General features: G+C 35.7%; 1 protein-coding gene across 2 annotated transcripts; it reads right to left on the bottom strand.

Annotated features, from left to right (window-relative positions):
* Window positions 1-26,940: 26,940 nt before the first annotated feature.
* PNPLA8 (patatin like phospholipase domain containing 8) lies at window positions 26,941-71,568 on the bottom strand. 2 transcript variants are annotated; one of them, XM_027838682.1, is made up of 10 exons: window positions 71,443-71,568; window positions 66,329-67,509; window positions 66,038-66,187; window positions 63,377-63,528; window positions 59,344-59,438; window positions 53,705-53,876; window positions 51,138-51,195; window positions 45,704-45,898; window positions 32,064-32,259; window positions 26,941-30,090 (listed from the first exon to the last, which is right to left on the bottom strand). In XM_027838682.1, the coding sequence occupies exons 2-10, from the start codon at window positions 67,367-67,369 to the stop codon at window positions 29,816-29,818; spliced, it is 2,334 nt and encodes a 777-aa protein (XP_027694483.1). In that variant the 5' UTR covers window positions 67,370-67,509; window positions 71,443-71,568; the 3' UTR covers window positions 26,941-29,815. The 2 variants fall into 2 exon arrangements, with proteins under 2 accessions (XP_027694483.1, XP_027694484.1); XM_027838683.1 differs by having other exon boundaries at window positions 66,329-67,371.
* Between the last annotated feature and the right edge of the window lie 521 nt (window positions 71,569-72,089).

Genomic DNA, 72,089 nt, shown 5'->3' with positions numbered 1-72,089 from the left:
ATTACAGTTTGACTGATACAGAGAACATAGGATGCTACTGTGTTTATTGTTTCTTGTTTATCAAAAAGTTTTTGATTTGGTAGAGCAAAGCACTTCAACAAGATATCTCCAATATATGTCAAAATCACGCAAAGTTCCTTGAAAAATGTGACAACATGGGGCAGCTAGGTGGCGCAGTGGATAGAGTACCAGCCCTGAAGTCAGGAGGACCTGAATTCAAATCCGACCTCAGACCAAACACTTGACACTTACTAGCTGTGTGACCCTGGGCAAATCACTTAACCTCAATTGCCTTAAAAAAAAATTAAAAAAAAAAGAAAAATGTGACAACAGAGAATTATGTTTGATAACCCTTTGATGACTATCAAACAAGGCCTAAAAAGGTGAAACTTAGGTTTACCAAAAAGCATTTGCTACTGTCTTGGGGGACATTTAGTACAAGATTCCAAATTGAAGGAGTTTCTATAGATGGTAAGGTCTTCAAGATGCTCTTGCTTGCAGATGGCATCGTGCAGCCTACGCTAAACCTTGGAACACTGTAGAGCCTCATTAATTACATCTCAAATGATTCAAGGGAATTTGACCTAACTAGTGACCAAGCAAAAACAAGAATTCCATTTTTTTCCAGACTGTGATATGGAATTGGATGCACAGTCCATAGAGTTGATCCACTACCATATTTATCCTGGACCAGTAAGGCAGATGAACAATGAACAGTGCCCAGGATTAGAAATTACACAGTGCCTTTTAAAATCCTAAACTTCTCCCTGACACAACAACAACAATAAAAAAATATTCTTAACACCAATATTCTTTGATGGTTCTTTGTTACTGTGAAGCAAAGAATAATATAATTTCTAAAGAATCAAAATTATGGGTGACCTACAGGACAGAATGGGAATAACCAGGTTGAAACACATCAGTGATGGAGAATTGCATAAAAGTTGCACAAAAAGATTTCATCAAAGAGGTCAGAAAAGAAAGTGGGCTGTTCATGTAACAAGAACAAGGGATAACAAATGGACAGTTTCATCGATACCCACATAATTTCAAGAGACATTGAGGAAGGTGCTCAGTATGGTGGCAGAGCCACTGTAGAGGATTTACAGGAGGAAGAAAAAAAGAGACATGCTGATCTTCTGTGGAAGAGTTACAGCAGGATATGGACTAGGACATGCACAGAATTAGAACATCTAGATGGGTTAGTGGGAGTACCTACATCAAGGAGTTTACCATCTCAGGATAGTGGATGGAGCACTGGACTGGTAGAGAAAATATTAGGTAGAATCTTACTTCAGATTCTTTCTATCTACAAGAACCAGGGCAAGTTACTTAACCTCTCTCAATCTCAGTTTCTCCTTCTGTTAAATGAGCTAATAAGATCATCTACCTCACAGGGTTGTTGTGAGGATCAAATGAGATGGAATATGCAAAGTGCTCTTCAAATCTAAAAGTACTATGTAAATGCTAACTATTGTTGTTTTTAATGAGTATGAAATGGGACAAGAAAAGGAGGTAAAAATAAATTATTATGCTTATTGGTTGGTAATTATTCATAAATGGCTTAGGGGAAAAAAGTTGAAACTAATAACTAAATTGAAATTTGAGTCATTATCAGTCAATTATCCAATTTTTCATATTCCACATTACCATGTACAGTCAAGAATTTAAGATATTTGGTTTAGTTTTTATTTTTTTACACACAGAAAAAGTATTTTCCCTATGTTTCTTTCTTGATCTTTTCAAAGAAAATCTCTTCATTATCTCAGGGTTCAAGTTTCAAAATTGTTAACTATAATATTTGAAGTGATTGCCTAAAGTGGGAATACATAACACCTAAACAATGAGAAATTTATAGATTAACATCACCATCTTAACTGGTGCTTTGGCAGCAATTAAGAAGCTATTGAAATGTTGAGAATAGGAGTGGTTAACATGTCACTAGGTTTTATCTGTGAGAATCATTAGCAAGACTATTATTCCTCATCATTTAAATCATTTTCTCCATTTTCTTTTCCCTCTCTTGATCCTTCTTCATTTCCTTCTTTTTCTCTCTCTTTATCTCTCTCCTCTTATCCTTACTTCTAGAATCCCCTCTTCACCTTCCCTTTTTTTTTCTTTCTCCCCTCCCAGTTTGTTTAGCCAGAATAAACCCTAGGGACATCCACAGTTCCTAACCTTGATGATGGAAGGCAGATTGCTGATCCAGGAGACATAATGTGTTTTATGAATATCTAGAAGTTAGTAGAATATTGTATTCTGCTCATCTTTATACAATGAAATAGCAGCTGAACAACTCAGATGAAGAGGGCTCACAGCTATGAATATGCCCATAGCTCCAACCATATACCCATAGCCATGAATTACATAGTGTAATACAGTGGAAAGAGGAAGGTTCTGGAGTCAGAGGCCCTGCATTCCAATCTCACTTTTGATTCTTTCTTTGTGTTCTTAAGTAAATAACTTTTCCTCCCTGGTCCTTAATTTTCCCAGCTGTAAAATGAAATACTTTGACTAGATGTTCCTCAAGGTCCTTTCCAGTTCTAAATCTATGATCCTAGGAACCTATATAGTACTCCTTCAGCAATAAAGGAGAATCAGGACTCTCTGGTAATCAGTAGAGCAGGCATGTGAGGAAAATGGCCCCTGAGTATTTGTAATTGACTGCAACACAGTTTGAATATATTGAAGAAAGAGTCAGTATTTGGCCTGGGTGATTACTTAGTTGGTTTGAGTGATGAAACTTTGTTCAAGCTATAAAAATAAGTTTAATGTGAATGAGTGAGTTGTGGTATTTGGGCATGGAAGCCAGGCATTTTGAGAGTGTATTTCAGGATTCCAAATATGGATTCCCCTAGGAATTGATAACATGGAATCCACCTCAAATGGGCAAACTACTGGAGTTAGAACTATTTAAAGGTAGAAACAAAGTCAAATACATAAAATTCACCTTTCATTTAATTTATAAATGTTAAATGAAGTGTAAGGCCTTGGGATTTGGCACTCCACTCATGCTTCAAACTTGATTGCAATAGTAATGAGATTGAAATTGATTGAAACTGAATAGCCTGGGTCCTAGTACCATGCCCATAAAACAATCCTATTCTAGGGATATAATGACAAACTCAGGTAGATATGGGATATAACCTAAATTGAATTCTTTGAATAGCTCAGTGGTGGCAAATCCTTCATCCTTTAAGGGTGAATTTGATATTTTTAATTAGCCAAAAGTCACTCTGAGTCATCTAGTAAATAAGGTGAAAGAGAGTGATCAAGTTTCCTGGTCAAGATCCAGGTGTGCCTACAAAGAAGTAAAATTGATTTTCTCATATGCTTCATGAATCAGTTCTGAAGACAATTCAGAAAGAAATGGGGGAAAAGGGAGAGCAGAACTTTCTGATGTTTATGTTTTTAAATGTTTTATTTTTGCTTTTTATTTGACAACATTGTCACTTGCCAATAACCTTTCTCCTTCCATCAAACTCTTCTTATAACGAAGAAAAACAGTTAAGCAAAACAAACCAGTATATCAAGACTGTACTTTATATAGCATATCCAAATGTCTGCACCTGCAATCCACCAAATCTCTGCCCAGACAAGGCAAATATGTTTTCATTATTGATTCTCTGGAAGCAAGATTGGACATTGTGTACAATCTGAATTCTGATATCTTTTAATGTCATTTTCATTTACATTATTTTGGCATTGTTTAGAGTGTTATCCTTTTTTATCTTTTATCAATATATTCTAATCTTCCCATCTTCCTCTAAATTACTCATATTTGTTGTTGTTTTTATAAGCAGTAATATCCCATTACATTCATATGCCACAATTTATTCAGCTACTTTCCCACATCAATAAGCATTTTTTTTTACAGTTTTTTGTCTATTGCAAAGAATGCTGTTGTGAATATTTTTGTACATATGGGATATTACTTTTTGCCTCTTTCTTGGAGTATATATCCATTATGGGATTATAAGATCAAAGAATATGAACAGTTCAGTCCCTTTTTTTCCCCCTCACATAATTCCCTATTTGTTTTACAGAATGATTGGAACAATTCACAATTCCACCAGTAGAATAACAATGTGCCTGCCTTCCCACAGTACTTTCAAGTACACAAGGAAACTCTAAAATAAGGAATCCATGTACAATATGTGAAATTGCCTCTAAGACTTAGATCATCAGTCACATATGAATAAAGCATTTCTTCATTAGTCATGATAATGATAGTAATGTAATTTTTTGGTGTGAAGCATTATTAAAATTTGTTTTAGTAACAGGACTCAACCTCTCAGGGACCTAGGCAACTCTAAGACTAAGTAATGCAGATTACTGCATTAGATGGCAGAGGGAGTTCCTTCACATTCCTCACACCAATGGTATCAAACTGAAATGGAAATGGAGCTGTTAAAGTATAAATAAGAATTCCTGTGGGTGCATATTGACTTAGAAAACAACATGTTAAGATTAACTATGTTTTATTATATTTTTATTTATTTTGGGAAATATTTTCTAATTACATTTAAATCTAGTTAAGGCTGAACTGGAGAGTGTTTTAGGCTTCACAGGACCTACAGCCCTGTTTTATACCTCTACCTTACACCAATGAAATTATAGGTCTTAACCAAAAAACCAAAACACAGAAACAAAAATAAGACTGATGGTAATACACAGCACAATGAAACACAGAAATAATGCAGAGTTTATTAGTATCATTATTATGATGAAAATGATTGAACAACAACAGGTCAATAATACAGCTAATCCATGAAGGAACACAGTATGAGACAAATTTGGGAAAGTCGGTCAAAGTAAGTTTGTGAAAGACCTCGAAGGCCAAGATAAGGAGTTTATACTTTATTCAAAAGACCATTCAACAAATATTTGTTAAGTACTTATTATATGTCAGGCATTGGGCACATATAATCAGAAAAGTAAATATGAAATACAGGAGGAGGTGATACTTAATCTGAGCTTTGAAGGAAGCTATGGATTCAGTGAAGAAGTGGAGAGGAGGGGGTACATTGCAGACATAAGGGGACAACCTATGCAAAAGCATGGAGTCAGGAAATGGAATGTTACACACACACCCCCCCACACCCACACCCCCACACCCACACACACATAGACATATATGTATGTCTATATACATACATATATACACATATATGCATATACATACATATACACATACACACAGATGAAACAGGATGAAAGCCAGTTTTGCAGAGACATAGTGTGTAAAGGAGAATGATGTTCATGAAGGGCTATGAAATCAAAACAGAATTTTATATTTTAGCCTAGAGGCAAGAGGGAGCCAGTGAAGCTGCTTCTTCTTCTTCTTCTTTTTTTTTTTGATGAGGCAATCAGGGTTAAATGACTTGCCCAGGTTCACACAGCTAGTAAGTGTCAAGTGTCTGAGGTCAGATTTGAACTCAGGTCCTCCTGACTCCAGGGCCGGTACTATATCCACTGTGCCATCTAGCTGCCCCACCAGTGAAGGTTCTTAAGAGGAGGAGGTACATGGTCAGATCTCTATTTTAGGAACATCAACTTGGCAAGCTCTATAGAAGAATATGTATTGGAAGGAGGAGATATCAGAGGCAAGAAGACTATATTGCAATAGTCCAGATGAGAGGTGACAATTCTTTTGTTGGGGTCATTTGAGTAAAGAAAAGGGTAAATTGAGAAATACCATGAAGGTAAAATGGAAAAGACTCAGCAAGTGAATAGACAAGAGGGGTGAGGGAGAGAGAGGAGTTGAGGATGACTTTGAGATTGAGAACTTGGATGACAAAAAGGATGGTCAGTGCCCTTTGACAAAAAGAAAAAGAGAAAGTAGGAAGAGGGGAAAATTTGTTTTTTTGAGGGGAGATAATGAGTTATTTTTTGGACATGCTTAGTTTGAGATGTCTAGGACACATCCAAAATTTCTGATCGATAGTTGGTGATATGAAAATGGAGCTCAAGAGATTGAGGTTGGATGTGAGTCAATTGCCTAGACATGATAGCTGAATCCTTAGTTGCTAATGAGTTTACCGAGAGAGGGGTAGGGAGAGAAGAGGGCTTAGGACAGAGTCCTAGGATATAGTCATACATAGGGGATAAGGCATGAATCATGATTCATTGAAGGAAACTTAGAATTGACCAGACAGGTAGAAAGAGAGTGAGGAGAATGTAGTGTCTTGAAGATCCAAAGAGGAGAGAGTATCTACAAGGGTAGGGAACCTGCAGCCTTGAGGCCACATGTGGCCCTCTAAGTCCTCAAGTATAGCCCTTTGACTGAATCCAAACTTCACGGAACAAATAACAAATAAAATCCTTTTATTAAGGGGATTTGTTCTGTGAAGTTTGAATTGAAAGTGCTACACTTGAGGACCTAGAGGGCCACATGAGGCCTTGAGGCTGTAGGTTCCCCACCCCTGACTAGGAAGTGGAGATAGCCAATAGTGTCAAATACTGCAAAGTGAAGTTGACCAGCATTTATTAAAGACTTGTTATGTGTCAGGCATTATGCTGAGCATTGTCCATGAGAGGAAGAAGGTTGGGGTCTGAGAAGAGACTGTTGGATTTTATAATTAAAAGATCACTGGTAACTAGAAAAAGCAGTTTCAACTAAGTAATAAGGTCAGAAGGCAGATTTCAAAGGACTGAGAAGCCATTGGGAGGTGAGAAAGTGGAAGAGCTGACCATAAACAGCTTTCTCTAAGCCTTGGCTATAAAATGGATATAGGATGATAGCGTGAGGAGGTGGCCCGGTCAAGTAAGGTTTTCTCTTCAGGATGGGAAAGGGTTGTAAAGCCACAGAGAAGAAGGCAGTGAACAAGGAGGGATCGAAAATTAGTGAGAGAGAAGAGTCAGTCAAAAGGATAATCCCCTACGGAAGGCCAGGTAGGGAAGGGAATCAAAGGCAGAAGTGGAGAGGCTAGTATTGGCAGGGACCTCTTCTTCTGAACCTGTAGCAAAGATGGAAAAAGTGGATGGGAGAATGATGCTGGAGTGTTTTGAAGTGGTATTGGAGAGAAGCTGGCCTGAAATTTTAGTTAAGTATGAGACAAGGTCTTTTTGTGGAGAAGGAGAAGTTAAGTGGTGGTATAAGAGATTCTAGGAGAGAAGACTGGGAATAGACATGAGGAATGAGGTAGAGACAGTCTCAATCAGGAGTCAAAGTATTGGCTTGTAGTAGGGAGATCTCAGCTTGAATCAGGCCCATTCAGCAGTGTGCAGCTTCTTCCATCACCATTCAGCACCAACGGAATAAGGAGTGGAGAATGTAGATGGAGGAATAACCCAGGACTGAGGCTTGGCTTGGGATGAGCAGTGAAAGTCTAAGGAGACAATGAACTCAAGGGTTCTGGACAACGTAAAGTTGAACAGCTCAAGTATAGGATCGTGATTCTGTTGGGAGGAAGATGAGGCCAGAGCAAGTGGTGATGGCATGAGAAATCACTGGAATGACTGAAGGTTGTGACTGGGAGGATGGAAAATAGGTGTAGGAGAGGTGGCCGGGGAAAGATGGAAAGGTCAGGGGTTATGCTCACATAGAGGAATTACAGAGTTACAGATTGTGGAGGTGAGGCAGATGAAGGTAAAGTAAATGAAGTGTTTGAGTAGGCTATTACGAATATTGCACAGACCATACTGTGATGGATGGATTTGATTAGATAGATGAAAGAGTGTACATTATGGGGCTGGGGAACCTGTGCCCTCAAAGCCACATATGGCCCTCTAGGTCCTCAAGTGTGGCCCTTTGACTGAATCCAAACTTCACAGGTTATTTGTTCTGCGAAGTTTGGATTCAGCCAAAGGGCCGTACTTGAGCACCTAGAGGACCACACATAGCCTTGAGGCTGCAAGTTTCCCACCCCTGGTGGAAGCTACATGACCATTTGGGAGGTTATTATAATAACCCAGGCAAAGGGTTATTGAAGGCCAGGAGTAGGGTAGTTTAAATGAAAGCAGGAAAGGGAGGAGAGGTGATATAGCAATATGAGGATTGTCAGGATTTAGTAATGGATTAGATGTGGGGGGTAAGAGAGAAGGAGGAGTCAGCTAGATTCCTAAATGACCGATAAAATGACTGTGAAATAAAAAAAGTTAAAAACTGGGACAGGTTTCAGAGAAGAGATGATGAGTTCAGTGTTGGGCATTTTGAGTTTGTAATGCCAGCATATCCAGAAGGCAGCTGGTAATAAAGGCCTGGAGCTCTGGCAAGAGGCAAGGGATGGAGACAGAGAATTGGGAGCTGAATGTACATACATAATGACTGCATGGGAGTGAATGAGATGCAAGGTATAAAGAGGGGGAAAAAAGCTGAAGACAGAGCTTTGTGGGATACCTAAGTTTAGGGGGCAAGAGAAAGATAAGGAAAAAGCAATGGGAACTGAGAAGTAGCAATTCAAGAGAAAGGACAAGTGGATAGAATGCTAGGCCTGGGGTGGGAAGACCTGAGTTCAAATCTCACTTCAGACACTTACTAGCTGTATGATCCTGGGCAAGTCACTTAACTTCTGTCTGCCTCAGTTTTGTCATCTGTAAAATGAGGATAATAATAGCACCTATTTCCTAGGGTTATTGTGAGGATCAAATGTGAAAATATTTGCAAAGCACTTATTCTTAACACAGTGCTTGGCAAACAGTGATATTTAATAAATGCTTATTCCCTCCTCTCTCCCCCTCCTCCTCACTGTACCCGTAGAAGTTAAGCAATGAAAAAGTTCTGTATAAGATGGAGATTTTATAGTGGTGACTATTACAAAAACATCAGGAAAGATGAGGATGAAAATAAAAAGCTAGTGGATTTGGCAATTCAGAGGTCCCTAGTAACCTTGGGGAGAGGATCTTCAGTTAAATGGTCTTCTTATAATTATGAGTTTAGAGGGAAAGCGTGTTCCTTTGGCCTTAAGGCTCTCACAGTCTAAAGGAAAGCAAAATGGATCATCAAAAAGATTTTACTTGATAAATGAATAATAGTGAAGAATACAAACTACAAAAGGCTTTAGAGGAACCAGGCAGACAGACAGAAAATAGATGTTGGAAGGGCTGCAAGAATATAGGCATACTCATACATGGTTGGTGGAGTTGTAAATTGGTCCAACCATTCTGGAAAACAGAGGGGGATTATGTAGGAAAAGTAACTATCCAAGTCAGACCCTTTGACCCAGAAATTCCCCTAATGGGCATATATCTCAAGGAGATCAAAGACAGAAAGAAAAAAGTCCCCATATATACTAAAATATGAAGAGTAGACTTTTTAGGGGGAAGAAAAAAAAATACCAAAACTATAAGTAAAGTGGGTGCCCATCATTGTGCTAGGAAAATTGAGGGATATGAGGAATATTGAAACAGGAAGAAATGAACTTATGCAGAATGAATAACAACAACAATAATAGCTAGCAGTTATAGGGTACTATATAAGTTACATATAGGTTGACAAAGTGCTGTATACATGGGCTGTTGGTATCACTGTTTCATAGATATGGAAATTAAGACTAATAGAGGCTTAAGTGAGTTGTCCAGGGTCACACAGCTAGTAAGTTTTTGAGATGGGATTTGAACTCAGGTCTTCTTCACCTGAGTGCAGTGTTCTTACCCATCTGCTCCACCTAGGAAGCATTTCACCCCCACCCATACACACACACACACACACACATATACACACAGGTATATACTGATATAAATTGAAAACATAGTAAAATAAAGCCAAATACTGAGTGACTGTGATGACCAATCTTGGTCCCTGAGAAGGGGAAATGTACCTCCATTTTTGGTATAGGTGGTGCAGTGGACAGAGTGTTGGGCCTATATTCAGGAAGACCTGAGTTCAAATCTAGCTTCAGACACTTACTTGCCGTGTGATCCTGGGCAAGTCACTTAACCCTGTTTGCCTCAGTTTCCTCATCTGTAAATGAGCAGGAGAAGGAAGTGGAACTCCAGCATCTTTGCCAAGAAAACCTCTAATCCGATAATGAGGAGTTGGACACAACTGAAAAAAGACTGAACATAAATTTGGGCTACAGAAGTAGTTTCTACTGGTACATAATGTTGCATATACCATCAGATGTGGTTACTGGTTAATTTTGCTCATCCGTTTTACTTTGTGACAAGGGAAGGTCCATTGGTTGGGAATGAGAATAGGCAGTATAGCCAGAAACAACTATGATATAAAAGCAAATGAAACAATAAAACTTACTATTAAAAAGAAAGAAAGAAAAAAAACAAAGTTATATTTTAGCTCAGATTAAAGGAGCTCTTTGTCTCTACCTACCCTTTCAGTTTTCAATGGACCAACATCAGCCTATGAGACATAGAAGTATGCAAAAATACTGACTAAAGGCATGGGAACCAAAGGAAATTAAAGGCTTCGTAACCCGTGTATGATTTTTATCTTCCTGCAATATAGTTGATATTAGTATAATGCTCTGTGCAAAGCAATCTTGTTTGTGGCTCTTTTTGTATAAACAGCAATATCCATTCTCAATTTTATTATAAACAGCTTTAAAACATTTTTTATGTAGAAGAGGACAAATTTTAATGTAGTCTCTGACAGGAGAGAAGATCATTGTTTTGTTTTGTTTTGTATTTTCCTCTCACCTTCATGGATGAGATAAATTCAACTAAATTCAACTTTACTCACTGTTCTGTATTCATTGTGTGTCTACTATGTATCTAATGCTGTCTTTGGCGCTTTTAGGAGAGAAGCACATACTATGGTCCCTTCCACTGAGGAATTCATGTTCTTATAAGGGAGATAAAACTTATACATATGAAATGGTTAGAACATATCAAATGAAACACACTTACTATTTTGAATCTTTTATGACCCAAAGAGAAATTAGCCTTTTACTCTCATGCCTCTTAATGAATAAGCAAAAACAATATTTCGCCAAATAGTTTAAAGTCAAGGGCATTACTCTTGGTTCCCAGGACAATGGCTCTAGGATTGTGTCTCAGGGACCCAAACCCTGGTCTCCATTCTGGAATGTTCACCACTACACTAATAAGGAAGTTGTTTTAGAAAAGGATTCTTTTTTTTTTTTTTGGTTGGGCAATGGGGTTAAGTGACTGTGCCTAGGGTCACATAGCTAGTAAGTGTTATATGTCTGAGATCATATTTGAATTCAGGTCCTCCTGAATCCAGGGCAGTGCTCTATCCACAGTTCCACCTAGCTGCCCCAAAAAGGATTCTAAATCTGGGGCCCACAGATGTCCAAGGGATCTATGAATTAGGATGAGATAAAAATGAAATCTTGATTTCAAAATAAGTGATTTTCTATGGAATCCTATGTATTTTATTTTATTTTATGCATTTAAAAACATTCTGAGAAGGGATCCATGGCTTTACCAGACTGCCAAGAGGTGCCATATCACAAAAAAGACAAAGAACCCCTATTTAAAGGATGACAGGTTTCATACTCTAGCACTCTTGCAGATACATGGTGCTTTTTAAAAAATACTGCAGGAGCATAAAATTTAGAGTTGGGGGGAAAATCAGAGATTATTTAGGCCAACACTCTTATTATATAAGGGAAACTAAGCCTCTGAAATGACTTCCCCAAGATTATACAAGCTATAAGTAGCAAAGCCAAAATTTGAACCCAGGTTCTCAAACTCCAAATCCATATATCAATGAAAAGCATCTGCAAAGGCCATGAAACATTTCTGAAAATCCGCAAACAGCCAGCTTACCATACAAAGCATGCTAATTGAATAAATGTGTGACATTAAAGCTAATTTTTTGTTCTTATTATAAAATATAATGCAATCTTTTTAATCAGTAAAAAAGTCACCAAAATCATGAAAAGCATTTGTTTTATTTGACCCTTTTTGCATGTACAGACAAGTGTTTGCTTTCTATATTAAGCAAAAAATGTTGTCATAGGTTACATTGCTTCTTCATTTTTTACTTTTGAGTCAGATCTATGCATTCTTCTCATAATTCAAAGTAAAGAATAGGAAAGTGAGTGGAGGTTCAAGGGCATGGTAAGATGAGTAAGGATTTAGTGTATTCTGATAGAAAATGTAGGTTCATTCAGAAATATCAAAATATCAGCACCTGCAGCTTACAGTAATGAGGTATTTATTCAATAGTGATAAGAAATTTCCTGGTCGTCAACGTCCTTTAATTCTACCAAAATTCTTAGTTCTGTGAGGACTTGACTTGACTTGCTGAAAGCAAAGCATCCTGATGGAATTTAATCTCTAATAGGAAGAATTATACTTCTGACTTTCAAATCCATTTTATGAACATAGAATTGTTCAAAATGAAAGTATGTGCAATATCACAAAATGGAATGTAAGACAAGCCACTGGTATTTGCAAAGTTCATATAACAATGTAGATGTGGTGTAGGCCCAGACCAAAGAGAAAGAGAAGAAAAATATTATGTTGTAATGGGTAGAAGTCTGACTTTGGCTTAAGGAAGACCTGGGTTCATACGCTATCTCTGACACATAACTTTGTGACCATGGGTAAGTATGAATAGAGATAGTATGGTGTAGTAGAAAGAATTCTGAATTTCAGTCAGAGAACTTGCATTTGAATCCTGGGTCTTCTACTTACTGGCTATGTTACTTGGGAGAAGTCCCTTAACTTCCCCTTGCCTCAGTTTCTCATCTGTGAAACAAGAGTATTGGATTAGGTGACCTTTAAATTCTCTTCTAACTCTCTATCTGTGATCCTATGATCCTAAGTCATTCAATTTCTCAGTACCCTAGACAACCAAGTGTTTCTTCCATTGATGGAGGGTATTTTCATAAAAAGAAACCTCCATACTGATAAAAATCATTTAGTCCATAACAAAACAAAATCAAAATTTGTCTAAGGCAAGAGCATAAATCATTTTTTTGCATGTGTGCATTACATTTTGATTTCCAAGCTATCTCTTTCCCTCCTTCCCAACCCTGCACTAGAGAAGGCCAACATTTGACACATATATACATACATGAAACCGTACAATACAGATCAGTTCTTTCTCTGCAGGTAGATAGAACTTCCTTCAAAAGTTCTTTGTAGTTGATTTGAATGATCATGCTACTCAGAATAGTTTAGTCATTCACAGTTATTCTTAAAACAACATTGCTTTTACTGTATACAATGTTGTCTTGGTTCTGCTTGTTTCACTTTGCATTTTATTTCATTCGACTCTTTCCACATTATTCTGAAATCAACCTGCTCATATTTCTTACAGCACAGTAGTATTCCATCACAGTCATATACCACAGCTTACTCCACCATTTCCCAGTTGATGGGCATCTCCTCAATTTCCGGTTCTTTGCCACCACAAAGAAAGCTGCTATAAATATTTTAGAAAATATAGGTTCTTTTCCTTTTCCCCTGATCACCTTGGGAAATAGATTTAATAATGGTATTACTGGGTCAACGGGTATACACAGTTTTATAACAATTTGGGCATATTTCCATATTGCTCTCCAAAATGGTTGGATCAGTTCACAGTCCCAATGTTGTGTATTAGTGTCCCAATTTTTCCACATTCCCTTCACATTTGTCATTTTCCCCTTCTATCACTTTAGCCAATCTGATAAGTGTGAGATGGTAACTCAAAGTTGTTTTATTTTGCATTTCTCTAATAAATAATAATTTAGAACATTTTTTCACATGACTATATACAGCTGTGATTTCTTCTTCCAAAAACTGCCTGTTCATATCCTTTGCTCATTTATAAATTGGGGAATGACTCATATTCTTATAAATTTGATAACATTCTCTACATATTTGAGATATGAGGCCTTTATCCAAGAAACTGTCCATACTTTTTCCCCAAAATTTTCTGCTTTCCTGTTTTTCAATTTCTCTTTTACTTTCTAGTTCTAAAACTTCAGGGAAATTTTCCTTAATAATTTTTTAAGTATAGTATCTAGACTGTTTTGGGGGGTGTGTGTGTGTGTGTGTGCGTGTGTGTGTGTATGTGTGTGTGTTTTACCATAACTTTCAAGTAGTCCAACAATACTTATACTGTCTCTGCTCAATCTCCTTACCAGGTCAGTTGTTTTTCTAAAGATATAGTTCATGTTTTCTTCTGTTTTTTTTCATTCTTTTGATTTTGTTTGATCATTTCTTGATGTCTTATGAAGCCATTAGCTTCCCCTTGCCCAATTCTAGTTCTTAAGGGGTTATTTTCTTCCATAAGTCTTTAGATCTCTTTTTCTAATTGGTTGGCTTTCTTTTCATAATTTTCTTGATTTTCTTGCGTTACTTTTTTTCCCCTAATTTTTCCTCAACTTCTCTTATTTGATTTTTAAAGTCCTCTTTAAGCTCTTCCAAGAAATTTTTTGGGACTTGTGACCATTTTGTATTTTTCTTTGAAGCTTTTCAAGTAGTGTTTTGACTTCATTGTTTTCCTCTGAGTTTGAACTCTGATCTTCTCTATCATCATAACTATCTATGGTTGGGTTTTTTCTATGTTGCTTACTCACTTTTTTTTTTAATGGCCTATATCTTGCCTAACTTTATGTTAGGGTAGGCTCTGTTCTAGAGGTGAGGCGGGCTAATGTCTTACTCAAGCTTCAGGTTTTTCCTACTGTTGTTTTCTGTACTCTATCTGGTGGCCTTTGACCTCTTGGTTCTTCCAGTGTTCTGTGACCCAAGGCCAGGGGTGGTCACTGCTCCTCCAGCTTGACTCATCTCTCTAGAGACCAGGCTCCTCCAGCACTGAACTTTATCTGCATGCCTGGGTCCAGAGCTGAAAGAGAGCCCTTGGCAGAAAACTAAAGGGCAAACACCTCCTCACCTAACTGCAATTATTATTACTACACAACAAACACGTACATGCATACCATAATCTGTAGTCTCCCATTACTGACTTACTAATTGAAGTATTTCTCTATTGGGGAAGAAATGAGTCCTCTTTATCTGATAACATCCCAGAAAAAGAAGGCTTTTCTCATAATCCTTACGATTATTAAGCCATTGAGATTTCCAGTTTGTTGGCTAGTTGCTTTTAAGGAATTTCACGGAGTATTCCTTTGAGAACATAAATTCATTTTTATTTCACCATGGAACTTCCTTAACTTCCATTAAGTTGAAATGTGCAAGTACATGTACAAAGCTTACATTGATTACAGGTAAGATTGAGTCTGCATAAATGATTTCTTTTTCTAATACAAGTCAACAATATAGTCTACACTGCATGTTTATCAAAGGAATGATTCTTATTAATTAGCATTTTGGAGTGCTATACAGTATTTCTACTTGTACAACTTGTATAGAAGTTAGAATAGAATGAACAAAGCAAACAGTGTGACTTCTGGGACACATTTATCAAATGCTTGGGCAACTACATAAAACAGTAATTCTAGGAGCATCTGTCGGCCTCTGAATCTATTTTGGATGGTGGTCAACTTCTGCCAGGAAGAGAACAAAATGTTTTAAGTGAAATCCCCCTCCCTCCGATCTCCTAGCCTGAAAAAAATAAATGGCATAGATGGTCTCCAAAATATTCAGATGAAATTAATTGCTCAGTTGTACTTGAATTTGGCAAATAAGTGAGACAAGAATAAGCAATAAGCAAGGAGGGCAAAGATTTTTCTTTCAAAATGGATTTGAATTTTTATTCAATGGCTATTATATTCTAATATTAATGACACCTGACTTCACATTCCATATGCATGTTTTACATAAGGATGTAGAGAAAGAAATGATAGTGAAAAGGAGGAAGGCCTCCAGTACATTGGGTTCACCCATATACAGAACATATAAGGACAAGTATAAGAGTACCATAGGACAATGGAGGCAAGGATGGGTTGTGACCTGCATCACTGGAGGAAACATCCTCATTAAGGAGATCATGGAGCCATTTGAGTACCTGAGAATCTAGATCACTCTAAAACATCTTTTACTGAAGAACTTTATGTTGGGACTTTGCTTTTCAAAAGCCGTTTTGAAGGTCACTGAAAGGATTTGAGATGATGCATGCTCTATTGTTTCAAGAGCTCCATTATTTTGATTGGTGCTGATTTTCCTAGTGATGCAGTTCAATTCAATAAATGTTTAAGAGATTACTAAGTTGCAACCCCTTTGCAGTTTTTTGACTCACCATGGCCAAAATAAATTGATCACCTGTTGGTCATTGCTGGGTAATGAGCCTCTCTGACCTCAGCTAGGCAAATCCTCAGACAATAAATAGATCACTGCTGGGTTGGCACAAGCAGCCTTTAGACTGGATATGATCTTTCCAGAGCTTATACTCTCCTGGCACAGTCTTTGAAAACCCATGATCATGTCTATTCCATGATGACACAACAGTGGGTTGGAACTTTAGTGAAGCCAATAATTGAACTATTTTGATTTTTTTATAAGATATGTTAGATTAGATAAATCAATAGAGCATTTATTAAGAGCTTATTACGTTCCAGGCACTGTCTTAAGTGCTGAGGATAGAAAGACAAGCAAACAAGACAGTCCTTATGTTCATGGAGCTTAAATTCTAGCTGGGGAAGAGAACACATAAAAAGGTGTTAGAAATAGTGGAGAAATGTCATGGAGAGGAGATTGAAGGAAGGTACAGTGGCACAGAAACCTTCTTCCCAGAAAGGTATCATACCTATGGATGATGGAGGGTCAGGATTGAGGAGAGAAGAGCCAGGGATGGAGTCCAAGCTTCAACTGGGGTAGAGATATTGCAATAAAGTCCTAATAGCGATGTCAACCAGTTCTATTAAATTGAGATATTTCATAGGAGGTAGAGCTGGAGGGAATTTTAGAGATCCATCTAGTAAAGTTCAACCTCTTCACTTTTACATCTAAGGAAACTGTGGCCAAAGAGAATTTAAATAACTTCCCCAGTGTCAGTAGGGTTCTTTACCCATGTGGCTCCTTCATCCGTTAAGTCCAAGTGTATTCTGGAAGAAACATTCCTAGAAATGCGAGCAGCCTTCAAAGTAGCCACCATGAGCAAAGGCCAACACCAGCCGTGGAAGTACACAGGAGCACAAATACTCTTATTTTTCTTGCTTTGTAAAAAATGCAGGGGAAGGAGAAAATATCTACATATGACTTGATAAATTCTTCAGGTTTAGTTACAAAGCTGTACAGTTAGGGATTATTTTCCATGTCTATTATGGTCTGATAAAAATTATCTGAAAGAAGAAAAAGGACATCACTGGTTTTGCTCTATCTGTATTAACTAGTTAGACTAACACTAGGCACAGTGGACATGATTATCCTATTGCATTCATTGTGTATTATAAACAAGATCTAGGGGCAGCTAGGTGACTCAGTGGATAGAGCTCCAGCCTTGGAGTCAAGAGGACCTGAGTTCAAATCTGACCTCAGACACTTGACACTCACTAGCAGTGTGACCCTGGGCAAGTCACTTAACCCCAATCGCCTCACCAAAAAGCAAAAAAAAAAGTTATAAAAAAAAATCAAATTAGCTCCTGGTTCAGGGGCGATTAGGTGGCACAGTGGATAGAGCACTGCCCTGGATTCAGGAGGACCTGAGTTCAAATACGGCTTCAAACACATAACACTTACTAGCTGTGTGACCCTGAGCAAGTCACTTAACCCCATTGCCTAGCAAAAAACAAAAAAAACAAAAAAAACAAAAAAACCCCCAAGATCTAGAATGAAATTATTTTGAGAGAATTCAGACCTGAAGAAAAAAATGGCCTGCTTTCTGTTAGAAATTAGGAAGGGGGGACAGCTAGGTGGCACAGTGGATAGAGCACCGGCCCTGAAGTCAGGAGGACCTGAGTTCAAATCTGGCCTCAGACCAAACACTTGACACTTACTAGCTGTGTGACCCTGGGCAAGTCACTTAACCCCAACTGCCTTTAAAAAAAAAAAGAAATTAGGAAGGGCAGTTAAGAATTTATTGTAGTAATACATGTATGAGATGATGAGGGCCTGGATTAGGGTGGTAACTGTGGAAATTGAGAGAATATGGTAAATGAGTACTGCTTTTTAACCAGGGATTCTTCAAAATACAGTAAACCTTAAGTGCATACAAGTTTCAGAAATGAAAAAAAAAAGCAATTGGTTAATGAAGCCAAATTCCATTTCTTGACACAGATAAACATTAATTTATCTAAATGTGGGAGTTTTCAAAGGGAGAAAGGAAATATTTACTAAGATCCTACTACATGCTACTCAACCTGCAAAAAGCTTGGGGCAGCTAGGTGGTGCAGTAGATAGATCACCGGGCTTGGAATCAGGAAGACTCATCTTCATGAGTTCAAATTTAGCCTCAGATACTTAGTAGCTGTGTGACCCTAGGCAAGTCTCTTAACCCTGTTTGCCTTAGTTACTCATCTGTAAAATGAGTTGGAGAAGAAAATGGCAAACCACTCCAGTATCTTTGCCAAGAAAGTGCCAAATGGGGTCCTGAAGAATCAGACATGAGTGACTTACAAATATGATCTCATTGGATCCTCCCAACAACCGGGGGAGGTAGATGCCGTTATCTTTATTTTACAGTTAAGGAAACTATGACAGAAGTTAAATAACTTGTATGGGGTCACACAGCTAGTAAATTTCTGAGGCTAGATCTGAATTCAGGTCTTCCTGACTACATCTACCATGCCAGCGAGCTGCCTAAAATATGAGCTCTTTGTTATTTCTCCAAAAAAAATCCTTAAATAACAAGGACATTCCTTTAAATTTACTATTGCAATATGAATGGATAAGAGAAGCCAATATTCCATCAGGAAATCTTGTTGGTAACATTTAGAGAGAGTTTGTATGAAAACTGAAATGAAAAATTACCAGAAATAATTTTAACAGTAAGAAGGGATTTAGTGCTATCTTTTGGTCCACCATGAACATCCATTCTAATTTCTTCTTTGACTGAGACTTGAATTAGAGCCATAGAATTACCATCATCAAATTTTGCAATAGGATGGGAATTTAGAGAAAATTTTAAAGATAAGTAAACCAAGGTTAAATTACTTGGCCAAGGTAACAGTATGGCCAACCTGGAATTTTAGAACCCAAGGTTTACTACGGTCTACCTCTAACGTGCTTACTATAATAAGATCATGAATTTAAAGGTAGAAGGGAGACTTAAAATCATCTAGTCCATATGAAGTCATCTTCCATATGAAGAAACTGAGGCCCAACATGGTTAAGTGACTTGCTCCAGGTCCTCTGATTAAAAATTCAGTGGGTGTCCTTTCCATGGCAACACACAATAGTTGATAGTTCTGTCATGCTTTAAATTTTACCAAGTGCTCACTTCACAACATTTTGAGGTGGGTAGGGTATTATTAGCTCCATTTTACAGATGTGGAAACTGAGTTCATCTGCCCACAGTCATCTTGCTAAAAGTTGCAGGGCCAGGACTCAATTCCAGATCTCCTGACTCTGAATTCATTGTTCTTTTCAGGCCTAAGCCACCTCTTGTTACCTGCTCTACATGTGCTATCATAGAAAAGTAGGACTGGAAGGAACCCTCAACAATTCATTTGTACATCATGCCAAATTATCTCACATAGAGGAAAACCTAGCCTACTCTTAATGACTCCAAAAAAGAATCCATAAACTAACTCAGGGTTTAACAATGACCCTCTGTCAGAAAGGCTTCTTTTTATCTGCCTCTTCCTGAGAGGAAATCTTACCTGCTCCTAGACAAAGGATAGGATTGGCCTCATTATAAAATTAGGGACACTTCAGCTTAATTCTCTAGTTCTTTAAACAACCAACTCCAAATTACAGATGAAATCTGTACTCTGCACAAATCTCTACACTCAACATAAATTGTTTCTCCACACAAAAGAACAGTTGCCATATTCTTTGCTATGCACTTTTACCCTATGATTATATAATGGAATCTTCTAACTCTGGTGTTTGGGACAGTGGTCATACCCTTCTCATAGGTTATGTGATAGCACACTTTTATGGTTGGTGGTTATATACCAGGAAACATGTTTTTACTAGAGTATATCCTTTATTAGCTGTGTGACCCTGGGCAAGTCACTTAATCTCAGTTTGCCTCAGTTTCATCATCTATAGAATGAGGAGAATAATAGCACCTACCTCTCAGGGTTGTTGTAAAGATAAAATGAGATATTTGAAAAATGCTTAACACAGTGACTGGCACTTAATATTTGTTTTCTTCCTTCCTAACACATCAATTAAACATTCAGTAAGCATTTACTATTTACTGTGCACTAACGATTGTGCTAGGCAACAGAGATATAAAGACCAAAACGAAGTAAGCTTTATCTTATGTTCTGTCAGAGGAGCTATATAATGAGCATTGTTAAGTTCTACTGTAGTTGTTTATTAAATTCAGACTGCTAGACTTCCAAATATAGCAGTATGGCTTTTGTTAATATTTGTTCCAAATATACATATTTCTTTGTAAAATTGCCCATCTTCTAAACATTTAGCAAAACAGAAGGGAAAGTTAGGTATGGTTCACACTTATAATCCCTTCTGCTGGAGAGGCTGAGGTTGGTGGGTCCCTAGAATTTGGGAGTTTTGAGTTGCCATAGGGTTAAGCTGATCAGATTTCTGAACTGAGTCCAGAACCAACATGGTGAGCTCCTATAATGGAGGGGGTGGGCACCAAGATGCCTAAAGAGTCAGAAATGGACATGGAATAGGTCCAAGCTTCTATGAGGATTAGCAGTGGGATTGGTTGGTCTGAGGCTGCTGTATTTCCAGCCTGGATGAGATAGGGAAACTCAGCCTCAAAAACAAATAAATAAGCAAATAAATAAAACCAAAAGGAAAAGCAACACTTACCAAAAATATTATACATTACTCATGCATGAAACCATCTATATTTTCTACAATTTACCCCCTACCAAGAGACTCTTTAAAAAAATCGATACTGCTGACATATCAGGTTCTTGCAATTGGCATTCTACTTTTCAGAAGAATTTTGGAAGAAGTAAAATCCCACCTTCTGCAGGAAGCCTTCTCCAACCCCTCTAAATTCCAGTGTTTTCCCTCCCTTAATTAAATCCTTCTTATCCTGTACATAGCTTGCTTTGTATAGATTTGTTTGCTTGTTGTCTCCTCCATTAGCGTGTAAGGTCCTTGAGGGCAGGGATTGCCTTTTGCCTCTTTTTGATTCTCAGTGCTTAGTACATTGGCTGACACATAGTAGAGACAATAAATGTTGATTGATCGATTGATTGAAAAGAGCTTTGGTCTTCAGTTTTCTCATCTGTTAAACAAGAGGCTTGTGATAAATTATCTTTAAGTTATTTTCCAGCTCTAAAATTATGAGTCTATGATTCCAAGATTTCCTTTTATTGTGCAAGTGGCTTGTAAGGGTAATAAGAAATTTATATTCTCATTTCCTATTACAGTGCCCAGCACTTAGTAGAAGCTAAGAAAATACTTATTGATCAACTAATTGACTATTTTGTGGATGCTTTACTCACTTGTATTGTCATACAGCAATTTCAGAGGGCCCTAAATGAGATGGTATAGGACTTAGATAATTGAATATATCTAATGGGCTATGCTCTAGAGAAGGAAGTTAAAATAACTTGAGAAAACTTTCTTCCTTCTCTTTAGATCTTCTTGCAATTTGTCATGTTTTCTTTCAGTTTTCAATATATTTTTGAAAGCATAGAAGGGGACAACTTCCTGTATGCATCCATAAGATTCTGGGCCTGTACAGATGAGGTGTGGAATCATAGCCATTTTAGACTTGAGAGTATAATAAACCTTGGACTTGATTTGGAGGAAGAGGAGAAGGGCAGGAGAACGATGCAGCAAAGGCTGTACTAGTAACTGGACAGGAAGCCAGTTTTAAGCAGGAAGCAGAAAAGGGCGTATATGAATCAGGACAGAGGTACATCCTAATGTCTCCAAAAAACTGGTTTTCATCTTAATTTAGTAATAACTTAGTTTATTATGCAAGGAGGCACAGAATTCAATGAACTAGACTGTATAGAAATACATAGAAAGCCATATTTCCTCATAGGATGTACCCACTACTATGGCACATTACCATTGATGTTCCTTTTCCTCATGGACCACTATTTGAGAAAAGACTTGGCATATTAGTATTGGTGTCAGTGGGGCCCAGAACAGAGAAGTTTTTGTAATCTTTATCACATGTACTCTATTGAAATGCAAGTTAGTGGTTTCTTGCTTTAATCTAATCCTATGATACTGCATTTTACTTTAAAAATATGGATCTGTTAAGAAAAGTGGAAGAAAATGGAATTTCTCACTGGAAAAAAATGAAAAACTCCATCTTTTCTCCAATTCTTCTTTCTTCACTGAAGTCTTTCTTTGGTGAAGAGACAGCTCTTCTCTTTACAAAGGACAAGCACTCTACATACACCCTTGATCCCATCCCCTCCAGATGATTGTTCCCACTATTATCCTCTCTAATCTTCAGTCTGTATTTACTGGCTCCTTACCCGCTGACTGCAAACATGTGCATATCTCATCTATCCTTAACCCCTACCCCGACTAGATCTTAACATCTCCAATAGTTTTCAACTTATATCCTTCATCTTTTATCTCTTCCTCTTAGCCAAACTCCTAGAAAAAACCATCTCCATTCATCAGTACCTCTACTTCCTTTTTTTTTTTTTTGGTGGGGGGAGGTTAGGTAATGGGGTTAAGTGACTTGCCCAGGGTCACACAGCTAGTGTCAAGTGTCTGAGGCCGGATTTTGAACTCAGCTCCTCCTGACTCCAGGGCTGGTGGTCTATCCACTGCGCCTACCTCCTCTTCTCTTACTCACTTCTAACCTGTTGCAATCTGACTTCCAATTTTATCATTCATTTAAAAGTCCTTTCTGCAGCTACCACTGATCTCTTAATTGTCAAATCCAATGACCTTTTCTCAATCTTCATCTTTCTTGACCTTTTTGTAGCATTGGATGCTGCTGGATCTCCTGGATATTCTCTTCTTTCTAGGTTTTATGACATTGTTCTCTCTTGGTTCTCTTCCTGTCTCATTATTCCTCAGGCAGCTTGGCTGGATCTTCATCCAAGGGTAACAATATCTTCTGCCATCTTCTCTTTATACTATATCACTTAGGGATCTTATCGGCTCCCATGGATTCAATTGCCTTCTATGATGGTTATTCCTAGATCTCTATATAAAGCCCTACTATCTCTCCTTATTAGGTGTTTAAGACTAGGTGTCTCATAGGCATTTCAAATTCATCATGTCCAAAAAAGAATATCTCCCCAAAACAAAACAAACCCCTTACCTTACCACTTATCTATGTCCTGTTGCATGTATGGATTTTTTATTTTTTATTTAAGGGCTGCTATGTGGTACAGTGTATTAAGAGTGCTGGACCTATACTCAGAAAGACCTGAGTTCAAATCTAGCTTCAGACACTTAATTGCTGTGTGACCCTGGGCAAGTCACTTAACCCTGGTTTGCCTCAACTTCCTCAACTGTAAAATGAGCCGCAGAAGGAAATGGCAAACCATTCCAGTATCTTTGCCAAAAAGAGTTGGCCATGATTGAAATGACTCAACAACAAAAGTTGTATTTTTATTTTGTTAAATTATTTATTTTATTAGTTAGTTAAGTATTTCCTAATTACATTTTAATCTGGTTAGGAGTACTAGGGCATGTGATAGGGAGTATTGCAGAATAACGGAGGTATTTGAACACCTCTTATCTAAAGGTCCTTATCATCCTAGATTGAACATGTTTCCTACACATAAAATATGGGATGAACAAAGTTTTCAGTCTAATTAACATGAAGAGTCATGGTAATTAGAACACAGCCCATCAAAGTACACAGCATTTTGTTTTTACAGCCATTTCCTTGCCTCTATTGATGCAGCAAAAGTTATACTCACCTAGCATTTTTTGATAGATTCAGAATCTGGCATAAAGCTAATGAATGTCAAAAATCTCATGTGTTAAGCTCTTTTACAAAGCCAAGTTTTAATTCAGGGATATCTATTGATGCTGTAAACGAGGAAAAATGTTGCCATAACTGAAATATAAGGGAACAACTGACTGATTCACATTCTGTGTTCAATCAAAGGCCAGACCATTCAGAAGTCACAACAAAAAAGCTGCCATTCTGAGAAAGGCTTATTTCTAAAATATTGATATTTTCTAAAAAATGAACTCATATTAGAAAAGCATTGCAAGTTTCCTTGAAACATTGAATAATTATATCCAAATTGATTTAATTTTGGCCTTATACAATATTGCTTAGCAAAAGAATGTCTTCACTTAATGGAAATATGGTCTTTTATCATTGCTGAAGACACAACTGACTATGGACACTATGAACAAATTCCATCGTAATGCATTATTTTGACAAAACACAGTCCAGTTGAACATTCTCTATCTCCTCAGAGACGAAGAATTTATTATTAATAATTTTGACCAGTAATTGACATTCTTAAAATTGGTCATTAGTGACATCTGTTTTGATGGTGCATCTACCAGGTCTGAAGGAACCGTAGGAGTTAAGTCAAATTGATACAGTGTGTAAAATACTCCATTGCAATACACAAGGTTTGAATCTCATCATAATACATGCACACACTTCAAGTAAACATGTATATGTGTGTGTGTGTGTGGGTGTGTATTTGGACAGTTAACATTTTCATGGAGGGGAAAAAAACTATAAAACTCAGAATATTGGCAATTTCACAAAAAAGAAGGATCCCAGTTGAAGATGTTGAGGTCCCTGTCAAAACTAAACAGGAGTGGTTAATGCCAAAAAACCAAATTGTTACATTATTTTGTGAGCTTTATAAGAGATTGCCATAAGACCTTGCTTTGCTGATGATAAAATCCAGGCATCTTATGCAAGAACTAAATTCATTGAAGTTCATCTCTGCTACTAATAAGATGCAAAGCTAATTTTGAGCTGGCAGTAAAAGCAGGTAGGTAGGGCTTTTTAAGCTCTAGACCTCAACTTACTGCAGTAACAGGGGTGAAAAGCTCATATGATTCTTTGGTTGGAATAAGAAGTGGCCTATAATATTTTCAATGATAGTGTGAAAATATGTATAGAGAAGGCTCTATTGATTCTGCCACTTACAAGGAAAACAACCACTTGTATTAGTGATGTATTTGAGTTCCGGCACTGCTTTGATAACAGAGAGAAAAGAGAGACTAACTTTATTGTACCTACTCCTAGGCTCAGTGATTACAAGAACAAAGCAGTGATTTTTAATAGTCTCGTAAAATTGAAAGGACAATGGAAAAACTGCTGAGCTTATACATTGGCAGATATGATGTAAGAATCAATGTTAACAAATTTAAAGTGTCCTTAGATGAGTTGAAAAGTTGGGGGAAATTGTTTCAGGGTTATGATGATTCTGTTCTTAAAGACAAGTACTACAAAAATCAGCGGAGTTGCATAACTGGCTAAAGTAATGAGATAAGGTGCTTTAACAAATCTACTCAATGCTTTACAGTCTTATCATGTTTAACAGTCATATTACGTGATATTACAGTCTTATCAATGCTTAACAGTTGGAAGCTGTTCACGTGAGAGAACCTTTCGGAAACTAGCAACATGTAAAAAACAAAGTAATAAAACTGTCCTAAAAGCACCTCCACTCACTGATTTTGTACATTGAACATGAATCATCTTGTCAGATGTGACTAAATTATTTCACATCTACTGAGAGATTTCATTCTCTAGGGCAGGAAGATGAAGAAACTTTAATCTGTTTTGGTCAGTTTAAGGTAAAAAGATAAAAATATCAATTACTATTGTATATGCTTGGTATAGATGGTAAAAACTTGGTGTGATGTATCTCATTTTTCAGTTTGTATTTTTTGAGTAAAGTTTAGCTTAAAAGTTTTTTTTTAAAGTTAAGTATGTTTTAACTTTAGTTTGACAAATAAGATTGTCTTTTATAAGTTAAGTAGTCATTATTCATATTTTTTTGAAGAAAATACTATTTCTAGTTTCATACTTTAATAAGCCATGTTGGGGTTAGGTTCTTGAAAAAATTATGGGTTAAGGTTCTTAAAGTAAGTTCTGTGGTACCATTGAGTAGAAGGGACTAATTTCTAACGCTCTTCTTTCACACCCTTCAGGCTATGTTGCCTTATTGTAACTTCTTTTTCCCTTCAAGGATGCCCTTGGTTTCATTTTGACCTGATTTTACCAGGACAAAAATGAATGGGAAAGTGTAGGACTATATGATTTATTCAAGCTCACTGCCATCTAGGGACATTTCCATGATACTGTATTTAACATTTTATTAACCAGAGACTGTACATAAAGAAAAGAACTGCCAACCATATCAATGAATAACTTATTAAGAATTCTCAGGGCAGCTAGGGGGCACAGTGGATAGAGCACCGGCCCTGAAGTCAGGAGGACACTATAACAATCACTAGCTGTGTGACTCTGGGCAAGTCATTTAACCCCAATTGCCTCACTAAAAAAAAAAAAAAAAATTCTGAAATATCTACCTTCATGTTTTTGAGCATCATAAATGTTTTTATTCTCAATATATTTTCACAAATCTTACTAAAAAAACTTCCAATTTTCCCAGAATAGCTTTTATACTTCTCTGCTTCTTATAGCTGGACACTCATTTGTAATTCATTTTTGTGTATAACAAATTTAAGACATCATAGTTCTACCTCCAAATTTTTCACTCCTACTTCTCAGAATTTGTTTTCCATAGCACCATGTTATAGGCATTTTAGAGCTGGACCAACACCTTTATTTTGTTGATTAAGAAGCTGAAGCCTAGAGAGTTCAAGTGACTTTTTCAAAGTCACACAATTATGTTGAGGCCTAGCTTGAGTCAGGACCAGAATCCAGGGTACTTTGAGGTGCTGGACTTTCTTCACAACACCACAATGCTACTAGGAAAACTGAAATCATTGCATTGGAACAAAGGACAGCCCTCACAGGTGGAAAATTCCAAGTTCTAAGAAGATATTAAATGCAAGTGATTCAAAGTCATTGTTCCCTTCCCCCAGTAATGCCAAAGTCTTTAGATATAGTGCTGAGTACTTTCTTTTTTATGTAAATAATTATGCAATGAATAGAATTCAATTTAAAATTTATTAAGTTGTGTATATGGCCCTGTGAATAATATAAAGGTGAAAAAAATGACACAGACCCTATCAGTATCCAGTATATTCTTGGCCACTGGAGGAACTAAGACACATTCATACACATAAACTGAACATAAAGTAGTGTGCGATACAGATGTGGAGAGAAGTAGGCAAAAGTCCTGTAGAAAAATTTTAGGAAGGAGAGGACATTCTCAGCAAGGCACATCACAGAGGAGAAGGCACCTCAGCTGAGTCGTGAAAGAAGAGTATTTTACAAGGCAGCAATGAGAAGGTAGTGCATTCTAAGCCTCCTGAGGATGCAATGAGATGAGCTGGGATCAGGTAAAGATTTGGCTGGAATATGGAGTACCTCATGGAAGGTTGGAAGGGTAGGCTGGAGCCGTATTGATGAGAACCATAAAATGCCAGGGCAAGACATTTGAATTTTGTTATAGGGTAATTAATTTTAGTATCTGTGTGAAAGATTAGAATACATAAAACAGAGGATACAGTAGAATAGATATGAGGTGATGAGGAATTGAGCTGAAGTGGTAGCAATATGAGCAGAGAGAAAGGGACACATGCAAGAGATGTGAAAGGAGAATCAAGATGAGGGCCTTATGCCAAATTGGATGGGGGTACCAAGTGAGGGAATAGGTAGTCATGGGACCATACACCTAGAGCTGGAAGGGACCTCAGACATCATCTAGTACAATGCCTTCCTTTTTTTTTTCTTAAACAGATAAGAAAACTGAGGTACAGGAGGCTAACTGATTTGTCCAGGTTCACACAGATACCAAACATCAGAGACAAATTCTTTGACTCTAGAGTCAGTACTTTTTCCACAGTACCAGCTGCTTCCAAAGATGACTGAGGTTTTACTTTGGCCAGCCTGTGCAACTTGGGAGGAAGATAATGCCATCAATGGAGAGGAGGTAGACGGAGAGGCATGTTTTTTGGGAAAGATAATGAAATCAAAAATATATAATTTACACCTGTTTGGGAGGGGAGGGTAAAGACTGTAGTAGGGAAGATAAATGCTTTTAGCTAACAAAAATAATACCTGACATGGTATTTGCTGACATTCATTGAATATGCCATTATTACCTGACCTTCAACAGTTCTCTATTTTTCATAGGTATTCTGGTACATAAATCCTTGAATTATTTCCCCAAAAGCAATCTATGTTGATAATTTAGCACCATTTGCCCTCAAAATCCTAGCAGTCATCTAGTCCAACTTCTGTTACATGGACAAATTTCCCTTAAAGCATGGCTGACAAGGTTTTCTAGTCTCTGCCTCAAACAGTATGGTGATGAACTTAATAGATTAACAGAGCTGTTGGGAAATGAAATCAGGTACAATTAAGAGGCTCCTGGTTGTACTGAGCTGAACTCTCTCTCTCTCTCTCTAAACAAATATTACATTATCACTTTGATAGTTTGCAGGAAAGTGAAAGAGATGTGGATCCTGGCCAAAGGAAGTACACACCACCAACTTTATTTAAGTGCTGTTCACTTTGAAAGTGTTAGGGTCTGTTTTGCTTAAGATTATTGTCATGGTCCGGTGAAAGTGGCCCAGCAGGCTACACAAAACACCAGTGAAATTCAGGAGGTGGCCTGGGGCTCCACATGCAGCTAAGTAGAACAATCAAGTTACCCTTCCTGAATTTTCTCTGGGGCATGCTTTCCAAACCAATGTAACGCTTCCAAGGCAAATTTTGAGAAAGAGAAAAACAGAAATGTTTTTGATCAGCAATAAAGATATCTTAAATTTCAGTCAGCTGTATCATTGATTCCGGGTAAAATCTGGACTTGGGTCAAATCCTACCTCTGATATTGACTACTTATCATTCACAATATTCCAGAGATCCAATTTCTTTATCTCTAAAATGAAGACATACTAGCTATCTCAAAAGGCTGTTTGAGGTTTTTTGGAAATAACGCATGCAAGCTTTGCACATCTTAAAAGTGCTACATCAATGTTATTATTCATTTAATAGCTGATGTGAATTCTGTCTTTCTTTGAAACATTCAATCAGTTCAACTCCTACAAAACATTTAAACATTGCTAACACTGAAAAAATAACATCAGCCTTTCTGGAACAGATTACTTCAGGAATTAATTTTGTTATTTTGATAGGAATATTTTCTTCAATGAATTCAAAGGATTAATTCTCAAACAATGAAGGGCTAAAGCTAGAGTTGATCTAGAAAAGATAGCATACCACTAGTATGTTGAAATCTCAGAAAAGTACTGGTAAACTGGTGATATGTTTCTTGAACCAAACTCCCTGATGATGGAAGTAAATTTTAAGTGATAAAATTATGTATTTAAAAGTTATTTTATTTTTTGTGAAAGGACTCTAACTAAATGTCCATTTTAATACATCCATTAAGAGATTATTAAACTGGAAATGTAAAAATGTGCTAGAATAGATTCTTAAGAAAAATTTTGATTTTCCACTAAGAAAAAAAACCCCACAACACAATGTTCAAATAAATTCAACATGATTATGGTACCTTAAAGGAAAAATACAGCATTTGAATAATTTCCAGTGTCTTGTTTGGCACAAATATTAACATACCTCAAAACTTCACAATAACAAAAACAGCACTGTGTTTACTAAAACCAAGTAGTACAACAGGTAAGTTCCTAAAGCTTATATAATTATTAACATCATAAAAACCTAATTCCAATATAAATTCTGAACTTTTCATGCTGGTCTGGGCAGTTTTTTTTCCAGCACATTCTACAGTTATCATAGAGTTTATGTGTATGCCTATATGCATCAATTTTTCATAGAACTGAGTAGCTCTTTTAGAATAGCTTTCACACTTAAGATGGTGCATGCAATTTTTTTTCACAATTTAGATATAAATGGAAGACCTTCATACATATCTGATTTTAATTTCAGCCAATCAGAAAGTTTCTGTAGAGTTGTTTTTTCTTGGGTTAATATTTTTGCAAGTTTTTTCATTTTTTCTTCATTTCGCTCTAAATATTGAATCCCTTCCAACTGTAAGAAGTCAAGTTTTTCATTTCGACTTTCATCCAGAGGTATGTTTTCATGCATTACAGGGTTGATTCTAAAATAAGTATCAGGAGGTAAAAAGCCATCAAGCATTACATGGACTTCTGTTTAAAAACAAAAAGAAATAACAAGTTAAAAATGAAACCTTCTAAATGATTACCTACTAATTTTACCTTTACTTTTTGATCTATAAAGTTCTGTTTACTTCACCACTCATATTTTAATCACCAATGCAGTAAAAAAAAGTATCCAATTACAATAAATACCATTAGAAAAGACTCTTCATATTTTCCTTTATTAAATGGTAACTATTTTTGAATTATGCATAAAATGAACTTGAGGGTAAAGAGTAGAATGATAAAATGAGCTAGGCTAGAAATTGGAAATTCATGACATTTTACTTCCAGTTTGCTCTATCACATTATTAAACTACCAGACTTCATACCCAGGATGCATTCCTACCTCAGAATTCTCATCTTCAAAGTTCAGCTCAACTGCTGACCCTCACTGCCCCTGTGCAACCCCCCATCCATATCTTGAAACCTTTCCCAATTCTCTCAGGTATCAATCAATCAACAAGTATTTGTTAAATGCCTACTATGTGCCAGGCACTGGGCTAGAGCACTAGAGATACAAATACGAAGAATGAAATAATCCCTTCTCTCAAGGAGCTTATATTGTCTGTTAGGTGAGACAGTATGTATATATGTTAGTGGTTGTGGACCAGGACACTAGTGAAACTGGGGGGTGAGGTGGTGGGGAGAGCCTGAGTTAATACCAACAAAGGCTATTTTGAGCCAAGAGTAAACCTGGAAGTTTGAGTTAACTTTGCCCTAGAGTTGACTGATCTGGGCCACAGACAGCTCAAGGACTCTAGAAGGGAGCTCCTAAGGCTCCAGTTAAACTTCTTTGTGGACTGCTTTTATTTCCTTGCAGGCTTCTTTTACCTGCTTTTACTGTCTTGTGGCATGCTTTTACCTGGGGCTTACTGAATATATTTTTATTAAAGAAAGCAAATCAACCCTCTGGCTCTGAGTGGCCCATCACAACAGATATGGAAATACGCCTAGGATATAAGTATATATAGAATACAAAATAAATAAAAGATATTTAAATAAAAGTAGTTAGGGATGGCATTAGAAGCTAGAGACACCAGGAAAGGTTTTATCAGTGTAGAGGCTGGAGGAATTATATGAGGTAGCAGTGAACGAGGGCATTCCAGGCAAAGGGGCTGGCCAGTACAAAGACAAAGAGATGCGACATGAAGTGTTGTGTGTGATCGACAGAGAAAAGACCAGACAGATTGGATTGTAGAGTTCAGGAAGGGAAGGAATATACAATGAGGCTGGAAAGAAAGATTGTGGGAAGGTTGCCAAGGGCTTTAAAAGCTAAAGACAGAAGTTTACATTTGATTCTAGAGGTAAAATAAGACACTAAAATTTACCGAGAGTGAGAGTGACAAGGTCAGATCTGCATTTAAGAAAAAACACTTGGGCAACTGTGTGCAGAAAGCACTGGAGTGGGGACAGACGTGAGGCAGGATGACCAATTAGTTGGCCATTGCAATCGTGTGAGAGGTGATGAAGGCCTTAACTAAGGTGGTGATTGTGTGAGTAGAGAACAGGAGGTAGATGAGAAAGATGTGTAGATATGCAGAATTGAGGATAATGCTGAGGTTATGAACCTGGGGAACTGGAAGAATGCAGGTAAATTTGACAGAAACAAAAACATTTAGGGAAAAAAAAAGTAGAAGGGCCCAGGACAGAAAGTCTTTTTATTAGTCATGATTTTTCCTCTTCAAATATTCCTCAAGTTCTTTGATTTTTCCTATGCCCCATCTTCCCTTTCTACTTTGCATTTTATTTTAGATTTTCTTGGTGAGCTTTGTGATATCACCAGCTTGGGGAACTCATCATACAGAAAATCCCACCACTGATGTAGATGGGCAAAATGTTTCTAAGTTATAGTCTAAAGAATGAATGAGGTCACTGAGAGATTGACTTACTTATGCTCATGCAGTTAGCATGTCAGAATCAGGACATGAACGAAAGAAGCACAGAAAACTATAAGCACTAACCTTCTGTATCAGTAGCACTGCTGATAACAGTTGACAGTTTACTTCTCAGGCTTGTCGATGTTAAATTGTTCCTCACATCACCTTCATAACGCCCAGTGCCCAAGGATACTATACATTGGAATGGGGTATCTGGCCAAAGACACTTACACTCATGCATTGCTAAACCTGTAGGATTATTCAGAAGCAAACCTCCATCCTGAAAGTTAATAATTTAAAACAAAACATGTTGAGAAAATAAAATTTATTTACAAGTGAAATAATTAAAAAGCAAGAAAACAAAAATATCTTTTAAATATTCTGAAAAAAGATTAAGAGCAGCCTGTTAAACTATAGATGGAACCTAAAAAGTATAGTGTTTTTAAGGAAAAATTATTTAACATAATTATATCTAAGGAGAATTTCTCTGTTGGTCCCTCTTCTTTTTGAAAAGCTACAGATGCAATGGAAAGATAAGGGATGTGAAAATTTACTGGCCTGATGAGTAAGTTTCTTATTAAGCTTTCATTTCTATTTACAAAAGCCCTTTGAACTCATCTTGGAGCACTCTCAGTATTTTGCTCAAGCTACTGAAATGAAAAGAATTACTTTTAAAGGCATATTTTAATGGTTGTTTTAGATTCCATAGCAGACTAACAGAAAAGTACAGTTATCCTAACAAATAAAGCCGTTTTCCTCATAAAACTGCTTCTAAATGATTTTATTCATTGCATATTTTCAATTTATCATATCTAATGCTGCATAACAAATCACAAGTAGGCAAAGGTATTTCATTTCAAATTATTAAGCACTGAAATTTGAATGGCAAAAAGACAAAAAATCAAATATATGTTTATGGTGTATTTTTTCTTTTTTTCTTTTTGGCTGGACCTACTATTTCATTGGTCTAGAGAGCTTCCTGGTAAAGAAACTCCTTCTACCAATGGAGACTTTTTCAATTTCTTGAATGAACTCATTGCCTATATTTTTATATAAGGTGTTCATCTCAGTAGCTTGGTAATGACAGCAAAAACTCATTAATCTGAATCACACTAAATCAGTCTGTCAATAAACATTTATTAAGCACCTACTATGTGCCAAGCACTGGGAATACAGTTAAAGGAAAAACAAAACAAAACAAAAAAACCCCTCAATAGTCCTTGCTTTCAAGGTGCTCAGTCTAATAGGGGAGATATGTCAACAACTATGTATAAACAAGTAACATACAAGATAAATTGGAACTAATCAACAGACAGAAAGTACTGGAATTAAGGGAAAATTAGAAAAGGCTTCTTATAGAAAGTATGAGTTTAGCTGGGACTCGAAGGAAGTCAGGGAAGGAAGAGATGAAGAATACTTCAGGTATGGAGGATAGCCAATGAAAATGCTCAAATTTGGAAGATGAGAATGTTTTGTTCTAGGAATAGCGAGTGGATCAAGTAAGATGAAAGAAGGCTGATAAAGGCCAGGCTGTGAAAGGCTCTAGAAGCAAAACAGAGGATTTCATCTACGCTCCTGGAGGTGGTAAGGAACCACTGGAGTTGATACAGTTCTGTAACTTAGAGCTGTAGATAATTGCCTGGGGACACTGAGAAGTTAGACGACTTTCTCAGTCAAACAATCAATATGTGTCTTAATTCTGAAGCCAGATCTCAGTCCATTATACCATACCGATATGAAGTGAAAGGGAAAGGATATCATGCAATGAAAGAATGCTGTAGCACTGCTTCATTTTATTTTTGTGACCCCACTGCCCAGCATGTAAATGTTTGCAGATTGACTAATTCATAACTCAAAGATTCTTAGAGTAAATCACTCATCTAACCAAATCTTACTCCTTTTACCAATGAGGAAACCGAAGAAAAGAAGTAAAGGGGAATTTAAGGCCACATAGCTAGTAGATGGCACAGCCAGGATTCAAACCAACTCCTCTTAATTACAGAAATTAAAGAAAGGTTAGAGCAATGCGCCAAATCTAATAAGATAAAATAAACATCAAGTACTACACTTGGGTTTAAAAAAATTAACTTCATGTGATAGAAAACGGGTGGCTAGATAATGATTAATCTGAAAAAGAGCGTGAGATTTAAATGGCTCACAAACTAAATATGAATCACCAATTTGACATGAAAGCTAATAAACTACTGTGATTTTAGGCTATATTAAAAGAGAGGCATGGTACTAGGAACAGTGTCTAGGGAAGAGATCACTCAAGATTCATGTAATGAAAATAGTCCTTATATAAACTTTTAAGATCTGCTAAGCACTGTGCATTTTATCTCATATTATCCTCCAAAACCACCCTGTGAGAGTGTTATTATCCCCATTTTACAGATGAGGAGACTGAGGCAAAGAAATCCCCTTGAAATGACATCTTTCAAGTAGTCATTTAGCTTTTGCTCATAAATGGACACTTCATATCTCTCAAGGTAATCTGTTCCCCTTTAGAAAGTTCTAAATGTTGTCCCTACATCCAGATAAAATCTCTCTCTGCAACTTCTATTCATTACCTCTAATCATATCCTGTGGGGCCAGAGATAACAAGTCTAGTAATAAACATTCTCAGTTTTTTCAACTTTATATGCTATGAACCCAAGATGCTTCATCATCCTGGACATTCTTTCCCAGGCACTCTCTATCAATGTCTTTCTTAAAATGGGGCACCCAGAATTCAATGCAGTCATCCAGATGTGCTCTTACCAGGACAATATACAGCAGGATAATCATCTCCCATGTTCCAGTCACTTCCTCATTATTTAAATGAAGCTATAGTGTAATTCTTCACTTGTATCCATCCTTTTGTGAACCTGTACCCACCTTTCTATAGGACTCTACTTGGGGAATGAGGAGAAAGAACTCACATTTTCAAGAATATATGCTAAACTGTCTCAAACATCCCTATTGTTGCCTCTTTCCACCATCAATTATTTCATGTGTCTTTCCTTGTGAGCATGTAACCATTCTTCTGTTTTCTTTTCAGATATTTCCTTCTGCTTTTAAAAGCTGCCTCCTTCAAATCCTCTCATTTTATCAGATTTTCTTTTTTGTCCTGCTTCCACTATGTAGGTTGTCATCCATTACTTTCTATATAGGAGTGATTTCTTTTATATACATATATGTATATGTATATATATACATACGAACATACACATACATATACACATATATACATATATGTATTTGCTTTCTGCCTCATGTGTCACTGCTTGAAGTGTCATTTTGCTGGAAATGTTACTTTTCTGAGATCTCAATTTTAAAAAGTAGAATTCCATTAATTTAGTAAGCTTTACTTTCATGCAAGCAAGAAAGTGGCACAGCATGGGATGGCACATAGGTAAGTCAAGAATCCTGAAGGGTTTACCCAATAGGCAAGTTCAGAACATCCTTTCTTCAAAAGTGTTCCTCTTCCTTATTCCCAATCTCTGAGCTGATAATATTCCAAAATTTAAAATGAAAATATTACAAGTTATTTATTAAATGCTATTAAAGAGACAGAGGGAGGTATAACTCAACCAGAAAACCATATATTTACTGAAATCATGCTTCTTTGGTTCTATATAATGCCTTCCCCCCTCCAAAAAACCTGAACGTTTTCACTTATCTCATAACATCTAAATCATCTTTTACTAGCTAAAAAAGACCAAAAGATGATGAGTATGACATGATTAAGAGAAAGACAAACAATTTTAGTGGCTAAACATGCATCTAGATTGGAGGCCCCTTGATTTCTAATACATGTGATTAAAAGATAATGTGGCCCAGTGGGACATGCACATGACAGAGAGTAACAGAACCTGAGCTTTAGTTTCAGTTCTGTCTCTAATTAGCTATATGAAACTCAGCAAATCACTTAGAACTCACTACAGTGAAGTTTTCTCATCTCTAAAAAGTTACTTCTCCTCTGGAAAGTGGTGTAGAGGGATGAGAATAGGACTAGAAACTAGGAGAACTAGTTGTAACCCAGAAAGTAACTCATTATATGGCTTTGGGGAAGTCACTTTACCTCCACCAGTCTTAAGTCTCCTCATCTGTAAAATGGGGAGTTTGTATCAATTATCCCTTCTAGCTCCAAGATTCTGTAGTTTCATGCTTCTTCCACTGGATTATGCTTCTTTCTCAAAGTTATTCTTTTCTGCCATGCTTCTGCTTTTATACCCTTAACCAATTCTGTATTTTAACATTCAACTGTGGAACAACTTTAGCATAAAGTTAAAAGATGAAAACTGTCTAAATAGGGACAATATAAAAATCAATGAAATTTAACAATCTTGGCTAGCTGCTGACAGGTGAAACTCTAGGCAGGGTTTTAGCCATAGGGATTCTCACAACAGGTCTTATAAAGCTCTACCCCAAGGGTTTAAGCAGGGGTTCATCTCAAAGCATTCACATTTGAAGTGGATGGCAAAAAAGCTCAGATAGTTTTCTATTAATTCTTTTGAAATGAGATGAATTCGACCAAAAAAAAAAAAAAAAAGGCCTACATTATGGTACATTGGCTGGGAAAATCCATCTGTGACACCCAAGGGAAGTAACAGTATTGTTGAAAGAAGACCTTTTGATTTGTTATTCAGTTAGCTTATATGCCTTTTGGGTTTTCTATTTCCCTTCCTTTGTCTTTTCTACTTCTCATGATTTTATTATCAATTCAGAATAAATTTTTTTCATATTAGTAGCAAACCATGGCTTTTTATGCTCAAAACTAAGACAATGGGCACTGAAATAATTCCTAGTTGAAAAGTAAACTAAGTGGATCTTCAACTCTTAAATTAACAGCACCATTTTACAAAAGAGGAAAAAAAGCCCAAAGATAAAAGTTAAATATCCACTTAAAAAGAACTTCAGAACAAAACTTAAATTACATTTACTTATAAAGGAATTCAACGTTTTCTTTTTGTCTGGGGTTCTGATTTCATTGGTGTGGTGACTTTCCCAAGAGGAAATGCCCCCCTCAATGCTAATCAACAAGTCTCCTGTAACTTAGAATCGTAAAAATAATTTCAGGTAAAAACTTGCTTTCAGCAACAAACTTTAATGCATAACAAAGAGGGCACTGGATACATCTCACAGATTAAGAATCAATACTATTTAAAACTAGATAAAAATGTTTATTTTTTAAAGGCTATCTTTTTTTTTTTACCAGATTTTCTAGCTTCTAACACTGTAAAATACCAGTAATTCAGATAAATCAAAATACGCAATATGTATAAGAAATAATTTTATTAGTTACTTTGACTATCTAGAAGTGATCTAGGTTTAAAAAATGTTTCCCAGTAAGGGGCCATAAGAAACCCTTTGAGAATATATAAGACCACCTACATTTTGTTTACTTGTTCATTATGTTTGTGACACAAGCTAAGGCCCTTTCCAAATTATAAGAAATTCTAAATTACTGGAATATGGATCAGTGACTTACACTTTAGTATTTTATTTTCTAACTTGCTCAAACTACATTAAATAACATAACCACATAACTAAGGAAGCTAAAATGTAAAATCAGTTTCTTATCCATGAAGTTTTTGAAATAACTTTAAAAACAAATAAACTTTAAAAAATAAATGTCAAGTGTAAAAGATTGCTTCAGTTGAAATAAACAACAGAAATAATCTTTTTCAAAGAGAATAATTTCTTTTAAAAGAATTGAAATATGAAATTAACTTGAAAAATTGATTAAAGATTCACTTTTTTTTTCTTAAAATAGTGGCACATTTTTACAATGTTACAATGGATAACTGATGTACATCATTATCCTCAAGCACATAATTTATGCTAATTCATAGGAAAGATTTCCTTGAAATGTAAGCTATTGTTATTAATAATTGCTCTTAATGTATATTTAGATGATTACAGCAATAGTTATCAGAGCCTTCCTAAGGATTAATAATCACACAGGGTTAATAGATCTTGACTTTCTTAGACTATCACTTCTTTCTGGATGGTCATTAATCTGAGAAAAATGTTCTGATTCCTTCATTCATCTTCAGTTAGAGATTGGGATGACACTGAAAAATAAATTTGCCAAAACCACCATATGAAAACATTTAAAGTCACATACTTCCCAGACCATACTACTATTTAAAAATGCAAATTATTTTTAAAGATTTATTGTAAAGCACAAAATTTGTCAAATGCTAGTATTTTAAAAACTGTATATTTTAAAAGAGTGCTCATTCCCTTATAAGAATGAAAATATATATATATATATATATATTTTTAGGCAATTGGAGTTAAGTGACTTGCCCAGGGTCACACAGCTAGTAAGTGTCAAGTGTTCGGTCTGAGGCTGGATTTGAACTCAGGTCCTCCTGACTTCAGGGCCAGTGCTCTATCCACTGCGCCACCTAGCTGCCCCAAGAACGAAAAAATAAATTAAAAAAGCCACTTTTGCATAGTCAAAATGCATCAAAAGGGGCGACTAAAGATCTGCTGGCCAAATCCATCAAAAAACAATGAAAAGCAAAATTCATATTTCTACATCACAGACCTTTGTCTATGGCAGGAGGGGATTATTTGGTCTGATACTTATTTTACATATGATGAAACTGAGACCTGGAAGAATTCAATGAATTACCAAAGGCCTCACAGTTAGCAGCAGACCCAGGTCTCCTAAGTCCTAGTGCAGGGCTCTTTTCATCATACACCACAGCTGTCTCTCCTGGCCATCAGTAAGGTTTGGTGTTATCATACACACAGCTGTTTATTAGAAGTTTCTTTAGGCCTCAGGAAATACAACTGCAAGAAAATTTAAATACTATCGCTACTAAAAACAAAACATCAACCATTTTCATAAAAAAAGCATCCCCCAAATCTGCCTCTATAATGACTCACTTTCAAAGGCAGTATCTTAAGATATGTTAAATGCTACTATTCTGAAAAGGTCAAATCATTGAGGGTATCTAAAATATGTAATCAATGATAGTATTATTCTATTTTTCCAGAACTCTCTCAATTTTAATTGGGTTAATCAATATGTTGGGCTAATCATTAACTAGAGATAGGAGATGAATGACCTGAAAGCTGCAGAAATATTAAAAGAAGAGAAAGGACTTCAGGGCATGGAGTGGACCTTCTATACAGAACTTATGGGAGGAAATGTATAAAAATCAAGAAGGAGAAAGCATTGGATGGACTGCAACTTCTAGCAATGAAAGGAGTTAATGGATCGATCTATGCATCAGAAAGTCAATATTAAAATCAGGGCTTCACTTTCTGAAGCCACAAATTCTGAGTACCCCAATTTTGCACTTCCACTTATCTATAGTTACATTTATTTACATTTAGTCACCTAGGTCAGCTTATCATTGCCCTTCCTAGAGTGGAGCAGTCAGAACTGAACAGAGACTCCAGATGTAGTCCAATCTGTAGGTCAAAATATAGTAGAACTATCATGCCCCAAACGCTGGACACTATGCCTCACAATGCAGCTAAAGATATCAGCTTTTTTGGCTTCCATTTCACTGTTGACTCATATTGAGCTTATAGTCCATTAAAACATCAAGATCTTCTTTCAGAAGGGATGTTGTCTAGCCACACCTCTATTTTTTAACCCAAATTTATGACTTTACATTTATTCTTATTAAAAGTCATTTTATTAAACTTGGCTTCTAGGCCATTGAGACCTTTTTGGATCTTGCTTCTGTTACCTAATATGTTAACTAGCCCCAACTAGCTGTGTGTCATCTAAAAATATAAAAACAATTTATATCTTTATCCAAGTCACTGATAAAAACGTAAATAGCATTTTAATTTAAATAGATCCCTGAGGTACTCCACTAGAGATCACAATCCAAGCTGACATTAAATCAACTACCACTCTCTGGATGTGGCCATCAAACTAAGTTCCAAATCTACCTAACTGTATTACTGTCTATTCCTCATCTCTTCATCTTTCCATAAGAATAGTATGAGAGATTTTGTCAAATGTTTTGCTAAAATCAAACTAAACTGTGGCTATAGATTCCTTAAATCTGTTTGCCTGGTAACCCTATTAAAAAAGGAAATGAATTCAGTCTGCTATGGCCTGTACTTAAAGCTATGCTGGCTCTTTAGAGTCACTACTTCTGTTTTTAGATAAGACACTAAACTCCCTTTTAATAATCCATCTTAGAATTTTCCAGTTAAAATTAGAATCAAAACCAAGTATAGTGGTTTATGATTTGCAGATTCCATTCTTTTCCCTTTTCTGAGAATCTGGACATTTGTCCTACTCTGGTAATGTGGCATATGCTAAATAATCGTTGAAAGATCAGCAATTAGATTCATTGGTTCATTCAGTACCCTGGGATGTAGTTCATCTGGGCTTGGTTACTTGAATATCAGAAGGACAGCCAAGTCCTTAACTTACTGTCTCCCTATTTATCTTGGGTTTCAGCTCGCTTTTATTAATTCTTGTTCTGTCCTTTTCAGTCCAAAGCTGGTTCTTCTCAGCAGAGAAAACAGAAGAAAAGTAAGAACAAAGAAGCTCCATCTTCTCTCTTTTGTTCATTGTCATCATTCCAACCACCCTACACAATGGTCCCAACCCCATGCTCTGATACCCCACCCCTTTCCCTTGATTTATCTATTTTTCCCCATTTTAATGAAAAATAACAATTGCTCTTATTACTTCCTCTTGCTTTTGAAGGAATAATTACATCAAATCAAGAATCATTATTTGCTCTGTATTTAGCAAAAGGGATATTCTAGTGGTTGTCTAGTTAATTGAAATTTACTATCATTACTGTATAAGATACTTTAGTGCTACATTTGTTAACTATTTTAATATTCAAATTTCTTTCTCCTGTCCAGATAATCTGTACTATTTTCTGATGTTATCCCTTTTATTTCTTCATCTATCAATCTCTACCCAAATTGCTCTCTCCACTATGCACTATCTTCATAATATACAACACTGCTCTGCCTATACCCACTCCTTTTATCTATTCTTTTATATTCCAGCCATAGATCTCATTCCATAAATTCCTTGTAATACTAAGATCAAATCTGCTTCTTTATATTAAGATTTATCATTCGTGTTATTTGTTATCTTAATTTTGTGCATTTGTATATCAATATCCACGGACATCAGTTTTATTACTAACATTAAATTTTATTTCTGGTGAATTTCTGTGTGTTTCTACTGCTAGTCTTCCTACAGTATAGTTATTCTCTATGTAGTACCCAGCACGGGAGCTATAAGAAGGCAGATTTTCCACTTCCCTTCATTTTCAGTTTAAAGTCCTTTTGATTAGCTTTGCAAAACTTTGGGCAAACAGATTTTGTATTACGCTGTTCTTAGGAACACTCCATCACTGGCCCAAATCCTTTTTTTAAACTGGGGTCTAGAAATCCAAAATCTATTGTTAGACATGTATCTTCTTAATTAAATATTCTCAATCCTGCCTTTCTTTTTTGAAGCCCTTTCTTGTGATCAGCTACACGATGAAACTGATACCTATACTCCTAATATTTGTTTCACTAACATGCCTTAGAGCAGAGATTTCTAAATAGCCTCACTGCTTAAGGAGACTTAAGGGGCAGACAATGGTGCTAAAATTAGTGGACATTTTCCAGCATAATTTCACATTATAATATCCACTTTATATCAAATAAGAACAACATTCAAATCAGTAAACAAAAACAAGACTAACACTGAGAATTTGCTTCAAATGACAATGAATGTAGCTCAATTATTTAATACAGTATGTGCAAATGAGGTCAAATTTGAATTGATGTATACCAAATGTCAATTTGGGTATGACACGCCACCATTACTTTCAGTACATGACATACAAATTGTGCCATCCAACTGCTGCAAGCACTTGGATGGGAAATATGTAAACTTGAAGTTAAATGATCTTTGTATGGACGTTAAATGTACCCTTGATAGCTGTTAAAATTCTAAGTAGCATTAATTTTAGTAAGTCCAATATAAAAAGCTAGTTTCCAAAAAACCTCCAGTTTTTAAAATTCTGAAATGAGAAAACTGTTATAGTTTGAAATTTATTAAAAATTAATGGTTTAAAATTTTATTGCTTAATTTTTCAAGTGACATTTTTTTGCATAGACTGTCTTATAAAAAGTGAAAGGGCATGACTTTTTTTGTTTATGAAAAAAAAGTAGGGAGGGAGTAGCCGTGCTTAGAAGTATCAGTTTCACTTCCTTGTCCTTCCTTATCAATTAGCAATCCTGGCAATATCACTTGTGTCCATGAGTATTACAAGAAGTAAACAGCAGTCCTTCAAATTTTACAATTCTTGGGAGGTTCTTGTTATGTCTTGGATAAATGCAAGAGTTTATAATACCATCAGGATAAAGGAAGATAGAGGTCAGTATGAATCAAAATAAAGGAAATTAAACTTACTATTTTCCATATAGAAAAATGTTTCATGTAATAATTATTTTATATATATCTAATTTTACATGTAATCACCAGCAAAGAATCTTTTTTTTCCAGAACCAAAAGCATTTTCCCACTAAATTTGAAAAGTGAGCTGGCAACCATATTAAATCCATGTATTACTTGTATAATTTATTCCATTTTAGTAGCTAAAATTTGGAGCTGGGGTAGGATTTTACACAGGAAAATTACTTCTATTTGCAGCTCCAACCTAGGTGAACCAAGAAAACTTCTCAAAATTCAGCTTTTGACAATAGGCATGAGCATGTTTATCCAGGCGGAGTTTCTTGGTAAGAACTGCTGAAGAAATATGAACAATGCTTAAGTATTCTTTTTTCATTTTTAGAAATCAAATTGCTATAGACTTTAAAATGTATTGAAGTATAATTACCAAGGTTTCAAATTAAATTTGTAGAGAAATTCTGTTAATAAAATTCACAGAAATTGTCTCAAACTGTGAAAGGTGGGAAAGTATATATGAAGAGGAAAATATTCAAGGAACAACTGTAAGATTCTCACATATTGTACCAATCTTTTCCCATCATAATGTATTCTACATATTAATATAGACTACATTCCAATTAAGTGCTTCAATTTTTAAGTCACTTATTTGTCCTAAATTATATGTGTTGTGCATATATAAAGATCATACTAAAACTTCACTTTCATCTAATCAATCTCAGAATGGATTTTGGATTTCAAAGGTTATGACTAAATTCACAAAAATGGTCAACTATGAAATGAAACTCTAAAAACAATTAATTAGGATATTAAAGCAAGAAACCTGCAATAATAAGATATGTTGATTGTTAAAAACCATTAGATATTTTCGAAGGGAGTAGTTAAACTAGAGTGTGAAACTGGACTGAGAGGAGGTAGATTTGGGTTCTAGTACTCACTCTCCTATTAATTTGCTATGCATTCTTAAAGAACAACAAAATTGGACCAAATGATCTTAAGATCTGTTTCAGCCCTACGATTCAAAAATGCTATGATTCTGTGACACAGTGAAATTAAATAAATTCTTAGCAGAGTAATTAAACTCAGACATAGATTACCAAAAGAGACTTCCAAGATATACACTGCAGTGTACGTCTTGGAGTAAATTTAGCTCTTAGATATCATTTTCTCATCATTCCAGACTTTCATAAACAGTTTATCATAAGCAAAAACAGGAACACCATATTTTAGATTTCATAACCCAAAGAGTTATGAATGAACTTATATATATTTTGATATTAAGTAAACTATATTTCACTTTAAGATTAATAAATATCAGTATTGTCTCTTCTGATAAAATGCAAAACTATTAAAGGTTTTAGGAATTATTCCAAATAAAATTCTTCTTTCTGGTATTACAAACATTCAAGAAATGTAATCCACAAAGGATAGATTATATGAATTATTTAATTTTGAAGACTATAACAAGCCTCTTCTCACACCATCTCCTTGCCCCCCAAGTTGGGGCATTCTAAAAAAATGCAAGTAAAGATTTTGTGGTATATATTTTTGTAATCAAAACATTCTAACATGTTAAATCCCAATCAATCTTACATAGACATTTATTTTCTTTTAAAAGTCAATCTTATAAAAGATGTGAACTATAAAGGATTATCCCACAGAAACTTGCAACTTCTAAAAATGTTATAAACACTTTGCATATTTTAGACAGTATAACTTCAAGACTATTTGAGCATTATATGTAATGAGCACTAAAGAACCTAGTGTCTTAAGTTAAAGGTTTTGAGTAAAAATGATTAAGCATAACATAGACAGAATAATGTCCTTTTGATAAGTTTTAAGGAATGTTAGTTAATGATATGCTTCTATCCAAACAAATGAATTACATAACTCTTTCTGATATTCCATAAATATTATGACCAAAGAAACTGTAAACTACTTATTACTATTTTATTTAAGTGAAAAGGCTATTTTAAGTAATCTTAGCAAAAAAATCCATGCTAGAAATAAATGCCTGGAGAGCTAATGCCCCCAATGGAGGAGGCGGAGGAAGGAAGGGGAGAAGAAGAAAGGGAAGTGACTTGTATAATTCAACAATGACTGATTCATTAAACTAAGAAATGATTGAGGTACACTGCGGAGATAAATGGAATCTTATTTAGTTCTCTAACTAAAAGGAGCTTATCAGTCTCAAGAAGACAAAGATATGAAGTAAATAAAATATCTTTCTCAGATGATACCTTTTAAAGGTATCTTTAGATGTGGAAATAAAACACTTTAAGAGATGAGGAGAATGTGAAACTTAGCTACAATGACAGTATTTCTTAAATGTTACTAGAATTCATAACAAGAATTGACAAAAGTATCATATATTAACATGGCTTAATGTTAATTAGTTTTCTTTTGGATTGCTTTTGAATTCTACAGAAGCAAGAAAAAATGCTTCAGTTACATGTAAGGCCTCATTTATTTATTTTTTAAAATATTCTTATTTTAGGCAACTGGGGTTAAGTGACTTGCCCAGGGTCACACAGTTAGTAAGCGTCATGTTGTGAGGCCTCATTTAAAGCTACTCTGAATTCAATAAAATATCTCTACAATGTTCTACAGAAAAAAGGTTGTTTTTAAAAAATTAAGTTTTTTTTAAACATCAGAAAACTGAAATATTTTACTGACTTTCCCTTGCTTTTCTACAATGAGATGTTAATATTTCTACGTTACAAAGGGGAAAAATGATAGAAAGAAAAAGCTTTTTATGGTATAGAATAAGACTACCAAAAACCCCCCCCTCTATTTTTAAGAGCATTTTTCATTTTATGTAACCATTCAATCTTAATTATATTATAACAAATTATTTGCTATTTAAACTTACAGGTTTATTAAACTGAGTTAAACACTCTTGAAATCTGTTTATCGAAACAAAGTGAACAAGGAGTGCCAATTAATCAATCAAAAATCAAAAATTAAGGATCCACTATGTGCCCATTATCTGTCCTGAATGTCAAGAAACTGAATTCACTATAAATCTTTACCCCATCTACAAAGTCAAACACTGATCATCACCTCATATTTTTTCATCATTTTTTCTTTTACTGTTGAGCATGAATCAGTTCTAAATAAAATAATGTGTGAAACTCACAAGTTTATTAAAACAAATGAATGTTTTAGTTATTTGGCCATTACATATTCTTATGAAAAACCTTATAAAGCCCTATGAAAGCTATAGTGACCCTCCTCCACTCCTCCTTCTCCAATGTTTTGGGTTTAAGTTCAGTAATTCCCTTAGTTTTTAAAATTAACATATACAATTATTCAAGTTACAACTTACTTGATGAAGGTCATTTCCTAATACACATTCTGCAAAGTAACCAGGTGCAGCAGATGATGCTCGAATAGCTTGCCATATTTTGTGATGACATCCTCCTAAATAGTGTGAAGTGACTCCAGGAAAATGACCATAGTTTCTGAACACAAATGCTTTTGGTGTTACTCCTCTGTTTACAAGAGTACTTACTGCTGCCACCTATTAAAATTTTAAAAAGAAAAACAGATATTACAAGACCTATCCAAAGGCTCTAATTGTCTAGGGAGTGAGATAAAGATATTTCTTTTGGGGAATTAACTTTATAAGACAGAAAACTTTTGAGTTTTATCTAACCTATGCCTGTATATAGAGAAATAAAACAATACTTTTGAGAAAGTGGCTATAAGAAACACAATCAAAGAATTGTTTTGCCCATACGAAAATGATTATTTAAGAAACACACGTTAATACACATTTCTAAAACTTTTAAATAATAATTCAGTTATTAGTAGTAATAAACACTTTTTAAAAATCAGTGCATAATTGATTTTTAAAAGGGAATATAACTATACTCAGAATAGCATTTTACAAAGTACTCTTTATTCTATGATATTTGACACGAACTATATTATAAACTCATTTAAGACTGCATTTATTAGGAATATGGTGAATCAACAGCAATTTTAAAAGAAAAGAAAAATTATGTGACTGATAACACTAGGTTTTAGAAATGAAGAATTATGACAAAAAGTTGTAAATTAAGTTGGTAAAACATTTTAAAAACTATTTAATATGCTGATTATCTGTAATATAGTTGCAGATTTTTTTCCCCCAAATACCAATTTGCTTTGCTGTACTCCTTAACTCCTGAATTCTTACCTGCTTTTCACAAACTACCATTTGTGTATCATTGGTTATAAGATGAACCTAGTGAAAAAGACTTGATGCATCAAATTAAAACCAAACCTGCTCCTAGAAGAATATTTCAAAGTTGTATTCATCTTACTGATCATGAGTCCAAAAAGTCATTTTCTTTTATAAGGGAGAATACATTATAAAAATTAATCTATAATGTTTGCCTCTGATCAAATGTCTATATAAAAACAGAAGTTTGGCTGGTGGTAAGACATCATTTTTGGCTAAATGAAATAACTTCATGGAATCTTCTCCCTATAAACCACAATTTCTGACCTAAACTTTATTAATGAAACAAACACAAGGCCTGTTTTCTTGACATTCCTTTCCTCTGCTGCTCCTAGCTTTTTTTTAGCTCAAATCCTGGACTGAGAATCTCTATTTTCAGAACGATAAAGTCCCAGTATTTCAGAGTTGGAAGGGATATCAGAGGTCCTAACACATACCTAAACAAGAATCCTTTGTACAGCTTAACTGACAAGATCATTTAGCTTCGCCTTAAGACTAATAGAAAGGAGGAACTCCCTCTTTGAGTTGCAAATTTCCTTTTTTGGATAGATTTTATTAAAAGTTTTGACTTCAACCAAGTATAAATCCCTCTCTCTGCAACTTCTACCCATTCAGGTCTACTCCTCTTCCAAAACAGAATCCTTCAAATATGTAAAGACAACTATCCTATCACTCATAAATCTTCCTATCTCAAGGTCAAATAGTTGTTGAACTGTTCCTCAAGTGACATAATGTCAAGGCCTTTCACCCTCCCACAGGTTCTCAATGTCCTTTCTAAAGCGCCGCACATAACTAAAGACAACCACTCAGAACGTAAGATGGCAGAGAAATGGTAGGGACTTGCCTAGGCTCTCCCAAATTCCCTTCCAAGCAACTTTAATAATGTTTCAAAATGAATTCTGGAATGGCAGAACTAACAAAAGGATGAGGTTAAAAAATTTTCCAGTCCAAGACAACTTAGAAGGTCAGCAAGAAAGATCTGTCTCACTGAGGTGAGAGTGGAGCACGGCCCAGCACAGGCTGAGTCCCAGCAAGCCTGCAGCAAGGCTTGGGGGTGACTGAATCAGCAGGGGGCAGCTTCCACAACTCTCAATCTATGGACAGTAAGGAGACCTTTTGCTGGCACTGGGTCCTGGACTCTGTTTCACTGCCTAGGAATGGCTTTGGGTCACAGTCCCAGGGCAAGGCAGAACACTAGCACACTAGATCATGTGGCTGCAGGGGAGCTGGGACTCTGATCACAGTTCCAGGGTAGAAAAGAGTGCTTGTGGTCATTCACAGATCAGAGCACAGGCCAGGAGAGCAGTGACCACATCTCCCCTTAGATCATACCACCTTGGAAGAACTAAAAACTTACAAACCCCTAGAAGTAACTCTGAAAATAGCAACACCAAAAACCTGAAGCTTGAGATAATGCCCTCTCCAGGCTGGGAGCAGAGCCCAACTTTAACATAAAGTTAAATGTCAAGAAATAGGCTGGAAAAATGAGCAACAAGAAAAGAACTTGACCATAGAAAGTTACTATGGTGACAATGATGATCAAAACACAAACTCAGAAGGCAACAAAGACAAAACAGCTTCATCCAAAGCCTCAAAGAAAAATGTGAAAGGTCTCAGTCCTTCTGCCCCACCCCCTCCACTGACTACCAAGAATTCCTAGAAGAGTTCAAAAAGGATTTTAAAAATCATAGAGACAGAGGAAAAATTGGGAAAAGAAACGAGAGTGATGCAAGAAAATCATGAAAAAAGAGTCAACAGCTGAGTAAAAGAGGCACAAAAAATTACTGAAGAAAGTAACACTTTAAAAAACAGAATAGACCAAAAGGTGAAAGAGGCACAAAAATCCAATGAGGAGAAAAAACTCTTAAAAAGCAGAACTGGTCAAATGGAAAAAGATGTACAAAAATTTCCTGAAGAGAAGACCTCCTTAAAAAACAGAATTGGTCAAATGGAAAAGGAGGTACAAAAGCTCAACGAAGTAAATAATTTCTTAAATATTAGAATTGGGCAAGTGGAAGCTAACAGCTCCAAGAGACATCAAGAAACAATAAAACAAACCAAAAGAATGAAAAAAAATAAAAGAAAATGCGAAATACCTCATTGGAAAAACAATTGACCTGAAAAATATATTGAGGAGAGATAACTTAAGAATGATTGGACTACCTGAAAGCTGTGATCTAAGAAAAAGCCTAGCCATTATATTTCAAGAAATTATCAAGGAAAACTGCCCCATTAGCTTAGATCCAGAGGGTAAAATGGAAACTGAAATAATATACTGATCACTTCCTAAAACAAATCCCATAATAAAAGCTCCCAGGAATATTAGAGCCAAATTCCAGAGCCTCCTGGTCAAGGAGAAAATATTGCAAGTGGCAAAAAAGAAACAATTCAAATGTCATGGAGCCACAGTCAGGGCAACACAAGCTGCATCTACATTTAATGAAGGGAGGGCTTGGAATATGATATTCTAGAAGGCAAAGGAGCTAAGATTACAATGAAGGATCACCTACCCAGCAAAACAGAATAATCCTTCAGGGGAAAAAATGAGTATTTAATGAAATAGAGGACTTTCAAGTATTCCTGATGAGAGCTGAATGGAAAATCTGACTTTCAAAATACAAGACTCAAGAGAAGCATAAAAAGATAAACAAGAAAGAGAATCATAAGAGATTCAATAAGGTTAAACTGATTATACTTCTACATGGGAAGATGATACTTGTAGCTCCTAAGAACTTTAACTTTATTCAGGCAATTTTAAGGAGTGCACATGGACAGAGGGCACAGGTGTGAGCTATGATGGGATGATATCTGAAAAAAAAATTAAAGGGCAAGAAAGAGGGATGCACTGGGAGAAAGGGGAAGGTAGAATGGGGTAAATTATCTCATATAAAAGAGACACTAAAGAGCTTTTAAAGTGGAGGGGAAGAGGGTGGCGGTGGCAGACAACACTTGAACCTTACTGTCACTGGAAATGGCTCACAGAGGGAATAACATATACACTCAGTTGGTCACAGAAATCTATTTTAGCAGACAAGAAAGTAGGAGAGGAAGGGGAGAAGAGACAGAGAGAGGGATTGATAGAAGGGAGGACAACCTGGGGGAGGCAGTGGTCAGAAGCATAACACTTCTGAGGGGGTAAAGGGTGAAAGGAGAGAGAGAAGGTTAAATGGGGGAAATAGGATGAAAAGAAATACACAGTAATCCTAAGTGTGAAAAAATTTTTACAGCAAGTTTCTATGATAAAGGCCTCATTTCTCAAAAATATAGAGAATGGAGTCAAATTTATAAGAATACAAGACATTCCCCAATTGATAAATGGTCAAAGGCTATGAACAGGCAGTTTTCAGATGAAGAAATCAAAGTTTACTACAGTCATATGAAAAAATGCTCCAAATTACTGATGAGAGAAATGAATATGACAGAAATATGACAGCTAATACGACAGAAAATGAAAATGACAACTGTTGGAGGGGATGTGGGAAAAATTGGTACACAAAAGCGTTGTTGGTGGAGTTGTGAACTGATCTTACCATTTTGGAGAGCAGTTTGGAACTATTTGGAACAAAGGCTAACATATATAACATATGGATTGAGCAAAGTCCATCAGATTTGGCAATTAAAAAATCACTAGTAAGTTTGGAAAGAGCAGTTTCTTGATGATGATGTCAGAAGCCAGACTATAGAGTTAAGAGAGCGCGAACAAATGAAGATGAAGCACTGACTGCAGAAGTTTATCCAAGAAAGGGAAAAGAGATATGAGGCAATAACTAGTGGAGATGGCCGGAACAAGTGACGGTTCTCTGAGGACAGGTGAGACACAGGCATGTTTGAAGGCAGTAGGAAAACAGCTAGTCAATAGGGAATAAAATAAATAAAAGATTGGGAATGATAGAGGAAGCAATCTGCTGGAGAAGAAGGGATGGAAGAAGATCAGCTGTGCATGTAGAGGTGTTTGCCTTGGCAAGGAGAAGGGCCACTTCTTCACATAAGACAAGTGAAGGAGGAGGTAGCAGCAAAAATTCATTTGAGTCATGTGAGATATGAGAAGATAGAGCTCTTGGTAAATGCCCTCATTTTTTTTTAGTGAAATATGAGACAAAGTTCTCAGCTGAGAGAGTGGAGAGGGGCAGCTATGGGAGGTTTGAGGAAGGATGCAAAGGTTTAAGAAAGTTCCTTCAGTGAGAGGGCCAGAAAACCAATTAGGGATAAGCTAATCAATCAGTCAATAATCAATCATAATCAAAAGTGAAAGGATTCAAATATTTTGCTAAAATTTAGGTAAATTATATCTATTGCAACCCCTTAATCTACTAAAAAAGGAACTGAGGTTGGCCTGGAATGTAATATTACACCACTCTAGACTATCATAAAGTTTACCACTTCATACTATTTTTTTAAAATCATGCATTTATAAAGCCTAGTTAGAACTGGGATTCAGAAGAAAGTGTTATTCTGAAGAGCTCTGTCATTCCTTCCCTTTAAAAATAATAAAATATTTTCCTATAGTTTTATAGTCATATGACTCTACACTTACCTTAGGAGATTTGGAATTTCTTGCTGTTTCAATCATTAGATCAGATCCCATTCTATCCCTTTATAAAATAACAAAGAGTAAATTATATCCAATGATTACATTTTAAAAATGTAGGTGACATAAAAATCTATTTTAAAATGCATTTAAAAAGTGATTACCATTTTAAACTATCATATATGAACAAGTATTTCCTAAACAATATGTTTGTGCCCCCAAAATATGGAGAGATTAAAAAAAAAGCTATAACTATGTCTCTTTATAAAGCTTAAAATTTAATAAGCGAGATAAGACTAATATACATGAAACAATTCTTTATGCCCCAAGTATTTCTGTCTAGAGGGAGGATGAATGTTGAGTTGCTAAAAAAAAAAAAAAACAAAAAACGCTATTTCATTTAAGGATCCCCATAGTCACATACATAAAAGATACCAAGTAGATACTTCTTAGTTGAATAATCTAGAGAAGCTGGGAAGCAATGTATTCATCCAATTAATTGAGGTTAGTTTTAAAATTTGCCTTCTATCACATTTAATATTATCCTACACTATGGAAATGTGAGCCATTTGGTTAAATTTCAGGAAAAGAAAGGCTTTAGGAGATCAAATAAGCGAATGGACACTTGGGGGAAAGGGTAACCAAGTTATTAGTGGCAAATTTTAAAAGTAATTTTTTTAAAGACCAAGAATTGAGCACAAAACTTTGTACTGTATATTAACATATTTTAGTCCCAGTGCACATCTGAATAATCTGTGTGCTGTTTTGGCATTTTTTTTCCAAGCCTCTTATAAAGAAATCTTATATTAGTTTAAATATAAAAGAGACTTTGAAAAGGACCTGAGTTCACTTATACTGGGCTTGGCATCATGCCCTGGAGTTCATTAGGCTGGGCCTTTGTGATCAGTAATAAATTGGACATTCTTTTAATGGGGAACTCCTTTTCTCTGGTTTCTTCAGTATGCAAATCTGAGATAGTTAAATGGCATGCTTCAGCTAAGCTCATCTCTAATGGTGCTGGAGTAATTGCTTTCCAAAAAAAATATGACTTAACCAATAAAGGGCTTTGAAAGCGTTTGTCTTAGTCTACGTATAAAGAATTCTACTGAACTAAAAATCCTCATTTGGATAGCATAATTAATGAAGGCAGTGAGGTATAATGAGAACAGCAGCTGGATTGAGCTCAGGAAAGATATGGGTTCAAATTCTACCTCTGACACTTTACTAGTTGTGTGACCACTGGCGTAGTCACTCTCAGCCTTAGTTTCCTCATCTGTAAAAACAAGGATAATAATCGTGTAGCTACTTCACAACCCTGTTACGAGAATCAAATGAGATAATGTATGTAAAATGCTTTGCAAAACTTCCAACTACTATACTACACAGAATTTTTTAAATAAATGTCTATCAGATAAACATTCAGGAATCAGGTTTCACTATTAACTCAAAAATAATTAAATCAACAAACCACTACAACGAGGAGTTAGGCAAACATTTTAGTTTACTTTGCTTCAGTCTCAATGGGGTTACAGAAATTAACCCAAAATTTTATCATTTCTTTGCTATTTTTCATATGAAGTAGCTTATTACAGGTTCCCAGTGTGCTCCTTAATACCTGTTTTTCTAGTTTTTAGTTTCCACACTTGCTTATTTTTGGTATTTGATTGGGATGAGAAAATGTGGCAGCTAAGACTAATCTTAAATTAACATGGTAGGTTTAAAAGTAAGCATACCTCTAATTCCAAGTAGTATGAAATAATAATAAATTTTTTAAAGTTCTAAATAGGAAACCTTCAAAGAGGTTTTTTTTTTATGTTTAAGTTTCAGGGCAGTGGGCTTGACTTTATGAGACGTAAGTATGCATCCTGGTTTTGCCACTTATAAATCATATTAGCCAGGCAAATCATTTCACTGCTTTGGATCACAGTGTTTATTTATCTGTAAAATAGGGATGAGGATCTGTTCACTATATAACTTTACAAGGGTGCTGTGAGGAAAATACTTCTTAAATTTTAATGTGTTACAATATGTGACCTATTATTTTAAAAGGAACTGACTGCTAGCAAATTAAACTATGTTTAACCAAAAATATTAGCAAATCTTACTAGGAAAAGAAGACTAATTTGTGCAGTTAGTCAGAGGGCACAGAGAAAAACTAATTTTTCTTCTAGAAACAATTTTATACTGCTTTTACACACTTCATAACTTCTGAGAAAACGATATCAACATCATTTTGAAAACCATGTAGATTAACATCTATTAAATAAAAATCATCACTAGCAAATTCTAAAAATAGTTTCTAATGGTTTTAAATATTAATTAAAAATGAAAAATCATTGCAAATGATTCAAACTACACTTATCAGGACAATTGCAGTGAGAATTATGTGACATTCTGTGGACAATTATAAATTAAAATCAGTCCATCAAAATTCAACTTTCTCTGAAGATATTTTATTACTACATTAAGAGCCAGTCATAATCACCTTTTCTAAAAGATGACAAACATATCAATCCTCTCTGAGCACTTCAAATAAAAATTTACTAAAATGACATATGGCAATGACAACTTACTTAAGTATTCTTTCCCAGGTTTCACTGTTATAAAATGCATGGCTCCACCCCATTTTGACTGTTCCAACAATAAGATTCTGGGTAAATACATCTGTTCCTAACTTTCGATAAAGTTCCTCACATTCATCCAGTTGCAAATGAAATAATCCCAACATGAAAGCTAATATGGCACCTAAAACAAAGAATGTCAATATATAAAATCTGTGAGTTTTTCAAGAAAAAAAAATGAACCAAGTTTTAATCAAAAGAGAAGAAACTATACATATAATAGTTTCTATTTTCCATCAAGGGACACACGAGAAATTTACGGTAATATACAACTTTACTATAATGAAGTGACCACATAGCTGAATTTGTTATCTGACAATCCTACCAACTCATTATTCCTTTGAACTAGTCCAGGGAAGTTTTGTAGGTACAGGGAATGTTTTTTTAAAAAGCTAATTTACAATTAATAACAAGCAAATACTGCCACCTAGCGTGTGTTAAATTAGATTGAGCCTAAGCCGACAAAAATTTAAAAAACAGGGAGTGAGAAAAATATTTTAAATTGTCACTGAATAACCTGGGATAGTAATAATTGGGATACAACTCAGAGAAAAAGAGTAAAATACTATGAAAATATTTTTCTAAATATATATATTATGTTATGTCATGTCATCATAACTAACAAAATAAGGTCAAATTTTCTCTGAACTATATTATTCTGAACTATAATATTCTGAAACTAGTTGTAACTATGACACAGTATCATTAACTTAGAGAAATGGTGTCACTTTCTTTGTTACTGGGATTACTGCAAAGAAAAAAAAACATTAATTATGTTAACATATAAAAATGAGAAAAATATAATTAAAAAAATAAAGAAGTCTTAAATGTACAAATAAAGAAGAAAAATGATCTAAGGAGGCAGAGGATAATATTGATCCATATCAGAAGGACAAACAGTAGAAAAATGTGAAGAAAGGGGAAATGAAGAGAAAGACCATAGGGGCTAAGTAATTCTCAAAAAGGAGGGAGCAAGGCCCACTGATGATAAAGTAGCTGCTTGTGGTACAAAGAATGATAATTCAGACATATGTGTGCCATCAAGTGAAAAAACATCCAATAAGTCAGAGAATAAAGAGAAAAGTAATAGTGGTCATGGTACAATGGAAAAAACCATGGATTTGGAGTCAGAGGAAATGGATTTAAATATATATTTCTTAATTCCTGCAGAATTCTGGGCAAGTCCCTTTAACTCTCTGGGTCTAGGCTTCCTCTTTAGTAAAATAAAGGTGTTGAATCAGATGAACTCTGAAATACAGCCCATCTCTAGCTTTAGACCAACACTGCACACAAGAAATTCAAAATGAATACATGATCTGAATATTAAAGATCATACTACAAAAATATTGAAAGAGAAATGGATCCTTCACAGCTATGGCTTGAGAGTGAATTTTTAACCAAACGAGATCAAGGTAAGGACAAAAGATAAACTAGATCACTTTGATTACACAAACTTGAAAAGGTTTGCAAAAAATAAAATTAATCCAACTGGGAGAAGAATGGAATCAGTCAACTAGGAAAAAAATCTTTTTAATAAATTATCTGAGAAGAGTCTGATATTAAAGATATATATATATACACACATATATGTGTGTATATATATATATATATATGGAACTATTACCTAAGACCAAAAATCATTCCTCAATAGATAAGTGGTCAATGGATACGACCAGTTCTCAAAAGAATTTCATACTATTAACAACAACCATATTGAACCAATGCTCCGTTTCATGACTAAGAGAACTGCAAATAAAAATCCTGAGGTTTCACATCACATCCAGCAAATTAACTATTCTGATCTTTTGTCATCTTTGCCAAGATTGGAGAGGCTATGCAAAGGTGGGCATGCACTGCATTGTTGCTGAACTTTTCAACTGGCCCAACTACTGGATACAATGGTTGTATCCAATACAAATTGAAATTATGTGAACAGTGGCTAAAATGTCTACACCCTTTGATTTAAGAGATTCTACTGTTAGCCACATGCTCCAAGGTCAATGACAAAAAGAAAGACCTCATATAAATAAAAATATTTATTACAGCACTTTTTGTACTAGTAAAGGACTAGAAACAAAATAGATGCTATCAATAAGATTAAATTATGTTACATGAATGTAACAAAATATTAGTATGCTCCATGAGACAATGAACATGATGAATTCACAGATGCATGGGAAGACATTAACTGATGCAGAGTGAAATACACGAAACCAGGAAAACAATATATTCAAAGATTATAATAATGTAAATGGAAAGAACAACCACAGAGCAATCCATACTGAATGCTTCAAAATTATAATTACTAAGCCTGGACCCAAAGCAAAGATATGCAGAGGTGGAAGAGTCTATGGGTGTGGAACAATGAAATAATGCTAATCTTTTTTAATATGTTAATTTTGCTAATTTTTTTTCCTCCTCCTTTTTATTCTTTATTATAAGGGATGGCTCTCTGGAAGAAGGGGGAAAGAATATAGTTGGAAATGTAGGTGAAAAAACAAACGATATCAAACTTCTTTAAAAAGAAACAAAGAATATGAAGAACACAGAGAAGCATGAGAAAACATATGAACTGATACAGAGTTCAGTACACAGAACCAGGAAAACCATGACTACAACAATGTAGATGGAAAGAACTAAAAATACGAGATTAAAAGTCAATGATTTCAGGTTGGTGAGGAAAGCTAAGGAAATGAAAACAGAGTTACTGGGGTTTTTTTTAAAGCTGTATTTGGGGAAAATGAAGATTAAAAAGAGCAAGGGAAGAAGATAAGGCAGAATTTATCAACTTTTAATTTGCTTCCGTTTTATCTTTCAAGAAGTATTCTGACACTGGCCAAAGGAAATCAAAAAGCCTAACAGGGAGCTGATTCCAAAGACAGAGTAAAAGAACACCTGGATGGCTTTGATGAGTGCATGTCATTAAGCACAGATGAACTATATCTTAGGATACTAAAAAAACACTGGTGACTCTGATTGCTGAGCCAGTGTTAGTGATCTCTCAAAAACCATGTTGTATAAGAGAGGTGCCACAGAAAGGAAAGAAGGAAAACGTTTCAATTTTCAACAATGAGAAGAGAATGGAATTGGCAAACTACAGCTATAAAGAAGCTTCATTTTGATTCCTGGAAAAATTTGAAGAAGCCTTATTAAAGGAATAGTTAGTAAGCAATTTAGAAAAGAAAGCAGTAATCACAAAGAGCCAGAATGACATCATCAAGAAACAGGCATGCCAAGTTAGTTGAAGACTAACCTCATTTCCCAGAATTACTAGATTGGAAGATCAAGGAAGTTTCAAGGAAGTAGATACAGTTGGCCTAGATTTTAGCAAAGTGCTTACAAAATCTCACACACTATTCTTGTAGAAAAGATGGAGATGTGGACTACGTGGTAGTTCCAAAGCTGCTTGAATGGTCAGACACAAATAGTAGTCATGAATGCTTAGATAACAACTTAGAAAGAGGCCTCTGACAGAGTGCCCTAGGGATATGTGTTTGGCTTCCTGCTACTTAACATTTTTTATAAACTACCTGGATGTAAGTACAGTGGGCATGCTTATCAAATTTATAGACGCAAAACCAGAAGAGCCAGTAAACATGTTAAAGAATACTAAAAAGTTAGACAATTAAGCTGAATCTACTAACAGGTTGGGAAAATTTTTCTTACATCAAACCCAAATTTGTTCCTTTCCAACTCCTACCACTTGAGTCTTAGTTCTGCCCTCTAGGGCCAAGCAGAACAAATTTAATCCCTATTTCATGTGAAAGCCACTCAGATACCTGAAGAAAGCTGTAACGTCTACCACCTTCCTCTCCTGTTCTTTCCTCCCTCCCCACCAAATGATTCCTTCTCCAGACTAAAAACTCAGAATCTTTCAGCATGATCTGAAGGTCTTCACTAATCCTAATCTCCCTTCTCTGAATGGGCCTCCCTTTTATCCATGACCTTGATTCCTAAAATATGCTACCCAGAATTGAACACAAGATTTAAGATTTGGTCTAAGAAGTATCAAACCCAAAAATAAGGTCCTTAACCAAGGTGATCAATCTAATTAGCCCTGAATATCACCTGTGAGGTTAAGTGACATCTGTGGGTATCACTGGTAGAGCTGGGGATAAAGAAAAGAAAGAAAAGAATGAGAGCAGAGTAAAAAAAAAATGGAAAAGAGAAAAATAAGTCAAAAATAATAACAACAATAATAGCTAACATTTATATAATATTTCCTATGTGCCAGGCACTATGCTTAGCAGTTTACAAATATTAATTCATTATTGTCACAAAAATTCTGGAAGGTAAGTCCTATTATTATGCCTAGAGAAAACTGAGCTGACAGAGGTTAAATGACTTGCCCAGGCTCACATAGCTAATAAGTGTCTAAAGCCAAATTTGAACTGAAGTCTTCTTGACTCTAGGTCCTGTGCCCTATCTGCCATGCCACTTAGCTGCCTATATAGTAAAAAACAGAAATAAATCATAAAGCTACTTAATGGTAAGAATGTTCCCTACCTGAGGTATTAAAAAAAGCCCTATGATTCCATCCAACTGCAACTTAAGAATTGTAAGCAAGACAGATGCTTAATGTTGACTATGAAATGTATTCCCTACAATCCCATAGCAAAGCCTACCATTTCTTAATCTAGATCTCAAGTGCAAATTTTCTGCTCACTGTATGAGAAACAACCCCTAACAGAACACATAAGGTAATTCTGAATGAGTCTTATCTACTTCTAATTTCCTGTTAACATAACATTGATATGTTGATATTCCCAAATATACTTAAGTATTTTAAAAGGACTCTGATATAGACTGCCATTTTGCCAGTCTTTAAAAAAAATGAAATTAGAACACTGTTGCAATGTTAATCAAGGAAAAGAAGGAAAGAAACCCTGAAAAATATACTAGATTGGGGTGAGGGGAGGCAGAGAGAATCCAAGTTTTACATTTGTGTAGTTTAACCACAATGCAATTTCAGATAAGCAAGAGCTGGTTATAAAATTAAATCCTGTACTGTAACTAGTATTTTTTGCATTGTTACTCAACTTTGCACTTAAGCACATTTTTAACATTTGCCTATTAAAAAACTTAATTAAAAAGGTAAATTGACTATCAAGTGAATTATGTAATGCTCAGAAAAGGAAAAGATGCTTTTGGATTACTTGCTCTTTTTTGGTTATTCACAATTTTTTAATGCTACCCTCAATTAACATAGATTAATATGCACCACTGTGATTTCAACCATACTATATTGCAACCAAATGGTTTGCTCTTTAATCACAGCGCCTTACTCTTTTTTCAGGAAGTGAAAATAGCACAATATAGTAATTCATATTTTATAGTGAGAAATACACTTCAATAATAAGGATTTCTAAAGTTTTATAAAATATCCAAAGAATGCCATCTTAAGTCATAATCAATAACATTCAGTATTTGAATGAGAGATTTATTCTCTGCAAAACAGCAAGAATATTTAAATTTGAAACCTGAAAGTTGAGAAAATAGCAGTTATCAAATGGATTTCTCTTCAAAAACTATTCATTTTATTATTTTCTTTAAATGGGTTAATGCCATGTATCATTTGCAATATCAATTACCTGTGCTTACACCACAAATATAATCGAAAAGTTGATGAATTGGTTGTTGAGTAAGTTCAACTATTTTTCGAAGACTCTGAAGAGCAACCATACCTCTGTAACAAAGTTTAGAGAAAAATATAATTAAAATGTTTGCTTTCCAGAAAAAGGACTTAAATTGCATAAACACTCCATACAACTTATATGTCTTTCAGTTCAAGTTTCCCAGAAAAGCATTTCCAATTCATTCTAAAATGTTAATCATGATATATTGCTATGTAAATGAGCAGAAGTACATTTTTCAAGGACGTGTAATTTAGCACTTGTAACAAGTTATTCCTTTTTAAATCTCATAAAAGCTATTAAAATAATCCAATTTTTAATAACTAAATTTGTAGGAAAACCTGCTATACAGTTAGCATTTAGTGGCTTGGTCCACAATCCTATCACCTCATGCTTGGATTACTGATATAATTTCCTGCTTGGGTCTCCTCATAATTCCAATTTATCCTCCATTATGCTATCATATCAGTATGTGGGCAGCAACAGGCCAGGATGAGGCCAGAACCCGAAGTTTAACTAGATAGAAGGGACATTACCAGTACCAAATATGGAGGTGGATGAGGGATGGGGTGGAAAGGGGGTTTGACCAAGCATAAAGAAGAAAGTTAAGATAGGAAAGAATAAGCAGTTACTGAAGATACAGGAAGACAAGTAGTTAAATCCAGGAAAACAAGCAGCAAGAATTAGGAATCCAGAATAGGAGACAAAAGAATAAAGGTTCTCTAATCAGGAGGTTTGTATAACAAAGATTATGAACTCAGGAAGAATAGTCTAAGCAGTAAGTCATGATCTGAAGGAGTAAAATAACGGGCACAAGGCATCAGAACCAATAATGAAGCTTAAAAGGTAAGCCAAATATCTTCTAATTCTAATCTAGGGAATATTTATTTCAATTCAGGGCCAGAATCACTCTCTGATAATGGACAAGCCTGACCTATAGATGATCAGGTGTATCTGTCTAGAAGAGAGGAGGACTGAGAGTACAAGAAAAGAGGCAGTTCATGACAATCTAATTTTTTAAATACATCTTTCAATGTATTCAATTCAATCTTTCAATACATCCCTTTTGTTTAAAAAAAATCCTCCAATGATTCCTTACTTCTAACTACATTAAGTTCAAACTTCTGCTTAGATTTCAGTAACTTCCATCTCGTAAGTCTCATCTTACTTACACCACCTTATTTCCTAAGACTTTATAACATGTACTTCTGTTCTCCAATCAGGTCAATGGCCTTACTTATTCCAAAAATATACGAGCCCTAACATTCAAAAATCTATGCATTTACTCATATTGTTCTCTACTGTTATATCCTCCATCCTTTCTCTCCACCTATATAAAAGTTACTCATCCTGTGAGGTCCATGAAGTCTTCCTTGACAAGTTCAGCCCTCACTGATCTCCCTATCGAATATGCTCCAACAACAATAACCAATAAGTAATTTCTCTGTACTACACAATTCCAAACTTTAATAGTCCTGATTGCTTAGCATTGTTACTCATATGTTAGTATTATGTCTAAAAATATCTTCAGGAATCTTCTATATCTTTCATAGCACCTAACATGGGGCTACACACACATTGGGTACTAATTAAAATAGAACAAATATGCCACAACGTTAAAAGATTTTCAAGAATTTCAAGATTCTTACGTTTGACAGATTCATGTAATATATTACAAAGAAAATGAACTTCATTAAAATCTGAATATTAAGGGACAATGAATACATTAGGCTCTTTTTGTATGCAACAGTTTTTAGTTTTGGAAAGGGCAGAAAAAGAGCTTTTATTAAAGTATATAAGATACTTCCCCTTTTATAAATGAACATTTTGATACCTGAAATAAGCAGGGGAGGGACTTTTGTTTAATTAAAATTGTTAAAAATAAGCGAATGAAGAAACACTTTTCCGGAGGGATTTGAAAGGTTTTAAACCAAAAAAAAAGAACTGTTAAATAAATAAAGACTTAAGTCACTTTATGAAAGATATCAGATAATGCCTTGCTTGTATGTGAACAGTTAGAAGATCTGAAGGAACAGAAAAATAACTTTTATGTATGGAAAACTGGAAATATCAAAGTCTGAAGAAATGGTTCAAGAATACAAAATGTGTTGGACCAAATGAGACCTTTAGACCTGCAGAGCATTATGATAACTTGACTCATTTGCACGTAACTATTTTACTACTTATGAGGGTAAAATTTTAAAAGTGGGGAATCATAAATATTTGGAGACTGAGGTATGATTTAAGGACTATTTATTTCAAAGAGGAAGTCAATGAGAGTCAGGAGGTTCTGATTTAAGGCATCAGAATATAAAATATGCTAAAGCTTAAGACTGAAGAGTCTGATAGAAGAGGAAATAATAACTGGGAGTTGGAAAAGCAGTTCCATCAGAGCTGTGTGTGTGAAGAGACAACTAAGGGAAACAGGAAGCAGTCAGCTGAAAGAAGGCTTCAATTTCATGATTTCATGATGGCTGAAGGAAGCCAAATGGTTCAGGTATTGATCTTCAAGTACCTTGAGTGGTAAAGCTCCTCAGAATTGCATGTTGCCCTTTTCTGCCTCCCCCTCTCTGGTTTAACAGGGAAAAGCACAAAAGGAAGATTAATGTTACTGCTTTGCTATATAAGAAGAGTTGGCTAGGCTAGTTTTGCCTTGCCTAGAGAATCAACCTGAGCTCTCTGCTCAAACTGAGTTCAGTTCTGACTGGACAACAAAGCAACCTGGTAAGCGAAGATTTGGGTGGCCTGCTCTATGTGGTATAACATTTTCTAAACCTCTTTTAAGGGAACTTGTGATATTAAAGAACTTAAAAATGCACATTCCAGTATAAAAGAGAGAAGGATTTGCCCAGTTAAAGAGCAGCGAGTGTTAAAAGACAAAGCAGTGAGTAGTTTTCATGTAGTGTATCTATTTCTGAACAGACCAATAACACTGAAGCCTGTGGTCAGGAGTTACCTTGAGCCCATGAAGCTTTTCTTCTCTCATGTGTCTACCTTCCAGGTTCCTTGTGTTTGTCTACGTATCTGAGTGCACTAACAGGAGATTGTTAGGCAGGTTTATGTGTGGATTGTGACTTATTATTTGTGCACTTGCTTGCTATATTGCTTAAAGTGCTATATAAATGCTAGTTATCATTATATGAGAAGCTATGATTTTTTAAAAAAATGCATTGCTAAGTAAATAATCTTATTTATGATCTAAAAGTGTCATCTTGATAAATGATGAGTTTGTATAAATAGAAACACACTGATGGGGAGATGTGAAAAATAATCGTCATCATTCTTATCAATAAAAATAGCTATCATTTATATAGTGTTTTAATGTTTACAAGCACTTTTCATATTATCCCATTTGATCTTCACTGCTACACTGAAATAGGTATTATTGTACCTATTTTACAGAGGAAGAAACTGAGACTGAGAGGGTAAGTGACTTCTCCAAAGTTACAAAGATAGTAAGGTAGGATTCAAATTTAAGTTTTCCTGACTCTAAGTCCAACATTCTATCCACTATACCAAGTTACCTGATGAGCTAGAGTGGTGAGTCAGGGGAGTATATTTCCCCACAACAAGGTTATACATAGGACCTTGAGAGAATTTGAATATAACCATGTGGTAATCTATAGGAACCTAGATCTGCCAGTGTAAGGGCAGGATAGAATGAGCAAGGCAACTCAGAGAGTAAGTAGGCAGCACATGTCCAAGTGAGAGGCATGATGTTCCAACAGAAAGAATGTGGATGATCCATTCCACCTGTGTTATAAAATAAATTTTAGTTTTGTGCCAAAGTATCTTTTAAAATAAGAAACAAAGAATTTAAGTAAAAATCAGTTTCCTTTATGAAAAACTATTTTAGTAAAATCACAAACCTGAGTTTGATTTTAGAACAATGTAATGCAATCATGTTTAATTTTCTAACTAAAGAATCAGGTAGTGCAATTTCCACAAAGTTAAGTTGAACTCTAATGCACTAAATTTTTCCCAGTCCTACCTTATTCCTCCACCATCGATAGTGAGAATACGAATTCCTCTTCCTTTCACTGGATCTGTATAGCCGATTAAAGCCAAATTTTCCCTAATAGTGGCTTGAAGAGCTTCATCCTTAACTTGTCTTAGTCGTAGTAAGTATGGAACAAGTTTTTCCTGTAGAGGACATATGTTTCATGAACTTTAAAATTCAAGAGTGAAAAGTTTATATCATGTTTTCAAGAATCTTGTGTCAATATTTTGTTTAAAAATTACATCACTTACATAATCTTTATAAAACTCACATCAACCTCAAGTAAAAACTTCTCTTTGTCAGTTTAAAGAAAATGCAGGCACCTAAAATAGATTATATAAAATCTTCCCACAAGAATTATAACAAAAATCTTAACAGAACATCATCTGTTTAATTTAATAGGCATATATAAAGTCCCTACAATGTGAACTGCTAAGTGAAAGAAAAAGTAAAAAATAGTCCTTGCACATTTAACTAGTTCTTTGCAATAATCACTATCAGAGGAAAAATGACAAATATGGCTTCATAATAATATTTAGGAATAAAATGTTAATTGCTTTTAAATGTAGAAATAAAACTGCAAGATCTATATTTGTAACAGTCTAGGAGATTTAATAATGAAATTCCTGATCAGACCAAATGAAAAAGTTTTTTTTAACAAATTAAGAAAATCTCAGAAAAGCAGTGTTCAGAGGTTTAAATTCACTTTGGGATTTAAGATTCTGAAATCTTTTTTCACTGCTATTCAGTAACTCAAGTTTACATTCTAAGACCTGTAAATAAAACTGTGTAAGGCAGAGGTTTCAAAAACCCAGAGTGGCCCACAACACTCCCAGGTAAGGCCCAAACCAGATTAAAATGTAATTGTGAAATATTTAACAAAATAAATAAAAATACAGTAAAACAAATAATGCTAATAGGTGGTTTTCTAAGTCAATATGTAACTGCAGGGATCTTTATGTACAGTTTAGTGGTCTCCATTTTTATTTGAATTTGATACTACTAGCATAAAAGGCTGTAAGATGGTACAGTGGATAGACTGCCAAGCCTGAAGTCAGGAAGACCTCTTTGTGAGCTCAAATCTGGCCTCGGATACTTATTAGCTATGTGAACCTAGGCAAGTCATTTAACCTTGTTTGCCTCAGTTCTTCATCTGTAAAAAAAGCTCGAGAAGGAAATGGCAAACAAGTCCAGTATCTTTCCCAAGAAAACCCTCAAAAGGGGCCATGAAGAGTCAGACATGACTAAAGAAATGAACAACCACCACAACTAATGGTATAGGGAATACAGTAGCCTCCCCAAACCACTAAATGAAGAAACAGTCTTTATGATAACCAAGTATTAAAACCTAATGAAAAATAAGCTTCTTTTAATAATAAGAAATTGAATACCTGCATAAGAATAAATAACATCCAATGAGGCAGTTGCCATCTAAAACAGAATGTAACTGAATTCTAGTAACATTAGGTGAGACTGAGAATGCCCAAGTCACTGTTCATCTTCAACTTCACTTTAACAGTTTCATAAACTGATGAAAATATTAACCAACACATTTGTGGTAATTTTAACAAAAACTCTCCTTAGGAAACATATGACACATATCACAAAATGTTATTACAATGATAAAGATTCAATTGTTCTATTTTGTATATATGTAATACTTTATACAGAAGGTCAATCCACTTAGATTTATCCATATTATTCTCATTTTACAGTTGAGAAAACCAAAGGAACACTGGAATGTTCAAAAACCCCAGAGAAGGAAGCTGAGTGACTCTACGAGATTAAGATCAGCAATGTTGACAGAGCAGTAGGGAGACAGGCACTCTAAGACAGTGTTGGTGGGACTGAAGACCACTCAAAGTATTTTAACTCAGTGATTCCATTGCTAGGTTCCACCCCAAAAGTATAATTGAAATATCTATTGAACAATATTCATAGCTGCTCTATTTGTAATAGGAAAAGAACTGGAAACAACTTATATTCAAACTGACAAATAGCTATGGAACAATATTATGCTACCACAAAAAATAAATACAAAATAAGGAAATGTAGAAGATTTGTATGAAGGTGATGAAAAGTAAGTCTGAAGAACTAGAACTGTCCATACACTGAGAATAAAAGAAAGGAGCAAGGTAACTAGGCCCAAAAGTGGCAGAATTTTGGACAGGCAAGGAAAAGAACATAGAACAAAAACATTTTATCTATTTGTTAATTCTTTTGGTTTTGTCTTGTTAAAAGAAGTGGGGGAGGGTGAGGCTTTCACTTTGCCTCTTATTTTTTATGTTTATTTTATAATTTTTGTTGATAAGTTTGATTTTTTTAATGGTCTAAAGAATAAAATGATAAGTACTGGATAAGCCAACCAACAGATGTCTAGAAAAACCTTCCAGTTTTTATGTGTAAAGCTTATTTAGTACCAATAGAGTAATATTTATCAGTAAATGGATAGAAAAACTTTGCAATTAATATGTAGTACTTAATGAGAAGGGAATTATAATTTTCATATTAATTGATATATGTGTAATGAATATACTAATAATTTAGTTTTCTCAAGAGCTGCTTCTCTGGCTCAGGAGTAAGAGCTCACAATCCAAAAACATGAGAATCCCACTATTTGAGAGCTTATATTAAAAAAAAAAAACAACTCACCTTGACAGCTAGTGCTTTTGCTTCAGGAAATGCTAGAAGATGAAAAGTTATTTCTTCGATCCTGGTAATACAGAGTTTATGGTCAGTCGTTCTTCTTAATGCTTGAACTAAAGCCCGGGTTCTATTATCTATACTCACCCTTTCAATAATCTATAAAATATATAGAAAGAGAAATCAATAATTCTGGCAAGATGGAAAAATATTAAATCTTAAGAAAAACCAGGAAAATAGAGAAAATCCCAAGTCTGACAAATACCAAAAAAAGTTAAAGTTAATTACAAGAAGTCTTGCCTTTTCTCGCTGAAGATATAAGCGTCTTTTCTCTTCATCTTGTTTTTCTTTCTTGTGAGCCTCCTCAGCTGGGTCGCCCCCCTGAAATTCTTCCGAATGATGTTTTGAATCAGCCTTTAATTTGGGTACAAGTCCGACAATGTAACCACCCACAAGCGCTTGTACCCTGTCAGTAGGTCGTGCAAGAAAGTTGGCAAAGCTCTGTTTAACAGAAACTGGAAGAGCATCAGATGTCCCAGTGAGCTCCTCAGGGTGACCTACAGCAGCTGAAAGAAATTGTGAATCCGTCCCCTTCTCTTTAAGTTGAACTACTTCCTTGGGAGGACTGTGTCTAATTTCATCTTCACTCTTTCCCACTTTTATCTCTGTATCCTGCTGCACACGGTTATTTTCATTTCTTTCAGTCATATTTGTAAAGTATGAATTTATATGACTTGATAAAAAGTGTAATGATTCTTCAAATTTTGTAATTATATAGTTTGTATAACAAATGTTTTGTTTATTGTCTTCTAGACCTTTCTCTAAAACTGGGTCGATTTTTGCTGGGCTTTCCAAAGAAGGGTCTGAGGTTTTGCCTTCTGGAAAAGGGCTCTTTATTTTATCGCCACTGGAATCATTCAGAGTGTTGGTGCCAGACGCTTGTTTAACACTTTTCTGGCTTAATGTGTCATCTTCTGATTTTTTCCTCAATATTCCTGGTTTGAGTTTAGAGAAACGTGAAAACATTTCATTCTGATTGCCAAAGACAGCTTTTGAAATAGAGTCCAAGGTGTTTTTAATACGGGACATATGAATGTTGACTTTTGTTAGTCCCTTGGGTGCAGAAGTGTTAAGTTTTAAAACTCCAATGTGTAAATCATGGTTGCATGGATTACAATAGTGTTTACTACAAACAAATGTGTGACTTTTGGTACATTTATATCTTGTTTTGCTTGTATGGAAACTTATTTGCTGACTGATACAGCTTATCTTCCAATAATACTTAGGTGTGCATAAGAGATACAGTTGCTTGCTTCTGTTTCTCACAAAGGCTTCTTGCATAACTAAGGAGATAAATACATATATCTAAAGTCAAATGAATGGACATTACTTAAGAGATTTTTATTTCCCATATGTTATGGCTTTCTTTCACTTCACTCCTGAATGCTTCATTTAAGAAACGCCACAATTCATAGTCTTACCTGAAATGGTAAAAAAAAAAATAGAAGGTAAGTTAAAATTTTAAGAATGAGAATGATAAAAAAAAAATACAGTCCTTGAATTAAATTCAGGCAATCTGCCTCAAAGAAACAGGGAATAAAAAATTTTATTGTGGCTCATGTAGCCTTTTAGCTTATGGGAATGAATTCACCAGTCAGTACAGTAGCCAATGGAAATAAAGGAACTGTGAGGCTCAGTACAAGTTCAACTAAACAAAAAATTTTGGGAGCTTTTCAATAGATTAGTTTTCCTAGCCCACATAATTTAATATATGTAGATGTTGCTGTCTCACACATGATAGTTTTACCCCTTTAACTACAATGGAAACTTTTTAACAGTAGAACTTTTATCTTAGATTTTTGTATCCAAAGCTTAACACAGAGTAGGGACTAAGTAAAATACCTAGACAACTGAGGGAAAATCCTTTCTAGTTTTTGTGTTGTTTTTAAAGAGAAGCTTATCATCATTCTATTAAACATTTAAAAAGCACATGTATAACTTATTCATTTAGATCTTTTCAACAACACTAACATACATGAAACAATCGAAGAATAATTAAGTACTAAATTGTGTACCATAGGCTGTAGTTGTAAGGAAAGTTCAGAAAACAAATTGGTATAACCTTGACAAGTTAGAGAAAGTTTCATAGGTATTTTGAAGCTAGGTCATGAAGAATGTGTAGGGTTTATACAGGCAGAATGGAGGGTATTTTGTGTATAGTCAATCAACCAATTCTAAATCACTGGATCATATACTTTTGAACTTGGACTTCAAAGGAGGAAAGTGAAACAGAAATTAACAGCCTGGTTCAGGGTCATATGAGATAACATTTGAACTCAGGTCCTCTGACTTCAATGAGTACTCTTTCCACTCCAATATTGTTGCTATCTAGCCTACTTCTCTCCATCTTGTCCACGATGATATCCTGAAAGCTTTTGTTAAATGCTTTGCCGAAAGGTCAATGAATTGTTCATACCCTTTAATGCAACAAGTGTCCAACAAGGCTGGACAAGATGTCTGCTAAAGTCTCTTCCCATTTTCAATCTATGATCCTATGATTTGAACCAAGGCTCCATGATTCCAAACACAGGACTCTTTGCACTAAACTATGCCGCCTCTCAAAAAATGAACTCAGTATGTCATAACTACTTCTTAATGAAGTCATGCTGTCTTTAAGTGATCATTACTTCCTTTCTTAAATGCTCATTAACCATCCCTGCAATAAAGTGTTCTAATGGAATGGAAAAGAAAGGGCTTGTCTAGAGTTGTTCAGAAGAAACACTTAGTAACTGTATACAGAGGAAAAAAGAGTGAGATGAGATAAATATAATCCCAAGGTCTCTAGTCAGGGATAGTGAAAGAATTGCATTACTACTGTTGGAGATAAGTTAGGAAAGGAAGTCAATTTCAGAAATAGAAAGAGAAACGATGTTTAATTCTGGACCCACTTATTAAGATAAAAATGTATCTTTCAACCTACTAATTCATAAGGGTATTGTGAAGAATGTGCTTTGTATAACATAAAGTGCCATACAAATGTGGAAGAAAAAGAAGGTGTTTTGTAGTCAGTACCATATAAAGCAGAGAATAAGAAATAAGGGCTAGATATGTGCATTTGGGTCTCATCCACAAAGAAGTAATGACTTAAAGTCATCAACTTACAATGGAATGAATACAGACATAAAGAAAGGCAGAGAAGAGTGCATCTACAGAAACAGGAATACAAAGGGAGAAAGAAGAAAGTCAGAGGCAAGAAAATCTAGAAAAAGAATTGCAACAAAAACAAAAGTAGGGAAATTCAAAGAATGAGCGTTGTTGTTTAGTCATATCTGACTCTTTGTGACCCCATTTGGGGTTTTCTTGGCAAAGATACTAAAGTGGTTTGCCATCTCTTTCTCCAGCTCATTTTACAGATGAGGAAACTGAGGCAAACACAGTTAAGTGACTTATACAGGGGTTACACAGCTAAATAAGAAACTGAGGGTGGATATTAGCTCAGGAAGACAAGTCTTCCTTACTCCATGCCTAGAATGCTATCCACTGTGCCACCTAGCCGCCCTTCAAGGAATAAGAAAATGAAATCAATGAAAGTAGAGCAGGATTAAGGACCACCACCAGAACCAAGTTGTGCTGTCACAAGTTGAAAAATAGATGGATCAGTATAAATTTTCCTGCAATTCCTGAAAAAGAACTCAAAGTGCATGTCAGTTGTATTGTCTTTATATATGAAAGCATTTGTCATTAGGCTGTAACTTCTACTGAAGTTCACAATTCCATTTAACCTTGTTGAAGAAAAAGCAGTAATCTACAGGGTTTTTAAACTGGCATTTCATACAACCATAAAGATATTAAAACTATTTAGGGTAAGAAGCAGCAGAGTTCAATAGAAACAGCACTGTATTTGGAATCAGAGAACTTGGGTTCCAAAATGACTCTGTTACTTAACACTTTCCTGACCTTGGTTTTAACAATAACTCTGTAATCCAGAGAAGTTTCCATATGTATAAATGAAGAGGTTAGACCAGATGAGTAAACTCTGAGGTCCCTTCCAGTTCTAAATCTTATGATATTCTTAAGACAAAAATGACCACATATATAAACACACGTAAAATATAAGTTGTTTTCTAAAGCAAGGGACCACATGATTAGAAAAGGTATAAATCAAGTGTCATGGGGAAATAACGATTTTTTTTTATTACCTCAGTTCCTTATATCCTTTAAAAAAATTTCTAGTACAGCAGTAATGGCCAAAAAATCATAAACTTCCATAGGTCTATAAGATCATTGATTTACAGACGGAAGGGTCCTTAGACGAGATCTGCTCCAACCACTTCTTTTTAAAAATGAGAAAACTGAGGCCCAGATAGGTTAATTAGCTTGCCTTAATCATACAGATGGCAAATTTTAACATTTTTGTTTTTATGTTCAATTATCTTTCTCCTTGTGTGCACCAACCAGAAAACAACTGAAGGTAAAACATGCACTATTTTAAGAACTACTAAGTAATGATGATATCATGTTCTACCCTCTGTTCTTCTGCAAACCTGTTTTCTTCATTAAGTTTTTTTCCTGGAAGTCACTTCTTTCTTTGGTTTAATGCCATCATCCTATTTTGAAACTAGGTTACTTGCAGTAACAACTGATTATCATTCCCTCTCTCCTTCTCTCTCAACCTTAGTCTCTCCGCCACCACCCCACCCCATGCCCTTCCAGCTCCTCTACAGAATTCTCTATAGATCTATAGATATATATTGATACAAAGATCTACAGATCTCTTTAGATCTATAGATCTTAATATCGATGTGTGTACACTCACTCACACACACACACACACGGTGTTACAAAATTTTTAGGGGGATTTTAAGCTCTTAAAACTTAAAACTGCATATATATTAGAAATAGAGAATCCTGTAACTAGCACAATTTACACAAAAAAGCAAGAAGCAGAGCTTACTGGAACAGCAGCTGGGGGTGGGAGTTGAGGACAAGTAAGGAAGGACTCTGGGGACGAATATACCTCGACACATACATACACATACACACCGAGAAGTGTCTATACCACCAGATTAAAGGGCCCAACTATGGACCCCGGACAGGCGTAGGCTCAGGAAGAACGGAAACTTGGACCCCTGTGAACAGTTGGAGACTTGTCAGAGCTCAGGAAAGGGTAGAAAGAGGGTCGGAGGGAGGGACGGGAGTGGGTGGAGACAGCAGCGAAACCCAAACACTACCCAGGGCAGCGGGCGGGTAAGGAAGGGGGAGGGGGCCTCTGGACCACTCCAAAGTGTCAGGGGGAGCCAGGGGTCCTTTGGGATCCTCAGGGTCGGAAGCGCCATCACGGAAGACTCAGAGCTGGTGGATGAACAGGCCCCGAGAGGCGAGGGAAGGGGAAGGCGGGCCCTGGGCCCACTTACCCGGCTGCAGGCCGAAGGCAGCAGGCAGCGACTTCAATGTCTCATCTAGCCCTCCACACGTCAAGGAGCAGTGACGTCAGCCCAAGCCCAGGCCCTCCCCAAGCGCACCACCCGGATCAGCTGAGTAACCAACACAAACAAGCCGCCCAAACGTGAGCCGCTCCGAACACCCCGTGGCCCCGCCCCCACCGGGCCCTACGGAAGTGAAGTCAAAGCGGCGGTAGCCGGCTCAGCCAATCAGCGGGGCCGTAATGTGAGGCGGGCCCTTCGGCTTCTAGTTTCCACTTCCTTCCCATCCCGGTTCAGAACCCTACCTGTTGTGGGGTGAAATGCGTGTGGCTCAAGGAGGTTGGGGGGAGATTCGCCTTCCGGGCCGCTGACGCCCCTGATGGGGCCAAGAGCGCCCAGAAACTGCCCCGTTTAAGCGAGCGTCCGCCCTTCTCGGCTCGGCCATTCCCCATTCCCTGGCTGCGGCCGCCCGGTCCCCTGGTGCTCGTCCCAGTTTTCATGGGCAGAGTTCGAACTTCCCTGTGTTTGTAGGAACCGTGTTATAACCGGCCGGCCCGGACCGAAAGGAGCTCAATCAGGCTCGTAGACCTGGAGCTCGTCCAGCCCAACCCACATCATTGTATAGGTGAGCAAACTGA

The sequence above is a fragment of the Vombatus ursinus genome, unplaced genomic scaffold (genome assembly GCF_900497805.2).
Source record: "Vombatus ursinus unplaced genomic scaffold, bare-nosed wombat genome assembly UNPS02014830.1, whole genome shotgun sequence".
In the NCBI taxonomy this organism is placed as follows: domain Eukaryota; kingdom Metazoa; phylum Chordata; class Mammalia; order Diprotodontia; family Vombatidae; genus Vombatus; species Vombatus ursinus.
Note: the sequence above shows the minus strand (reverse complement) of the source record. Positions and strands in the feature narration are given on the sequence as shown.

Excerpts from the sequence above, each read along its gene's own strand:
- PNPLA8 (XM_027838682.1), bottom strand. The coding sequence starts at position 67,369 with ATGCAAGAAGCCTTTGTGAGAAACAGAAGCAAGCAACTGTATCTCTTA. Across the intron at positions 63,529-66,037 it reads CAAAAGCACTAGCTGTCAAG|GAAAAACTTGTTCCATACTT; the intron begins GTGAGTTGTTTT and ends TGTCCTCTACAG. Across the intron at positions 30,091-32,063 it reads CAGTGCTACTGATACAGAAG|AAGTCCATGTAATGCTTGAT; the intron begins GTTAGTGCTTAT and ends GTTTTTAAACAG.